The sequence below is a fragment of the Bidens hawaiensis genome, unplaced genomic scaffold (genome assembly GCF_021521415.1).
Source record: "Bidens hawaiensis isolate Kalapana, Puna unplaced genomic scaffold, B.hawaiensis_p1.1 tig00002735_1, whole genome shotgun sequence".
In the NCBI taxonomy this organism is placed as follows: domain Eukaryota; kingdom Viridiplantae; phylum Streptophyta; class Magnoliopsida; order Asterales; family Asteraceae; genus Bidens; species Bidens hawaiensis.
The window spans coordinates 1,322,950-1,395,038 of NW_027491147.1; the positions used below are offsets into that span (position 1 = coordinate 1,322,950).

Consider the following 72,089-nt stretch of genomic DNA (forward strand, 5'->3'; position numbering starts at 1 on the left):
GACTATATGTGAAGATGCTGCGGTTGACAACACTGAGTGGGAAGATCAGCCAAACTGGAAGGAAGGCTGCGCTCAGTGGTTTGTAAAGACGAAGAAGCCAGCAGTACCGACGATGTTCAAAAAGTCGTATAATATAAAGGGATATGCAGAATCAAAGAAGGGAATCATATGTTGGTTGTACGATGAAGAGTTGAAACTATTTGTGATCAAACGTTACGACGGCATTCAGTACTTCAAGAAGATGTTAAGATCCCTGAATACCTTACCGGAGTGTGAGGTGAAAGACTTAGCAAGACTGGGGCTGATAAACAGAAGTGATGATAACATGGCGAGAGTAATTGGGAAAATTGTTTGGAAGGAGGCCATTAAAGATAAAAAGTTTGAACTTCTGAAGCCTCAGAAAGGGAAGTTAGTAGAAGACAAAGATAGAGGGATGAGGGCAGACGGCAAACCATGGATGGTTATGAAGTATAAACCAGTCCGTCATTTAAAAGAAGTGCCGATGAAGGTGATGCCCAAGAACGTCTTGAAAGACTTGAAGTGGTGGTACGTGGATTGTGAAACTGCTGAAGCGGTCATGGAGGATGAAGATGAGCAAGAGATCATGAGAGTGTATGATCCTATGCACTTAGTCAATCTGTCTCAAGCTGACTTGCAGGTACTACATGCTAAGAAGATTTTCTACATTCCTGCTTGGAAAGAGGAAGCTAAGAAGTACCAGAAGTTGGTTTCTGTATGTGTTAGACAGGGAGTGCATGCTTGAAGAGATGAAGAGAGAAGACGAGAGATTACAAGACACAAGCTTTGAAGATCAAGATATGAAGCTACTGCCAAGGGGGAGTCTGTTGGTACATAAATGTCAGTAGTTCATAGTCTAGCATTTGTAATCGAGTCTGTAATGTAATTATGTTTAAGTTTATGTTTATGTATGTAAGCGAAGTTGTCAACAAGTTCGCTTAGGCGAACTTGTTGAACAAGCGAAGTTGTCGACAAGTTCGCCTAGGCGAACTTGTTGAACGAGCGAAGTTATGGACAACTTCGCCTGAACATATCGGGCGAAGTTGTCGTGTCTATATATACTGTAGCCGACGGATTGTTTAGGAAAACGAGAGAGGAATCAGTAGTTGAGTTCAGTGAACGTGCCGAGAGTCTGTAATAGACGTGGTACAAGTTATAATATATAACGTGTTCGTTTGTATCGCGTGTGATTGTTTTACGTATTCTACGCTCGTAACTACCTACGCAGGGATTCCGCACCTACGTAGATAGCAATATCCTGTGTAAGATCCGTACGGGAACCTACAAGTCTACATCCCACGCGTATTAAGCTGTTTCTCCGAGCTTTTAGGTAGAATGAGTCAGCTAGCCGCTATACTTTTGCGTAACCTGCAAGCACAACATAAATATAACACGTATAGTCAGCTGGTTCATATTCCTACAGCTAGCTGGGAATCCAAGCTATCAGAATACTCGTTAGGATCACGCTAGGATAAATGACCCCTAGCAATTGTCCCCAAAATATGTTATAACTGTAAAACCATAAATCCCCATCTGTTACATTTTTTTAAACTTGATAACTAATTTGAATTTTGAAGGCCTGCGGTGACTTGATAAGATGTGGTACAACTTCCGAGACAAGCAAACCGTCTTTCATTTAATCCCGATGAGACCCCTATAATTACTCTTTGATTTCTTATAATCCTCATCACTCTTCCGTCTTCTGGTAATTTTCTTCATCTGATTTAGGGTTTCTTCTTCTTCACTCCTCTCTATCGATACCAAGAAACGATCTCGAGGTTCCGGTACTAGCAACATAAACGCGTACCCTGGTTTCGAATGTCAACATATCCTCACCGACCCTGACTTTGAAACATGTACCTTTTCAGACCTTGACCTTTCGTATCTTCAATCCGGTAGCGCCTTTCCTACCGGAGCCAAGTTTCACCCTTTTGATAAGACCCTTCGTTCCGATTGCATTTCCAAGAAATGAGTTGGCTTGCTGGCCTATCCGATCACCATCGACTTAACTTACACTTTCCCTGATTTTATCGCTCGTTTCTTCGAGGTCACCGACATTAGTTACATTTAAGCCATGCCAATGTCGTGGAGGGTCCTTTATATGCATAATAATCTCATGACAAGCCAAAAGATCAAGCTGCAATTATTCGATTTGGACGCCGTTTATAACATTAGAACCCACGACTCTAGTCACTTTGTCCTTTAATTAAAATCCGGCCAAGTCCCACTGATCCTAGAAACAAAAAGAAACGACGGGCAATGGTATAGGAGATTCTTCTTCGTCCAAAGGGATTCTATTCCCAGAGGAAAAGAACTTCCTTACGGATTAGCTAAGAAGGTTAGGAAATATATATAGGATTTAAGGATTAAAGAATAAAATTGATACTTATCTTGTTTTTTGTTTGTGATTTTCAGCGAAGTTTACAGATCTTATGACTCATATATCTGAAGAGGATTCCCCAAATTTTAGGGATTCCCAAGGAAGAACGCTCCTTCCAGCTTGAGGTTTTGCTTTCTTCGGAATCCGAGCAGTCATCGACTCGGACTATGTCAAGTGAGACCATTCTTCTTACCCTTTCTGAACCGTAGGAATGTTATTGGTTTTGGAGTCATGATATCGTGTTATAGTAGGCCAAGGACTGGGTTTGGATGATCTGGACGACTTCATCTCGAAGAAAGAACCTGCCATTGTTGAAGTTTCCAAGACACTTCCTCCAGCTTCCCGGACTAGAGCTTCCACTTCCATGAAGAGGAAACCTATTGATGCACCAGGAACAACTGCTGTCACAGCCCCGACCACTATACCCTGGGAGGGAAGCCATGAACATTGATTGGTGGTATCGGTGTTTATTAAATTATTTTTCAGTGGAATATTTTATCGGGACTGTAGTCAGGAAAAATGATCAGAGTTATAAAAATACCATGATTATTATTATTATTATTATTATTATTATTATTATTATTATTATTATTATTATAAACTGGGAATTTAACCCATTTTTAACACAAACCTAATTTTTTAGGGATAAACCTTAATTTACAAAACACGTTTCTTTATTCTAGTGATAAGCCACTTATTTAAGCTGGAAGCCTGCGGGCATAATTCCTTTGTCTCTAACAAGTCACCTGAAACATGTTTAAAATATTTGATCAACAAGAAATATTGGTGAGTACACTCATTTGTAAATGACACATTTTACATTTACAGTATTAAGATGTTTTTACATCTGTCTGCTTACAAATTACCAAAAGGTACTTGTCACTCGACCGTATCTATGACTGTAGTCATATTACTTATTGGCTAACATTTGTCCAATAAGTAACAAGTAATAGCCCAATAGGAAAGCCTTGTATACAAATCCCCACAGTACCGACAGTAACCATCTCGTGATTCTACAGAGACTTAATCACTGTAATGAATTTAAAATACTTTAAATAATATATTTGAAAACATTTAGAACATCTGCCATGAGTTTTATAGGTTTTGAAATTATCATGACAGTGTTTGAAAAACAGTTGTCTCACGACATTGTGAGTTGTACAAAAATTCGAATGTCTCACCTTGCAAGTTTACAATTTAAAGAACGCTTCCTGGTATTAAGCACCTAGGTTAAACACAATGTAGTATATCTAGATTAGTATAAAATCAATAATCATAACGATAATCACAAGATTAGAAACTTTACACGATGGCACAATGCCTTACCTTGATAGGAAGAGCTTTTGGATTCGCGTATATAAGTTTCTTTCGACCTGATAGGATATCTCTACGATCACTCGGGTATTATACCATCTTCTTAATATATAATAAGAGATTTCAGAGAGAAAATATAATTTGGTGCAAGAATGAACGTCTCGTTTCCAATCTATTTATAGCTGATTTTGGAACCCGTCGCGTATCGCGATGGTCATAAGAAAAGGCCATCGCGTATCACAATGAGTCTTGTAGAATTGCCGAGTCAGCCCTAGGTAGGCTACATGGCATGCCACGTTGCATACCACGCGTCTTGTGTGCGTAACTTCAACGTCGCGTCATCGCGTAACGTGATGAGACTAATCTAAACCTGTCGCTTATCGCGCTGGGAGGATTATTAAAAATTTTAATTTCCCACAAAAATACTAAGGCGGCCCTTAAGCGGCGATGCAAGCGTGCGAAGTGCAAAGTGCGCCATCAAAGCGCCACATTGCGCCCATCGCACATCGCTCGAGCCCTGGCCCTGCCCGAGCCCGTGCGCGTCGGGTGCTTTGCACCCTTTGCTAGGACCACTGGGTGTGATTTGTCTTATAAGAATATTTACATATGAGTTTTCTTTCTTATACAAAGCTCACTAGTTTTATAATCTAGCGATGTGGGGCAAGAACTGACATTCCTATTTATACCATGGTGGAAACCTCTCCTTTTCTTTCCTCCACCAATGTGGGATGGAATTTTCTTCTTTTATTTCTTTACTTCTCCTTTGATTTATTTTGTGGTTTGTTATAATTGCCGACTCACTCTATGTTAACAACGCTGAGCCACTGCTAATCCAGGTTAGGATCCTGCAACTTTTATTAGTCGAAGGTAATTATTACATTGATCATACATTTTCTTGTTGTAGGGTCTCCAACACTTGACTAAGATTTATCAATATGCTCTCCATGAAGTTGAGGTGCAGAAGCTGAAAGTGGCTGATCTCAACAGTATAGCCGAGGCTAAGTCTCTCTATATTGAGAACTTGGCCAAGGAATTTGATCGGCTGAAATGGGATCACGCTGACCTCAAGGATATTCATGTCAAGGAGCTGAATGACTTCAAGACCCAACTTAGGATGCATGCTGCTCATTCCATTTGCTGTGCTAGGATCAAGCTGATGGAAGAGTCTAGGAAGCCCGACTTTGATATATCTTATTGGATATTGAAGGGTTAAAGGTGAGGGAGGCTGAGATCAGGGTCGAATTGGGCTTGGCTTCTGGAGAGGATCCTGCTGAGTCAAGCTAGGCTGTTGAGGTGAAGGCTGGAGATGCTAGGGTGAAAGCTGGAGATGGAGATAAGGTGGTGCAGGCTGGGATGGCTCCTGGTTTTTCTAAGGGGCAGTGAAGGATAACGAAGACAAGGCCCGAGCCCCTCTTTGTTTAATGTCCTTTGCTTAATGGTATTCGATATGGTTGTAAAACAATTTACTTTTCTATATTGTTGTGATGTTTGAAACAATTTACTTTCCATGTCGTTTAAAACAATAGATAATCAAGGTGGAGGGATCCTAAGTTTCAGGACAAAGCCTTTAATTATCGCTTTTTGGAAAATTTTTAGATATTCCTAACGGAGGGATTCTGAGTTTCAGGACGAAGTTAGGAATATCATTTTTCTTAATATAATGATAATCTTTTGCCTTACTTATGTCTAATTCTTTTTATGCAAAAAAGATACTGATGATTAAACTCTCTTAAACTTTTATTGGATTAAAACATTAGATTGGAAATAATTTTCACCACATAAACGAGAAAGTAAATAGGTAATCAAATCTAGTAAAGTAAGGTGAAGTCTATATGGATAGGCACTAGAAACTTTGAAGTTTGAAGACAATCGATCGCTATAAATTTTATCATGGGTTGAGCCTGAAGATCCTACAAGATATGTTAAGATAATAGCTGAGATGATTAGGTGATCTTGAGGATACTGGGAAAATCCCAAAAATAGAATTCATCATAAAGATTCTGGAGAAAATCCTAAAAATAACTTTGAACTTTGGTTAACATATAAGTATTAAATAATTGGGACGAGTGACATGAAAAAGCCAAAACCTTATGTAAATACTTGGGACACGCCAATGTTGAGTGACATGAAAATGCCAAAACCTTATGTAAATACTTTGGACAAGCCACAATTGTATAACACGTTCATGTTATTACATTGATAATATACTCGAGGATCCACCATATAACCAACAACTACAAAATTGTTAGCCACCATTAAGATGAACAGGTCCCGCCATCTTGAATTACATGTGGACAACGTGCACTCATGGCGAGGTGTTTAAACCCAATTGGTAGAAAGGTGAAAACCTTTAAACATTTGAAGAGATTTATACCTTAAACTTAGAGAGGTGACCAAACCACTATGAATGCATTCACTTCTTAGTCGGGATCCCATTTCTGCAAAACATTTGAACCTTTGTAAGGGTGGGTGTTTGCTCAGCTAACACCCCCCGATGCTTAAAGAAGTAATGGTTTCAATAATAATAAAAATAATTGAAATAGTAAAGTTATAATACATACCATACCAAGTTAGAAATAAAATTCTAACTTACACGATGTAGAGTTTAAGGTGAACAACATTCTAGGATCTTGGCAGGATCTTGCCATTCATAGCAGATAGCTGATATGCTCCTTTTCCTGCCTCAACCTCGATCTTATACCGTCTTTCCCATTTGGGTGCTAATTTTCCATCCTTAGGATCCGTTGTATTATGAACTTCCTTTCTTAGTACTATATCCCCCACTTGAAATCTTCTGACCCTGACGTTCTTGTTGTTGGATTTGGTGATCCTCTGCTGATATGCTACCATATGAATTCTTGCAAAGTCCCGATGTTCATCTATCACATCAAGATCATCGGCAAGATCCCGATTGTTGGATTCAGGAGGCAGGATCTTGCAGTAGGGATCACCATCTATGTCTAAATCATAGCTTCGGTCCTAAACACTAACGAGAAAGGATTTTTTCCGTTGCGTTCTTTGATGTAGTTCGATCTGCCCATAACACGAATGGTAACTCTTCAGCCCACTTTCCTTTCTTTGTCCCCAACTTCTTCTTTAAATTGTTAATGATGATCTTGTTTAAAGATTCTGCTTGCCCATTGGCTTGAGGGTTACTGGCGTGGAAGCGATCATTTTTATCCCCCATGCAACACAAAAGTTGGTAGTTGTTTTGCCAATGAATTGAGACCCGTTGTCGCAAATATTCTCGGCTGGGATTCTGAAACTTGTGAGGATATTTATTTTGATGATGGATATCACTTCTTGTTCTCTAACTTGGAAAAGTTGGTAGTTGTTTTGCCAATGAAATGCTCCTGCTTCAATTTGTTTGGAAAAGTTATATGTCGTTGCTAACATGAAAACCTTTTCTCCTAGAGCCATTGGTAGTATGCCCACAATATTCATTCCCTACTCCATGAAGGGCCAAGGAGATACGATCAGATGGATAGGTTCAAGCGGCTGATAAAGAATATTGTTATATGTTTGACAGGCATCACACTTTTGAGTGTAGACCATTACGTCCTTTCTCATGGTTGGCCTATAGTAACCAGCCCTAAGGATTTTGGAGAAAAATGATCGATCCCCAGTGTGATTACCATAGTCGCCTTCATGGTTGTCTTTTAAAACTTCTTGTATTTCAGGATCCTTAGGCATCTCAAGTATATACCTGCAAGAGATTTCTTATAGAGAATGTCCTTTAAGACAGTGAATCTGGATACCTTCATACGAAAATCCTTAGGATTCTCTTCTTTAGGGATCCCGTTGTGTTGCAAATATCTCTTGATAGGTTGAATCTTGGATTCCTGATTAGCTTGAAGATCCTGATCAGCTGTATATTTAGAATCCGCTATTTCAATGACTTGTGGATCCTTCTTGACATCTTCTTTTATTGTTTCCTCTTTATCTAGTGAAGGCATCTTTGTAGCTGGATTCAAGATATGTATGATCGGAATTTTCATTTTTGTCAGGATCCTGAAGGCATATCCAAGATTTTCCAAGGCGTATGCTTCAGCATTTTCCTCCATAGGTACTTGCTCAATAATAAAAGAATCTAATTTCTCTGCCATATTTTTGAACTATCTGAAGATATTCAGTTAGTTTTTCACTTCTAACAGCATAGGAGCCATTGAAGTGGTTAGCAAGCAATATGAAATCCACAAATACATGAATATTTTTAACTTCTAAATCCTTGGACAACTGAAGGCCAGCAATTAAAGCTTCATACTCGGCTTTATTATTAGTGACTTGGAAATCACATCATTTCCTGGGGTATTATGTCCCTCTGTGGCGATTTCAAGATGATTCCTAAGTCTGTCCCTTGATATTTGAGGCCCCATCAGTAAATAATATCTATTTACCCTTATCCTGGTCTAGTTGTTGAACTTCCTAGTCAGCTTCTTGCTGAATATCAATACTGAAATCAGGCACAAAGTCAACTAAAGCTTAGGATTTAATTATTGTCCTAGGTTCATAAACTAAATCATAAACACTCAATTTAATAGACCACTTAGCTATCCTACCAGAAATTTCAGGCTTTCTTAAAACGTTTTTAACACGATAATTAGTTTTAACAAAAATAGTATGCGTCTCAAAATATTGTCTTAACTTGGTAGATGCCATAACTAAAGCTAAAACCAATTTTTCTAAATGAGAATACCTGGTTTCAACATCAAGTAGACTTTTATTCACATAGTAGATAGGATGTTATTGCCCCTCGCGATCCTTGACTAATACAACACATATAGAGTCTTGATATATCGCAAGATTGAGGAATAATGGCTCACCGTCTTTAGGCTTCATTAATAAAGGTTCTGATGAAAAATATACTTTCAAATCTTCGAGCACCTTATCATGTTTCTCGCCCCATTCAAACGCCTTGTTCCTTTTCATGATATCGTAGAAATCCTTACACCTTTCCAAGGATCTTGAAATAAATCTGTTTAATGCTGCAATCCTACCAGTCAACCTCTAGACATCCTTCATGTTAGATGGTGCCTTTAAATTCACAATGGTTTTGATCTGCTCTGTACTTGCTTCTGTTCCCCTTTTGGTGACCATGTATCCCAAACACTTGTCTGCCCCCACTCCAAAGTGGCACTTGGAAGGGTTCATCTTCATATTATACTTATCCAGAATATCAAAAGCTTATTGAAGATCCCGAAGGTGATCCCCAGATTTCTTTCACTTAACCACCGTGTCGTCGATATAGAATTTTATAGTGTCCCCCAGTCGTTCTTTGGACATCATGTTGACCAGTCTTTGATAAATGGCACTTGCATTTTTCAAGCCAAAAGGCATCGCAATATAACAATATATACCTGTTGGAGTCATAAATGCCGTGTCTTCCTAGTTTGAGGGTTCCATTTGGATCTGCTGGAATCCCCGAAGAGGCGTCCATAAAGGTTATCATCTCATGTCCACACAGTTGCATCCACCGTAGAGTCTATGTGTGGCAATGGGAAATGATCTTTGGGGTAAGCGTTGTTGAGGTCCGTGTAGTCGACACAAACCCTCCATTTGCCATTCTTTTTCTAGGCTACCACCACCTTGGCTAACCATCTTGGGAACTTTACCTCCCTGATCATCCCTACTCTAAAAAAATCTCTCAACCTCTTCTTGGATGATGATATTACTTTCGGGTGCGAACTTTCTTCTCTTTGTTGGTTTTGCCTGAAATTTTTATCCAAACCCAATTTGTGAGTAATAACATTTTTAGAAATACCTGTCATGTCCTCATGTTTCCATGAAAATGTAGAAATTCTGTTTTTAAAGAACTTGAGAAATTGATCTTCAATATCTTCATAAATCCCAGTTCCTATCAACACTTCGATGCTTGAATCCTAATAATCTAATTGTATTTCTTTGACATCTTGTTCAGCTGCTTCCAAGACATCATGTGTTTTATTCTTTGTTTTTTATACTTGATTTGGTTTAGTTGTAGGTTTCATCGACGAGGCATAAAAATCTTTAGCCTCCTGTTGATCACCTTAAATCTTTACAATTCATCAAGGCATCGACATTTTGATGCATTGATGATAGGTTGAGGGTACATCCTTCATATCATGGATCTAGAGCCTGCCTAAGATAACATTGAAAGAAGTCAATGCATCAATAACACAAAATTTATGGACAAAGTTTACTCTCCACATAGACTGGAAGTTTGATCTCTCCCATTGTACTCTTGGCTACCCTACTGAATCCCACCAAGATCAAAGACTTCGATATAATTTCGTGTTATGGAATATTCATTCTCTTCAGGGTGTCCAACTGGACAATATTTACTGAACTTCCATTGTCCACCAAGATCCTGTGTACAAAACAATTTGAAATGTAAAGGGTTATAACCAAATCATCGTGATGAGTATCTCGAATATTGTTTATGTCTTCATCATCGAATGTGACTCGATATTCTTTGGGCAAGATCATTGTCATAGTTGGTCCTCAGGCTTTTCTACTTTGGCTACTTTGGCATTCCTTCTTGCTACTGAGTAGGACGTGCTGTAAATTTCTGATCCTCCAGAGATAACGTTCGTAATAAGAGCGTCCGGTGGTGGAGATTCTGTCCTTTTGGGATCCTACACGGGATCCCATTTTAGATTATTCTTTCCCAGCAACTCTTTCAAGTGACCTTTGCTGAGTAAGTAGCTGATCTCCCTCCTTAGAGCAATGCAATCTTCTGTCATGTGGCCGAAATCTTCATGAAAAGCGTACCATTTGGATTTGTCTTTCCATGCACTGTTTTTCTTGTTCTTTTGTGGCCATCTTGCCTTATAACCTAAATCCTGCATAGCAAATATTAATATAGAAATATCAACAGAAAAACAATATTCACTTAAGTTGGGATAAGAATAATGATCCTTATCATCGTCCACCACATTGACCCTGTCGTTTCTGGAGTAGGGTTTGGATCGATATGGTTTATATGACGGTGAATCTGACTTCCTGTTCGGGTGGTTGTAGCTGTTAGGACCATCTAACCTCTACTGAATCATTATGTCTTCTTCTAGCCTAATGAACCTTATAGCCATGTTTCTTGCTTCTTCCATATTCCTGCAAGGATTCATGATGAGATCCTAATAGAAAGGGGTATCTTTCTTGAGACCCATCTTCAAAGCTTGCATAGCTTTAGCAACATCTAGGTTAGGGATCTCTAGAGCTTCCTTGTTGAATTTGATGAAGAAATCTCTAAGGGTCTCATCATTGCTTTGTGTTACTCTATACAAGTAACTAGTTAACCTTTCAAAACTTCTACTGCTAGAAAATTGGTTATTGAACAAATTAACTAAATGAGCAAAATATTTAATAGAGAAAGGAGGGACACTTAGGAGCGATTTCAATGCAGCTCCGGTGAGTGCTGAGCCAAAGCCTTTTCATAAGCAGTATTCCTTGAGATTATGAGGTATGGGGTTGATCTCCATTCTCTCTCGGTACTGGGCGATATGCTCTTCAGGATCCGTGGTTCCGTCGTATAGCTTCATACTTGGGGTCTGGAATCTCTTCGGGATCTCAACATCACATATGGGGGTGAGAATATTGAGATCCTGTGGCTACTTGGAGCCACTTGCGGTAAAGGCTGGACTATCCCATATACGCTAGAGATTAATTCTTTCGGTTTCTATTATTCCTTTTGCACCACTGTACTAATACCAGAATCCTGCGCAACGTCATGGTTAGTTACAAATATAATACTATTGAAATTACAAGTATTAGGAATCCTAGATTGGGATCCCGGAATAACACCGAATTCCCAAGTGGGAGTGACCCTGGTGGCATGGACGAGATCACTTGTTCTGGCGGCATATTGCATGGGAAGTAAGTTATCATAACGATTCCCTTGGGATCCTGACACATCAAAATTCAGGTTCCTAGGTAGCAACGGAGTGAAGGGTTCTTCCACCGGCTTCTTCCCTTCTGCCCGGATATCATGTAGCTCCCTCAAGACAGATCTGTTGGTTCGCTTCTACGTCTCCATATACCCCTTCATCTGCATTAAAACATCAAAAATATCATCATTGGACATAAAGGGCCGGCCTCGTGTTGGGAGACCCAGATCTTTCGATGGGCATGCTGATAGAAGGCATTGTTCTGGGAAGAAGCATGTTGTTTGATCCTCCGGTTCCTGAGATGTTAACACCGGCAATAGTCGGCTTCTTCTGGACAACAGGTGGAGGAGGAAGTGGCTGAGCAACTCCGAAAACTACGAGCGGAATGAATGAAGATGCAGCTTTTGATTGAGTACCATTTTTTAGTATAGTTTTGCAAGGTAATGGTTTAGGATGAAAGTGAATATGAAAAACACCACTTGCCCCATGGTGGGCGCCAAAATGTTTTGGTAAACAATTACCGAAACAATAATTGAGCAAATTCGTTAAGTGAGGTAGTGTGCTTTTCAATAGTGAGGTGAGTGATATAGTAGACAAATGCGATAAAAGTTAATGTGAACACATCGATGTAGCGAGGAAAAACCTAGGATTCCGGTAAGGATCTTCGGAAAAAAACCTCGGGAGGTGAAAACTATCCCCTGCCTCAATTTATTAATAGTGAAAAATGGTTACAACTCAAGAGCTTTGATGAGAATTATGGCTAAAATACATTAGTAAGTGTGGTGGGTGAATACAATGTGTTCTAAGTCATCTCATCAAGCCTCTTTATATAGGAAGTAAAAATAAAAATATGTCCTGTAAATCTGGGAACCCTAGTCGCCTGGATCATTTAACGACTCTGTCTTCATCCCACGTGTATTAAGCTGTTTCTCCGAGCTATTAGGTAGAATGAGTCAGCTAGCCGTTATACGTTTGCGTAACCTGCAAGTACAACATAAATATAACAAGTATAGTTGGTTAGTTCAGGATCCTACAGCTAGCTAGGAATCCAAGCTATCAGGATACTCATCAGGATTACGCTAGGGATAAAATGACCCCTAACGGCTAGGTTTGGGACGTTATGATCACTAAATGATCGAAATGGCGTCTAGGTAGGGATGAGCAAACTCAGCACCGTACCGAATCGGTACCAAAGTTTTGAGTTTCGGTATTGGTACGATACTAGTATTTACCGAATTTTACCATATATACCGGTACTGGTACAACTGATACCTAGCCGAAAACTTCAGTATCGGTACCAAGAATTTACGATTTTCGGGATCAGGATTCCATTCTAAGAAAAGGGAAAATTCCCAAAATGGACCTACTTTGGAAAGAGATTCCACCTTTGTCCCCCAAAGCTTAGAATTCCAAATGTATTCTCTTGTAACTCATCTTCGACCATGTGTTTGAAAATCTAACGCATCTTTGACGACGTTTTAGTAAAACACGTGTTACATCGTCAAAGATGTGTTAGATTTCCTAACACATAGTTAGAGATGAGTTAGGCATCCAAAAATATGGTCGATGTCATGTTAGCATCTAAAACACATAGCCAAAGACGTGTTAGCCTCTTGTTTTTGTTTTTTTATATTATATTAATATATCTAATTCTACTTATATTTGTTTTTTTATAACTTTTAATATATAAAGTTTTATATTGTTTCAAATATATTGATAAAACATGCTTATTTTTATCAATATGTTGGCATAAATTTTATTTAAAACCGTGCAAGGTTAAACTTTATTCAACATTTCGATATTAATTTGATACGGCTCGGGTTTAAGTATGTTTATGTCGGTTCGTAGATAAAAATAAGCTTGTCTAATCAGTATATTCGAAATAATATAAACCTTTATATATTAAAAGTTATAAGAAAAACTAATATAAATTGAATTAGTTATATTAATATAATATTAAAAAGAAAACAAACAAGAGGCTAACACGTCTTTGACTTTGTGTTTTAGATGCTAACACATCGTTGGCTATGTGTTTGGATACCTAAGTCATCTTTGACCATGTGTTAGGAAGTATAACGCATCTTTGACGATGTGTTACACGTCGTGAAAGATGCGTTAGATTTCCTAACACATGGTCAAAGATGAGTTAGAAGGAGGCATTTTTGGAATTCTAATTTTCAGGGATAAAAGTGGAATCTCTTTCCAAAGTAGGTCCATTTTGGGAATTTTCCCTCTAAAAACGTAACCTTTAATTTGAAAACTTAGCTTAGAACCAAATCAAGCTAAAAAGTAGAAAATGATGGTGATCGAGGCTGATTTCAATGGTCACTTTCGATGAAGTTTCAATTCAAACATCCACACACACACACACACAACAATTAATAGGAAGCGTATAGATCATTATGAGGCGTATAAACCATGTATGGGGTATGTCATTTGGTCTTGGTCTGGGTGGCTGGTCACCACCGACAGGCTTGCAGTTTTTTTGATTGCCAGGTCACAATATAACTTGACCATACTCAAGTCCTCTCATGGCAGCATAAGCCACAAACTCCACACGAGACTTAAAATCCTGTAAGAATGATACAGTCAGACATATATATATATATATTGAAAATACGTATGTTACTGAATGCCATAGCTGCTTAGTTTGATAAGAAACTATTGGGTTTGGATGTTGACCGACATATTGATGGTCGAGTAAAAGTCATGTATATTATATTATTTGTTTACTTTTAGTTTAAATATTATGTGGACTTTGGTACTTCAAGCGTGTTTATGTGTTTCAGGATACCTGACGTTAAGGACGCTTAGCGGGATGAATTACGGGCTTGGAACGAAGATGTAGAAGACTCATGATGATTGGCACGCTTTCCTAAGCTAATTAAAAGAAGAAAATAAAGACAATTGTGTCAGACACCCTTAGCGCAACGCTAAGGAGTCCCGAGGGTGATGTTAGAGATACTCTAAGATCATCAGACAAATGAGTCTTTAGCGCGACGCTAAAGGCTCACCCCTGGATGTTAGCGCCGCGCTAACATCCTTTCTAACGGAAAAATTACCCTAAGTTTGATATAATCAGTTTTGAGCCCCTATTTACAGAGATCCTGCATTCCATGAACCAAGTGCAAGCCCTAGGACGATTCTACATCATCCCGAAGCCTCCTGTTCGTCCGTTTATCGCATGCTTTCGTCCTATCATCAGATAAGCGAATCCTTCGTGATGCCGATGTTAGGCTAAAACCATTGCATTCACTTTAGACTAGGTTTTGTGTAAACTAACTTTATCAGATTCTATGTTTTGAATGATTATGAACTTGATTGAATGTCTTTAATCTTGTTTTACATTATATTTAATTGTTTAAACAGTTTATGAATTTGATTATCAAACTTTTCATGACTTTTCTGGTTGTGTTCATCATATGTATGGTTAGCTCTTATGTCATTGAACTAGTAATCGCTAGTCATTGCTTAAAATTGGTTTTCATACATTGAACTGTTAATTGGGTAAACCGGAGTTCAGTTCTGTCAACAATTCAGATCATGTCCTCACAACCCAACGGTTAGGTTTAGTAATTACTGCGCATTTAATCTTTAAGAATCTGTGATTAGTCAGTTATCACTTTACCTAAACCTGAAGTGAATCTTTCTCTCATAATTGTTTACAGCTTTAAAATAATCATGCGTTATTATAATCATCTTTATAAACTGCTTGACATCGTCTTTCCACCTTAGTTAATTAAATAATAATCATGAACTTCACTGGCACTTTCCATTGATTCCATGTGGAGACGACCTTACTTACCCATGCTACTTATAGGTATTTATGTCTTATATATACTTGCTTTTTATTAGAGCACGACATCTACATCAATGACGCCGCTGCCGGGGATGTCGTGCTCTAATAAAAAACAAGTATTTATAAGACTTAAATACCTATAACTAGTATGGGTAAGTAAGGTTGTCTCCACATGGAATAAGTGGAAAGTGCAAGTAAAGTTTATAATTATTAATTAATTAACTAGAAGGACAAACGATGTCAAGCAGATTATAGAAGATAATTCAAGTAAAACACATTACTTTAAGTAGAATGTAAACAATTATGAGAGAATGATCACTTCAGGTTCAAGTAAAGTGATAACCGACTAATCATAGATTCATAAAGATTAATTATGCAGTAATTACTAAACCTAACATTTGGGTTGTGAGGACAAACGATACCCTAACCGAATTGTTGACACAAGTGTCAACTGAACCCAGTTTACCCAATTACCAGTTTAAAATATGAAAATCAGTTATACGCAATTACTAACGATTATTGGTTCAATGACATAAGTTCAAACCCTACATTTGAAGAATACAACTAGAAAATTGGTGCAAAGTTTGATAATAAAAATCATAAACTGTTTTAACAATCAATTCTAATGTAAAACAAGATTAAAGATATTCAATCAAGTTCATAATCATTCAAAATATAGAATCTGAAAAAAGTTAGTTTACACAAAACCCTAGCCTAAAGTGGATACAATGGTTTTAGCCTAACATCGTCATCACTAAGGATTCGCATATATGATGAGAGGATGAAAGCATGCGATGAACGGACGAACTGGGGGCTTCGGGATGATGAAAAATCATCCTAGGGCTTGTACTTGGTTGATGGAATGCATGATCTCTCGAAATAAGGGCTCAAAACTGATTATATCAAAGTTAGGGTAATTTTTCCGTCAGAAGGAATTTTAGCGCGGCGCTAACATCCATGGGGTGAGCCTTTAGCGCGGCGCTAAAGACTCATTTGTCTAATGATCTTAGTGTATCTCTAACATCACCCTCAGGGCCCTTAGCGCCGTGCTAAGGGTGTCTGACATAATTTTCTTTATTTTCTTCTTTTATTTTGCATAGGAAAGTGTGCCAATCATCATGAGTCTTCTACATCTTCGTTCCAAGCCCGTAATTCATCCCGCTAAGCGTCCTTAACGTCAAGTATCCTGAAACACATATACACGCTTGAAGTACCAAAGTTCACATAATATTTAAACTAAAAGTAAACAAACAATATAATAATATACATGACTTTTACCCGACCATCACATCTCCACACTTATCTTTTGATTGCCGTCGATCAAACTCTCATGCAACACATACACCTCGATCGATAATTCATCCATTACCATGTTTAATACTAGTAAGGTATAAGGTCATACACAATTCCCAAGATCTGACACTGTCAAGGTTGATAACCCACCAAATAGTTTTATGTTACAATTTAAAACTATGAAACCACCCAAACGAGCGCACTTTGTTTTCGGTTAAGGCACACATGTTCACACTCCTCATAATATAAGATCTCTCATCTCGGTTTAATATCTGGACCAGCATAACATGTGCTAGTATCTCTCTGCCCTCTATACCTAGTATGAACACAATGTAATAATCTTGGAAGCAAGTCATATGTTCACCAATTACCTACCGGTTGCATAAAGAATAGAACTAAGGGTTTTTTTTTTGGCTTAGGTTAGGGTGTGGAAGCGGATTTATTTAGTAGCTTATGGTGGTTGAGACCCAATTTATTCAAACAAACAAACTACTCACTGACTATTATTTACAAACGATACTGACTCAAACATTGATTCTTTTTTAGGTTTCTTTGGTTTTCCAAAATTTTTTTTATGAATAACACTAACATCACATAAGCAAATAACTGACCTAAGACATACGTGCATTGTGTACTATGCTCGACAAATAATTTTAATACAACTCTTAACATACTGGGTTTTACCCACAGAGTTAAAATAAAAAAGGCCAAGGCAAACACGGCTTGTAATGTGGTTTAGAAAACGAAAGGGAAAATGCACAAACATGGCTCCTAGGGGATAATGTAGGGTAGGGAGTATTATGTTATTTTTATGTAAGGCCAATATAAAATCGGTTTTCTACAGTCCTATTTCTCCATATAGGTGGTGGTATTAAGAACTCGAAATGTATGAGACAACCAAGTTCTAGATATATGGACATACTGGTTACTCTCTATAATGACACTCATATGACATGTGTATATACTATATATTATATGTGTTTTATATATAAAGCAAATCTCACACACGTACCGGGGGAATTAGGCTGCCGATATGAAGCGTGTGTACTCGTCCCCATGACTCGTTATCCCCTTATAAACGGTCTATTTTAATTTTCCATTTTGAAAAACATTTGCATAGGAAGACTTTCGAGAATCTTAAAAACTGACCATGACCAAAGACCTCTACTTGGCATTAATAATAACAATTAACAAGTTATAATTCCGAATTTTGCGCACAATTAAGCTACTCTAAGACAAAAATAAAATTATCATTTTACCTCCATCCCCACACTTGAGGTTGACATTGTCCTCAATGTTTAAAATTTAACAATAAAAATATATTATTGAGGACGGGGTTAAAATTGATTGATTAAAATTTTTAAAACTGAGCTTAATGTGATGGTCATAACAATTTATACAATTACACTTTTAACAATAAAACTAATAAAACAAAAAGAATTATGAAAACGGAATCACCTGATAAGAAAAATAAGCCACTCAAATATACCCGTGATTCCTCTGAACAACCTAGCTCCTCAAATCACTCAACACAACCTGCAAACTCTCACACGTGTAGAAGCACGCTTCTCACAACTGTTAGGATAGGTCTTTTAAACCATTTGCAATACTGTTAATTTTAATTATCAAGCCAAGTTATATAAAATTCATGATTAAATTTGTTATACTAGTAAAATTTTAAAAGACCTAACTCACTTTCGTAGAAATCACGATTGCATTTAGTGTATTTAACAAGCCCTTTAAACCCCCTGGTAGCCCGGGTGGATGAGTGAGGTCTCGTGAGGGTTTATAGTGAGCTAAACCCACAAAGTTCAAATACAACAAAATTTACACGTACTTGAATTAACTATAGCAAAAGGAACATGAAAGCACGTCAAACAACTTGAACCTCGTAACTGATAATTTTTTCACCGAAACACTATAAAGCTCCGACTATTCCATGTGGCATCCCCACACTTGGCTTTTGCTATAGTGGAACACTTGAAATAAAACGGTTAAACAAACTATATAATTAAAATGAAATAAAATAAACTTTAAATAAAATCCGTGTTGCCTCCCTATTATCGTTAAGTTTTTGTTAAGGTCTTTAGCCAAACCATTACCTGATTTGGCGATTAGGGTGGTTGAATGGTACATTTACCAACTGAGTAAAATCTCGGTAGTTGACACGCCTCGGCTCTACTTTTTCTTTCACACTCAATATATATAATGAACCAATACGTGTCGGTGTAAATGCACATTTCCCTTCAGAATTTCCAACGTATGCCCGATGGTTAACACGTCAAGCCACACACTCTTTCTTATCTTCAAAACATCAAATACTGATCGGGGTTCAACCGAGCATTTTCCCACCGAGTTTCCCGTGTATGCTCGGTAGTTGAGGTGTTTTGTCCATACATTCTTTCTTGTGGTGGACACGTTAGCAGAACCAATATGGGCCCATTTCTTAATACTTTGCCCACTATCTTTCACCTCCACCTTCCTCTTCTTGAAAGGTACTTTGTCTTCAAATTGGTCCACATATTCAACTATATACTCCAAAAGGTCTAGACCCTTTTTCTCAACATCCTCATCAACAACCACAACCGAAGCATTCATTGTCTCTTTGGTAACTAGAGGAATTGGCGTGGCATTATCTCCACAACCACCTCCTCAAATTCATTCTTCAAAAGATCAAGAGTCTCTTATATCACTCCCTCATTAATCACTACCCCAATAGCCAACTTCTCTCTTTCTCGTTTAATTTGGGCTAACTCATCAGTACATCTTGGGCAGCATTAGACGTTTCTTGAAGATCTATCCTTTGATTTAAAGCCTTATTTTGAGCCACTTGATTTGTATTATGAGTCTCTTGATCTGCCTTCATTTGCTTCAATAACTCCATAATGTCTTGAATAGACTTGTCTTTGTTACCCGAGGAATCTTCTTGATCTTGTTGATAATTCCTTTGATAGGTACAACCATGATTACAATAATGAGGGTCTTCTTTGTATATCGGTTGGGGATACTCATCATAACAGTAGTGTTCCTCCACTCGGTAACTTACAAAAGTTGGCGTTTCAGGTCCATCACTATCATATTCACTTGACTCGTAATTGTGTTGATAATCTAGTGAATGTGGTGAAAAATTCTGGTGCTGCTAGTTATGATCTTGCTGGTTGAGGTTCCTTTGGTTATAATTATCAGAATTGTAGAAGCCTTGAGAGTTTCTAAATGTGGTTCATGATATGAATGTGGATGGTATGAGCCATCATCTTCCACGAGCTTATATCCTTCATGTGGGACATATACCCGACTCCACATCATCTTGAGTTACCTGCACACATGAAACACAAGAATACCCCGCGTAAAATCAAACAAATAAAAAAACAAAAACTAAACTAAACTAAACGAAAGCAAAAAAGAATAAAAACTAAATCTAGCACTTTGGGCGTTGATTCCCCGGCAACGGCACCATTTTAACGTAGATGTCGTGCTCTAATAAAAAAGCAAGTATTTATAAAACTTAAATACCTATAACCAATATGGGTAAGTAAGGTCGTATCCACAGGAAATCAATGGAAAGTGCAAGTAAAGTTCATAATATTAATTAATTAACTAGAAGGACAAACGATGTCAAACGGTTTATAGAAGATGATTCAAGTAAAAAACGATTACTTTAAGTAGACTGTAAACAATTATGAGAGAATGATTCACTTCAGGTTCAGGTAAAGTGATAACCGACTAATCACAGATTCATAAAGATTAATTACGCAGTAATTACTAAACCTAACAGTTGGGTTGTGAGGACAAACAATACTCTAACCGAATTACAGACACAACTGAACCCCGGTTTACCCAATTACCAACTTAAAATATGAAAATCATTTATAAGCAATAGCTAACGATTATTGGTTCAATGACATCAGCGCAAACCCTACATGTGATGAACACAACCAGAAAAGTGATGCAAAGTTTGATAATCAAAATCATAAACTGTTTAAACAATCAATTCTAATGTAAAACAAGATTCAAGACATTCAATCAAGTTCATAATCATTCAAAACATAGAATTTGATCAAAATTAGTTTACACAAAACCCTAGCCTAAAGTGAATACAATGGTTTTAGCCTAACATCGGCATCACAAAGGATTCGCTTATCTGATGAGAGGAACATGAGGCTTTGGGATGATGTAGAATCATCCTAGGGCTTGCACTTGGTTCATGGAATGCAGGATCTCTATAAATAGGGGCTCAAAACTGATTATATCAAACTTACGGTAATTTTTCCGTTAGAAAGGATGTTAGTGCGGCGCTAACATCCAGGGGTGAGCCTTTAGCGCCGCGCTAAAGACTCATTTGTTTGATGATCTTAGAGTATCTCTAACATCACCCTTAGGACCCCTTAGCACCGCGCTAAGGGTTTCTGACACAATTTTCTTTATTTTCTTCTTTTATTTTGCATAGGAAAGCGTGCCAATCATCATGAGTCTTCTACATCTTCGTTCAAGCCCGTAATTCATCCTTTTAAGTGTCCTTAACGTCAAGTATCCTGAAACACATAAACATGCTTGAAGTACCAAAGTTCACATAATATTTAAACTAAAAGTAAACAAATAATATAATAATATACTTGACTTTTACCCGACCATCACATATACAAGATCTTGATTGCTTTCTTCCTCGTAGGAAGTTTCACATGGTCTTATTCTAACCATAAGCTTGACACCCGCATTCGTAAGCCATATTGCTTTGTCCATTGTACGAAGGTGAAGGTTGACCCTTGTACACGTACTTCGGATTTATTTGTGCCATTTACGATGGTTGACCTGTATGTGCATTCCTGAATATTGTTCATAGATAAAGGCTGAACCCCTCTAAACGTATTCCGGATTTTTTTGTTCCACATACGAAGGTTGACCCTGTATGCGTACTCTAGAATGCTTTATTCCTTGTAAAAAGGTGATGGCTGACCCGTGCACGTACTCTGGACTCCTTTGTTCCACATACAAAGGTTGACCTCGGAAAACGAGCTCGTTATTTGGTTTTGTCGGTTAGTAGTGTTCACTGTAAAAATACGAACTTCTAAAACAAACTAATGGTTTGCATCTACTAAATCTAACGACTAAAAAATAAATAAACGTATGATTTGTCTCATTCAAAATCTGGAAGTACTGTCTCGTAGGAAGACACGACGGGCCCTTTGTACTGGAATGCTTTCTTGTACCGCCCATTCGGTAGAATATTCGCCAAAATATAGTTCTGGTTCCAATATGTCATCGCGAATGAAAATTAGAATTTAGAAAATGGCCTGTTTGAACTCTATTGAGTTGGAAAGATTGAAGGATGTTGTGAATGTATGTATTTCTTTCGTCATACATAAATAGATTTAAAACGTTAGAAATAATAAAAAAACATGTCCTAGTTTTTTGAAAATCTGCAACTTTATGCTGCACATATCGAACCTTTATACGTTCCTACCTTTATCACCGGTGGAACACCCAAATTATTTTCTCGTACCTTGTACGTCACATATAGGTCTATACGTGATGTATGTTGGGTGCCAAATTAAAATTTGAGAGTCCAAATAAGATGACTCATTTTAAATTAATCGAGCATTATGTTCTACAGATAAATAGAGTGTAGTTCTCTTTAATGTTAACTGAGCTGTTGGGTCATAAATTGGTTAGACTGACGCATATCAAAAGGCCACGATATGATCAAGACTAAAGTGATGTAAACGAAGACGAGTTGGAGAATTACATTGGTGTAATACGAAATCCCTATGGATTTCGGTCAGGCCAGTTTGAAGACGAGTCATAAATCTTATTGGGTTTCGTTTTGGGCTATGTATGTAATCCGAGATCTCTTTAGAGATCTCGGTGGGCTTTTGGTCTGAATGGGCTTGGGTGTTTGATTTCCTATATTTAGTACATGTATTGTATAGGGTTTGGTTGTTCGTTCAATCACTTGTATTGTGTTTTGGCCGTCTACGTGCATATAGACGAGTTGTAATAGTGCTTAAGCACTCGACGTATAATAAACATATTTGTGTTTTGAAGCAATCCCGTGTTACGTTCTTCTGTTTCCTTGTGTTCTTGAGTCACCAAGTATTGGATTTCCGCACCAATACTTGTTTATTGATATCATAATTGTAGTGATCCAGATTCGGGACTTACATGAGCAAAGAACCAATGATGCCAAGTAAAGCATTGTTGTTTTGGAGATACCGAGCATTATAATTTGTTATTGATCTATTGATCCTGCTTGATTTTTAATAAAATGAATTCTATTTGTTTTGCTCGGAACTCAAATAGATATCAAAACAATTAAGTTTCCCTTTTGTAGGTCCTCAAAACGGATCTCACAACGTGTTCTTGAATCAATCTCGGTTGTTGGTTAGCGGAATTCACAAACAACTAACCAAGATCTTGGATCTTGCGTTGTGTTTGTGTTATTTAATATGGAAAGTAAGAGACTTGGTGAGAAGATAAGATATAGAGAGATAATTAGTTTTGCAAAAGATTAACATGTGCATGAACATGCTTCATCTATTTATAGGTGGAAGCATGCCAACTATTTTCTATTATTTTGCCCAATGGTCTTTTGTTTACAAGACCTCGAGCCCAAACAGACATACATGATAAAACGAAAACTAACAAAATACCACCAACAATATAACTAAATAATGCATAAGACTACATTACAAAAGTGGGCTTTACACTTCGAAAACAGGTTATGTCTCGCTTTACTAAAAAAAAAGGGATATGTCTACGACATCATATATTCATATTCACTATTTTATACTATTGGAATACAGGAAAAAATTAAAATACAAAGGATACAAAAATAAGAATTGTGACCAAACAAAAATCCCTAAAAACCAATTATAAAAAAATAATAATAAAAAAATCATAACTCAAAATATAAACAAAAAACGAAAAAATTAAAAAAACTAAAATGTTCCTCCCGTCAATCACGTTTAAAAAAAGACACAATAGATAGCAAAACATAACACAATGCTGAATAAAATATAACATAATATTAAGAAAAAATTACACAATTTAAAAAAAAGAGACACAATCTATGACGAAATAAACACAAACACAATGATTAACATAAAAACACAATGATATTTCTCACTTAACATTGTGTTTTTTATAGAAACGAGGAAGTCGGAGGAAACATTTTGTGTTTACTTTTTTTCGTTTTTTATTAAATTTTGAGTTATGATTTATTTATTTATTTTTTAAAGAGTTTTTTATGTGACTATAAATCCTTCTTATCATTCTAATTTTTGTCACCCTTTATAGTAGTGCTGGCATATCGTGTATACCCGTACACGATAAGACACGAACACGAAATATGTATACGTGCACACAACACGAAAACGTATCGTGTACTTGTATCCCAAACAAGACCACGAACCTGTTACTACCTAGTATACACGATAAAACACGATAATATTTCATTAGAGCTGTTTAGAAACACAAAAGTCTTTGAAAGTTCATAAAAGTCTTAATATAAGGCATAAATCCATGATCCTTTACGATGAAGCAGCAAGTTGTGACGACCGGAGGAAGCACCGATGGCTGCGGGGTCGGTGTTCAGAGGTGGTGCTGATGAAAGGAGTTCAGAAGAGAAGCTGATGGCCGAAGAGGAAATGTCGTGAGTGGTAACGGCTGAGAAACAGAGAGTAAGAATGTTTTAGGAATATCGGGTTTATGATAACTTATATATATATATAAAAGTTATCATAAACCCTATATTCCTAAAACATTCTTATATATATACATACATATATATATATATATGTATATATATACATATATATATATAGGGGAATGAACAAGAGAGAACTCTTATTTAGAGAGAGAACTAAGGAACTCCTAGTTATGGGGTTATAATTGTATATTGCTCAAATAGAGGGGAACAAACGTTTCTTCCGTGTTCAACGTCTTCTTCATCCTCCTTGTACAACAATCTCAATAAAAACCTCTTTCTATAGAAATTAACACACGCAAATCACAAATCATAAATACTCGATTGTTCTGAACCCTAATCACTGATTAATTCGATCGTTTAATCCGTCAATTGCAGGTATTTCAATTCGAAATTCTATGTTTTTAATCAATAAATTGATTCATAATCTGTTCGTTTCATGTATTAATTTGATAATTTAGTTGATTAATTATGAGTTATGACATTATTAGTAGATAAATGAATTTTAATTATCATTTATACCAGAAATTAGGAAAATAGGGGTGCTCATGATGACCTAATTGCTTGATTAGGTCTTATGAGGTTTAATACATGTATTACATACATGTAGTAATCGTATTACGTACGTGTATTAATACATGGACTGCATACATGGATTAGATAAATGAACAGGGTGTGTGATTTATAATACCGAGTATTACATATGTGTACTATCTACTTATTTACAGAGTATGTGTAATATATTGTGACACTCGTCAATTTCAGGTTAACTCTGTTAATTCAAACTCCGTCAATTCAAACTTAAGATCACTTGATCTATAACGCACATCTCATTACATTTAAACTAGGGTTTTAAATGACGCTTAACAATCACTACATGTGTAGTCTTTCGGGATTGCACCGAAACGCAAACGAGTTGACGCAAACCATTGGCGAATAAACGAAAAACATCCAAACAATAATTATTTGATAATTATGTGTTAGGCTTATGTGCTATTTGATAATATTATATAGAACATTAACTCAAGATGCAAACAAGTTACTTTATGCTAGAAAAGTAATACTTAAAAGTTGAGGGGTCTTTGTGTAACATATTATTATTAATAATATTAAAAACCCTAACTCCTCCCTCTCCCTCCCAAACCCGATCGGCCCCCATTCCCCTCCCCTCTTGCGACGGCAGCCATCACCACCACCATATCACACCCGTTTTGGCTTGGTTCTTCATAATCGGAGCATCCCGCACTCGTTTCTAAGCATCTCTCACCTTCCTCTTGGTTGTTTCTGCGTTTTTAAGGTATAAACATGAAACCCTAATTTTGTAAATCATGTATTAAGTGTTCTTATGCTTTGTATGGATTAGATGATGATTGATTATGCTTTGGTTATTGATTTAGATGATCATATGTGATTTTAAACGGTGAAAGATTGCTAGGACATTGATTGTTTGTAAACCCTAGAGGGTTTACTACTGATTCTTGTGGATAATTATGTTTATTGCATGTTGGAGATATGTCGTATGCTTAGGATGCATGTTAGACGATTGTGTGTGCTTGCTGAGTTTTGACAGCAGAGATAGTTAAACTTGAACGACGTGTAACTTATTAAATATAAAACCAAACTGGATTAATTATGAGTCTAGATGGTAGTGCTCTGAGTCTAGTTTCCAGAAAACCCAACCACGCCTAATTTGGAGGTGTTTTGGTTACTCAAACGATTTAAATGTGATTAAAGGTCAAAATTGGTACTGGACAGATTGTAATTTATGTTTAGACAACTGTAACTAAATGTTAATGTGGAAATTGGTCGAGGTTGTTAACATTACAGGGTACTATGTTGAGTCTACTTTCTACAAAGTCCAAGATTGTAATTTTTGGACGAGTAAAAGTTAAGTTTTATTATTTTACAAAACTGAAGTGCAAATCTGAATTGTGAGACCTGCTGTTAGGCTGTTTTATAATTATCATATCTCATGAACTACAAGACCAAATGGGTTAGTTCCACTTCTAGAAGTTAACATGTTAAGTTAAGAACCTAACCCAATTGGTCTTGCATTAATTGGAGTTTTCATTTAACGTGAATAACAAATATCATTCTGTTGCGCATGATTTTGACTGTTGTGAGTTTACTGTAATGTTTTGATCATTGTGTGAAATCTATGTGGAATAAAAATACAATAAAGATAGTTCTGAAAACCTAACTCATGTGTGCTTTTGTGACGATTTTTGGTGAATTAATTGATATGTTATGATCTGTTGAATAGAGTAATCTTTCAAGTAGAATTCTGTCTTGATGAAACTAGCTGCTGAATTATATGAAAATACATGAAACGTGCTTGTTGCTAGATAATTGCTATGTTTTGACTAAATTGCCCTTGTGGGGAATAATTGCTAGTAATGTACACTATTAATACTTGACACGTAAGTAGTTGTTCACACATGTAACGTATCACCAATGTGTTTGTTGAGACACACACAATTCACAAACGAAACACGAAACGTATCTTATGCATAGGTGTTATGTGCCGAGTCTAGAGACTCGATAATAGTTCCAACACTTAGAAAATCTCATTTGTTGTTCTAGAACACTAGTGAGGATTTTCTGTGACGCGCATCACTTGGGTGACTTGTTTTATTGAATTATTCGCAAACCGTGAGTTTCACGTTCCCCTTTTAACTCTTTTAAACGCTTTTTCACTTGGGGGAGAATACATACTCCGAAACGCTTTTAGATTTTGTTATTAGATTATATATCACTTGTAAAGGCTAAGTGGCAAAAGAAACAATTAAAGTCCTTCATAACATCGAACCGTTTAGTATTGGATAATAGCGAGTCACTGTTGAGTAGTACTACTGGGTTTGACAAACCCCACCCAACGCTAAACTCGACTGGAGGTCGAGTGGGTGTAATCTTGGCTAACACATTACCATGGTCAGGATAGACCTGGTGGCAAGGCAAATGATAAACAGTCAGCTTCGGTGTCGAACACTTAGTAATACTTGCTTTATAGGCTAGCTACCTATAGATATATAATTGATTTAACATTATCTGGTAACGCAAACGCAAAACGCAAAACGCAAAACGCAAACGCTTTATTTATATAAACTTGTGAACTCACCAACCCCGTGTTGACACTTTTAGTATGTTATTCTCAGGTAGCCGAGGAGGGCGCGCGGTAGAGGATCATGCATTATTTTGAACGCTATTATTTATGCAAACTTGTTTTTAAACTATTATTAATTGGGTTTTTAAGTCGTCCTGCGTGACGCAACACTTGTTTTATGGTTTTACGCTTCCGCACTTATTTACACTTAAATGTTTACGTGTTTTGAAAACTTTACTTATGGTTTGATTATAACTAATGATTCCGATCCTGTTAGTTCACACCCTCTGACGGTAAAACTTCGTTAGTGGATTTTGAGGGTGTGACATATATGTAGTTTATTGACTATTCAAACATTGTATTATGCAGTTTTGGAGTTGACTTATGATCGTACTATTGATATTTGGTATGTTAGTTGTTGTTTGAGCTTTATACGGGTAAAATCTTGTTCCCGGGTACCAAAAATACCCATTACCATCATCCATTTAGCTGAAAAACTGCACGATATCGCAAATTCTACACCGTCAAGTAACGAGCGTACATATAAATTGGACATTGAAGCAAGCATATTAAACTGATGACAAGACCACGAAATAGACGTGCTCGATTGTTAATGATGACTACTTTTCATATAAATTCGTATAAATATTTGTACCAGAATATACTTTGGTTATGAATTCTATTTTCTTTTTCCAACATGTTTTCTTTTTCTTGGTTTCTTTAATATATGATATTCGTCACCTGATTGTAAACTAAACACTTAGTGTTTATATGTAAAACATATATGTAATATACTAGTATTACATATTTGTAATACAATGGTACTGCATATATGTATTACACTAGCACTATGTGTATGCAATACAATTATTACCAACATATAATAGTGTTATAAAATAATACACAATGGAAACATGGTAATACTGCATATATGTAGTATGCTTAAACAAATCTTGCATTAACATTATCATCATAATTTTTATATACACTATATTTATGCATTACCAATAAATAGATATGGTTGCTCTACTATTGTTTGGTTCAAACATATTACACATATGTTGTATAACTAAAATGTACACTTACACTAACAATACTACTTTTAGCACATCAACACTAAATATATGTGTTGCGTGTACGTAATACGTCACTATGGCATATATGTAATGTATCAACATTACATATATACATACTACATCAACGTTTCATAATATTAATACATTTTTGTTTTAATCATAATAGTCAGCTACAAACTTCATACATCGATTAACACCACCACGTAAATATACCATAACATTTATATTCAAATTCCATCATACGCTCTAACAACTGATACACAAATCCTATCATATATAATAACAATATAAACATACTATAACCAGGCCCTTTTAATTGGTGCCATCATTGGATATTCCGTTTATGCTTTTTTCTTGCATTTATTTAACAGAGACGACCCCTTCAATAAACTAAACTAGAAAAAAAAACATTACAATTAATGCCTTGGTAGTCCCTGAACATTTCCACAAGGAAGCGCACCAAAAATATCATAAAAAAAAACTAAAGTTGACCAACCTAAACACCACTAACTCAAGCTAATTTGACAACTTGCCCCAAATCTAAACAAACATCAAGCCTAAACAACCAACCAAGACTATAACCAAAACTAAAGAAGGAAACCAAGCCACAACAGTTATATCAAACCAATACACAAACAAAATGATAATAACTTCATCCACAAACACTTGAAAACTTCATATTGTAGCAGCAAAACATATTCTTTAATACGTCATTCAGCTGCAAATCAAGCAAATACCAACACAATCCATCTGCAGCATCCAATTACCAGGCTTCATATCCAACAATTATTTGCCTGCCAACAATTGAAGCATTTATTACCATAAGGACTTAAACGAATTCAACATCACTGCCAATTCACAGAGCTTAACAAATAGCAACAACAAGCTTTTAACCATAAATCATTATTCAAGTAAAGATTTTGTGCACCCATGTCAAACAATTGTGCATATTAGTCCGATTTTTACACCCAACCCAACAATAAATTCAACTTTAAATCTTAATAACAATCGTCCATGTCATATAAAAGACACAATCATACCTCCATATGACCCAAGCATCGATTCAGCTAACTGTAATGTCAATTTTGATGTAGCTAATTACAATCAGAGGCTGCAATCCAAACAATTATATTACTCATAGTCCATAGTAACTTGTCTTTATACCTATTTTTACGACAACACCAAGTAAACTCATTCCAGTTCCAGCCTACAACATATGACCATAAAAAGCCCATAGTAGCAATGCATAAATGTAATACGACATATTTCATATGCATGTGATATTTTAGCACTGCATACATGTAATACAAGATAGTTTATATCTATGTAATATCTTATAGCTACATTTACGTAATACAACTTATAACAACAATGCATATATGTAAATAACATAACTTGTATGTATGTAATAGCTAATAAATGCAATGCATATACATAAATAAGCATATAACATGTATTGCGTATATGCATTATAACATGCTTATAATATGTATTGCATATATGTATTATTCAATTAAACATTAAAAAAACACGGACTATTGAAGGCGATGTCAGTGTAATACGCTTACTCTAGTACCACACGTATGTTATATAATATTCATGTATATATATATTTTTTTTGCAGCACCACGGTTTATTTTTATTTTTGCTTTATATTTTTTCATAGCCTAATTACAAATTAAAGCAAACAATTTCAATTTATATATGACACAATAGTAACATATATGTAACACTTTATTATAGGATCGACTAAAAAATAACATGATTTCAATGCACGTTTCACAATTTAGACCGTATTCATGAAATCAAACTAATAAGGTTGATCAAACTGAGGGAACAACATATCTATCGAGCATTTATAATTAACGAAAACAAAGAATTGAATTAGAAGAAAACCTGTAGTTTTTGATGATTTAATTGAGCTGAGATTTTGGTTATGTGTTGCTAGCATCTCCTTTGCAATGTTGCTGCATATTCTCAGGAAATTAGAGACGAATAAGTTTTGCAAATTACTAGCAACTGAAATAACTCTAGCCATAATCAGATTATTCAATATGTATTACCCTAAAGAATAAGTAGCTTGAAGTAGAAATTTTGTACAAAGTAATTAATCAAACATGTGACTACCAAAAGCGTATTCATCTAGACATTTCATCAAACAGTTGGAGGGCATCCCAAATGAATAAATAAATCAAGCATATAATAAGTAGATACACACCAAAATTGAACAATTGTATATAAATTTAACTAAAACTAGTTCATTTACACATATGTATTATAACTAAACGTACTAAACGTATAAACTTACATTAACATTACTACATTAAACACTACACATATGTAGTATAGCTAATAAAAATCTGTATAATATACCATTTATGTATTACATATATGTAATATTCGACTGATAACTAAAAAAACAAAAAACAAGGACAATCGGCGTAATTTTCATCTAATACGCCTAATCGAATCATAAAATGTGTGAAATTAGCTATTACGCTAGTTTACCTGATGAAGCTCTTAATATATGTGCTTGATATCGCAGTTGATTACTTGATTGTGTAGCCAAAACAATGATTTGCAAGTGAAACCCTAGATTGATTGAAAAAGACGAACGACGGGATTGAAGGGAACAAGAATTGAGATGAAACAGGGGAAAGTTAGTGCCAATTTTACCCTTGTTTTAATATAAATCCCTCACTTTTATTTTTCTTTTTCCTTGCTTTTTTTAGCCTTTGATCATATAAATTCAAGGGTGTAAGAAGGAGTTCTCTAGTTCTCTCTTGATCTCATCCATGTATATATATATATATATATATATATATATATGATGTGGTTAATATAAGAAGTGAAGTGTGTTTAAGAAGTGTAAGAAGTAATCTGGTGCGTTAGATATGTTGATCTGACGGTGGATATGGAAAGTGTGTTTATTGTGCGGTGTGCTTTATTTTAATTATGGTGTGTTTATTGTGCGGTGTGTTTTATTATATATCTAATGGTGAAAACATACTTTCTACACTTCTTAGAAAAAATCTACTTCTTATTATAACCTTGATATACATATATATATATATATATATATATATATATATATATATATATATAATTATAAAAATCTAATAAAGTATTTAACATGTACATGACTGGTAAACATGTATTTTACCTATTTACACATGAAAATTAACAAGTAAATTCGTGTCCACATATTGAATACACGAAACCTGTTAAGACCTTATCCGTTACATGTTAAAGTTGTGTAGACACGTGTCATTTATTTGTATCTCGTGTATATATTGCCAGTCCTACTTTATATAATAATTTTACCCTTGGAGTACCTATGCTGTTTTAAGGCCATGTGTAGTGGAGGGGCTACAATTGGGGGCGAATTGTGACACGTGGCGCCCAGTCAGCAAGAGGTGAGAATTTGTTTTTGGGGTGTAATGGTGTTGGGGCTACAAGTTGGGCCCACAGTAACTTTTTTTATTATTTTCTTTTTATAACTAAACTAAACAAATAAAAACCAATTTATTTAAATAATTAAATAAAATGCATTAAAATTAAAAAGAAATACAAACAATTAAAAAAACATAACTAATAATGCATTAAAATTAAAAAAAAAACATAACTAAAAATATTAAAAAACATAACTAAATAAAATACTAATATCCATAATATTCGTGCATTTTTCCAAATCGTTGTCGTTCTAATAATGCGGCCTCTTCGTGTAACCCGACCGCTTTGAAGGATTCGTATTCTTCACTCATTTCCCGTAATTCAACATTTGGGCAATCTTTTCGTGTTGTTTGTTGGTTTCTTTCATGGCATCGTTGAGTTCCTCCACACACTTTTTTTGTTTTTTGATTATTTATCTCATGGTAGCGGCGAGTTCCACGAATGCCGGTTGGTTCGGGTTGTTTGTAGGATTCATTTTGCTAAATTTTTTGAAGAATTTGGGTATGAATTGTATGAAATAGAGAAGAAGGTGTATGTATATATATATATATATTGTTTAAATTATTATTTTTTTTAAACATTTGACCGTTGTCAAACAGTCATATCATATTAATATAATATTATTATTTTCTTCTCCAACCGGCGACAAGTAAACCCCGCCCCCGCCCCTTTTCGCCCAATTATCGCCCGGGAGGGCGGTGTTCTAGCCCTTCCTCGTCCCATTTCGCCCCCAACCCTCGTCTACTACGTTTGGCCTAAGATATACATAAAACCACCTGACTCCATGCTTTGAAGTGTAATAAATTCATTTCAGACAAAGTTGCTCCACACATTTCTTCATATGTTACTGCAATTTTAATTTCTTCAAGAAATATTTCTGAACCTTTTTGCTGGCAAAATAATTCCAAAATGTGAAGTCAAGATTCCCCACGTTTAACAACTGACTGTTCTGACTGAAGCCCTAAATTATAGAATGAATGTGAACTTAAAGTGGTTCTCTTGTATACCGACAAAATTGAACCAACCACCACATGCAACCTGCAAGCTACGTAAACCTAACTTTGATCCTTTTCCCTTACGTTTTTTAATTATGGGAGAGTGAAGATGTTTTCAACTCTCACCTGTCTTCAAAATTCCAGCTGTACGTAACCTCGTTTGTTAAAGTCATAAGTCGAATTTACAACACTTTTTATTTTGTCACACTCTTAAATGTTTTTTAAAACATAGCCTTATTAGTCAAACTTAAAAGTATTATATTCAACCATAAACTCAACCTTGATGAAAGATTGAAAGGACTATCAAGTTAGAAACATTGTATTTAGTCAGCCATTAATTTATAGAGCATCCTAGGTTAGTTATCCTTAAGTTTGTATATTCTTAGAGGATGTTTAAGTGTATTTTCCTTCAGAAAATATTTATGAAAAAACTGAAGGAAACCCAGGCAGGGTTTTATAGGAAAAAAGAAAATAATAATGAACTTCAATTGTAAGTAGATGAATGACGAAACATAATCAAATACATTTTATTTTTAACATGAAAACGGTGAGAACCAATTTGTTGTTATGATTAGGTTTATTTTTATAGGTGTTTGCTGCTATTTTTTGTTCGTATTTGCTAATTTTCGATTATGAGACGTTATATTTGCTTATTTATATTTTGTTGTTATTATTAGATGTTTTCTTTTGCTGTTATAAGTATATGCTGGTATATGCTGTTATTATTTTGTTCTTGATTTCGATTCTTTTGTTGTAGTTTTTAGGTTCTTTTCTTTGTTATTACAAGTCATTGTTTATGTAGATTGGTATTGTAGTTGGTATTGTTTTTACGTTCGCATTTTTAAATAATTTGGCATTATTTCCTACGTACTCATGTTTAAATAAATTGACACCATTCACCGTATTAAAAGCATGCAACCGAAAAACACTAGTTGTTGATCCCAAAAGGATCCACAGCCCACAGGATCTGGGTTTGAATAAGTTAGAAGCATGCATATCTGCATAAATTTTAAAATAATATCTTTCCTTTTGCCATAAGTAATTGATCCTTAACTAAAATACAAGCTTTTTTGTTTCCCAAACAAATAAAAAATGCTTCCACGTACCATCATGTTATACAAACGAAAAACATTATGTAATACTGATATACATATACACCTAATAGATTGATTCAATGTGTTTCATGATTCATAACTCATAAGTCTGGTTATAAACATTTACGTGTTTAAAATTGGTACGTAAAAGCTAATGTCTATCAAGAGAGGGTATATTAGCTAGTAAGAGTGTATTCTAATATAATTATCATTGTGATTTGGTTTTCTTTGTATGATGGCTTTCTTTCTTTTCTTCTCACCCTATTTTTACCAAATCAATGCTTATAAACATTTATAAATTAGCTTTTGTTCAGTTTCTCATGTCAACGTTCATCCACTTAGTCGTAGCTCCTGTTACTACAATAGTAGCTCCATAACCTTGATGTCGTGCCTCCTACCACTTCTACCATGACTTTAAATTTGTCACTGTTGTTTGCCGCTTTTCTTTTTTTTTTTCCTTTCAAATTATCGTGTTTTTCTCAAGAATTTTTGTTCATATTATACCCAAATATTCATCATTTTGTTCTCCAAACAATTTGAGCGTTCGATTTGCTCATGTTGCGACTGTGTAGGAGTACTAGAAAGAGTATATTAGTTAGTGTTTATTGCTCTGCAATCACAATAATTAGAATATATTATTTGATTAACTTTACTTTGTATTTGTCCTCATTGTACTAATACAAATAGTTGTTGATCGCCAATGCACAATGTATTATGAGGTTTTCATTATTCTATACATTAAACTATATATGTAACTCTTACCAAATAATTGTATATACTATCGTTTCTTTTCGCCTTAGGCATAGAAGCTAGCACACATCATCTACGTATCATTAAAATAAATAAAGTTACTATAATGACGGAATGAGTGTTTTGAAGCTTTGTAGATCTTACGGTTTTGTCGATGACTAGATAAGCAAACACTTCATCAACACCATTTAGGTTAATGCATTTCAGAATTTTCTTTTGAGCCTTTTCATTTGTGTAGATTTTGTAGACTTGAATTCCCTGGATAAGTATATTGAATCTATGCAGATCACTTGCAGATTAAAGTAATTTGGTGGTACTCTAAATCTTTAATAAGATAAATCTAAAGAATAAAGAACAAGTATGCAATTGTATTTCTGATGAACGCACACTTAAATTGAAACAAAAAATCGTCCTCATATGTAGAGAAAAAACACAACAATATGTTACATGTTTTGTGAAAGACTATAACATGTGGTGATCACAATAGTTGAGAATTGAAGAAAAATCATCAGTAGAAAGTCTATCGATACTAACCACTATGCTCAATCGTTAACTTGCCACTATGCTCAATCGGTACTGAGACTCAAGTTGCTTCTAAAAATTAGTGGCCATTCATATTGTTCCTTGTGATCTGAGTTAACTTTAACTGATTATGGTTCCATTGATCATCAATTTCCATACAACTTTTCAGTTTTTATGCAAATATAAAGCCACTTATAGCTAACTTTCCCTTAGGGTCGTTGTAACTTTAACTAGCTTGTTAAAAGTGTTAGGACTGACTACATTCATAACAAGTGTGTATATCACATCTCCAAACTTGTAACCATGCCTACACTTATTTATTTTTTATTTCAACTCTCAAGTAAATCCAACTAAACCAAGATAACTTCAATGACAGTGAAATCATACCGCATATTCTGAGAGCAAATTAATCAAATATCAAATATATATATATATATATATATATATATATATATATATATATATATATATATATATATATATATATATATATATAAATGAATGTTAATATCTGCATAATCCATGAACTTTGGATGCTCAAACAATTAAATCTACTGAGAACACCCGAAATTTGATAGTCAACAACATACATGATATGCATCTTTGTGTAGCGTTGTTACCACATTTTCAAAATACCGCATTCGTAAAAGTAGGTGCAATACAACATTGTCTAGTCTACATCCGAGCCGAACTACAACCAAAGAGTTCCCAAATACATAAAACCTTGTAATCAATGGCATTGTAAACAAGTACTTACAGATCTCACGAGCTCCTATGTCTAAGGATGAGCTTAGTCAGACCTTAAGTACTCGTCCCCGTTAAGCCTTCTGTTACATATGCAATTTTGTATAAACTATTTAACTACCTCTAGGTTGACCATGTGTCATTTAAAGAAAGAGAGAGCATCGTATTGATTTCAGAAGTACTCATTTGATGTTTCTCTTCACCTATTCCTTCATTTTGGCTCAACCTAAGCTGCAAATCAGGATCCTTCGCTTTATCGTTATATCCTTTTTCTTGTCTCAACTGAAGTAAAAACATATTACAAAAAATCTTGTTAAAATATTTCAGATATTCTAACATAAGTTATAGATCATGTCAAGAGAGAACGATTCAACGATACCTCATGCAGAAATGAGGGTTCAGATTGTGAACTCAATAATGAGCTAGAATAACTGAAAGATGAATGAGGCTGTACAGTACTCCTTGCCTTCTTACTGCAAACACTGAATGGATTGGAGGATCCACTGCCCACACAGTTGCTTGTAATAGGTGACCACTTGCCTTTTCTTTCATCCCGTGGCGGCCACAGCCTTTTGTCCTCCAGAATTTTGCTAGGTCTTCTAGAGTCATATGTATGGAATTTGTTTACATTAGAAGGCTTGTCTTGTATAGGATTCATAAGATCTTTTATCATAGTATTCGCATGTCCGAATTCTGTTCTCACCGGCGATGACACTAGACCTTGATTAGATAGCCGTTGTTGGTGCCTTTTTGATAGAAATTGAGATACACACGAAATATGTAACATGTCAGGAAACTGAAAATGGAAAATATGATTTTTGTTCACAAATGAAACTACATCTAGCGATTCTATGAAACGATCATATAAACACGGTTATCATACCATGATCAATCATGACCTTCACAGTGAACTTACAAAAGACATTAATTCACACACTAATTCTATAATATTAGAAAGTTATTGAAAACACTAATAATAAAAAAGAAATGCCTAAAAAACACCGGAACAAAAGCTACAAACACCAACCAAATACCTCTTCCAAAAGAAAGAAAACCTTCTTGACACACAACACAAATATAACCCTAAAAAAATAACAAAACACAAACACCATTCTAGAAAGGTATACTTGGACCACCTGTAGGTATAGCAAGCTAATTCAAAATATATTGGACCAATGGGATTTGTAATTCTTTTGTTGAATTATATCACTAACAATGTAAGAGCTTAAGCAATGCTAAAAATGAAATTTTATGTGTAACAATGTGACGTTATGATAACCTCTTACAATCATTTTTCCATATAATTATCCATAAAATCGATATAAAATTTATCAATAAAAATGTGAGTAAATGTGGTGTACTGTGAGATCCACCGAGGTTTGTTCATCCGCATCTTTGCAGAAGGACAAAGCCTCCATAAGATATCCTCTACTAGCTAGACTTAGCTAACGCTAACATTACATCAATATCCTTGGCACTACATCGTGGAATCTTTAACGTACTGTGATTTAGTGCTCTAGGCCTAGCTAGATGTATTGTTTTAATAAATTATGCCGTTTCAAAGTAAAGTATGGCTTCTAAATCACACTTGTGATCTGAAGATATATCTAAAATCAAATCTGACTTGTCCTCCTAATTGGAACAGTTTTATGGAACAACACTCAAATCATATTTTTACAAAACTTTTCTAAAAGTACTGGACAAAATGTATTAGTTGGCTTATTCATACTTCCAAAAAACTTGTCACAAACATATACAAACCTATTCCCAGTTTTTATTTATATCAGGCCGGTCTTTTAACTCAAGTATATTTACCAATTAATGCCTTAATGTATGTGTGCAAGTGAAACATGACTCCAGACCGATTTTGAATTTAATTGACGTTTTTGACCTGTCACCATATACATCTTCATGCTATGTTTTTAGTTGTGTGTGAAAAATTAATGTTCGTCAAACATGCATGAGACCTCAAAGAAAGTTAAAAAGTTAGCTTGAGTATAGGAGTAAGAATTACCTTGACAAGAAATGTTGAACACTTGGTGTTGGTCGAAAAGCCGAATCAAACAAATGACTTCGAGAGTAATAACTTCCCACTTCTAAATTTCTTGCTAGATCGATCCCGCCATTTGCTGGCTTCAAATGTCCGAATGGGCTAGTTCTCGAGTACAAATTGCTATATATGTGTGGTCTTCCTTGCATCACCATTGCCCCCCTATGCGATAATACTGTAACATAAAATAAGGTATCATATTGTGACACACCAACGTTCTTCGGCTTCATCTTCAATTCACCGTATTCTAGGTTTTCATGTCATGTTTCTTTTAACTAAACTATAAAAACTCGATTAGCAAGTTAAACTAATTATTGCTGCACCGATGCTGAAGCCATCAGTTCCAAATAATTTGCTCATGGCTTAGTTTACATATAACGCTAGTTGTATTGGGTAAATATAGTGATAATCACTGCCAAAAGATTTAAAGTCAATTAAGTCTGTTAACATTGATTAACAACATCCTTACTTTTTTTTTTATCCAAAAAGGAGTTTATATTTGAAAGAATGTTAATTAATTAAAATATCTCCCTTCAACATAAATTAGCATGTTGAAAGGATGATATCATCTATTTTTCGGAAGTACATCAACCGAGTGATAAGGTGCCTTCTTTTTATGAACGGCAAAGTAACCCTAATTGTGCACATTTGCAGGATTTGAACCCTCATCCAGTATAAACCGTCCACCTATACCTGCACCTTGAAGAATTTGAACCCTCGACTTCTAGAATAGAGGTGAGACAAATTACCACCACACCATGTCCCTTGGGACATGAAATACAATGACTAATATTCCTATAATACATGTATTTGCGTATACGTCGTACTCATTCTGTTTGACGAGATGGCGGCCTCAATTTTATTCGACGCTTCAAGAAAACATCGATATTCTTATCTGAGATTAATTTCAATTCAAATGATCTATTTATATATAATATACAGTATTGTTATAGTTGTTTGTTGTTTCAAAATTATTTATCTTTTGTCATTATTAAATAATATTTTAGATAAGGCATATATCTAATAGTTTAAATTTTTACAAGTTACACAATTTGTATGCATGCATTTGTTATCTTAGTGCCATTAGTATTAAACTCTTTATGTTTTATTACTTATGTAAGTGAATACCTACTTATTTTTTTCACAAAAATGTTGTTTTTCCTTGAAAAAGAATCATGTCTTACCTTGACCAGAGTCATCAAGCTTCTTGCTTCTATACGTCTAACATTAAAAAGATATTCTTGATTAAAATTGGTGAAGAATGAAGATTGCTAATTAAAAAGTCAATGACAATGTTGACTTTACTTACCTGCAAATGACTTTTTACATGAGCGATACTTAGTCCTCTCACATTCATTAGCTGGAGAACTGACTTGGGAGTTGCTTCTGCAGTTAAGCCAAAAACATTTCATGTTTTAACCAACTATTAAAAAAACAAAAGTAAATGCAGTGTTTATTTAATTGGAGGATACCAACTAAAATGTATTATTAAGATATAATGTGGATATGCTTTCATTATTTTATAACATGTGTAAGTCCAAGATAGAGAAAAAAATTATATGATTAAGCGATTATTGTCTTTCCAACATGCATGTAGTACTTACAACTTCAACAAACACTAGGAATTGAATTGAATTGAATTAATTAATTCTTGTTCAAACCACAGATGTTATCAAATTCTTAACAAGGATTAGGAAAACAGTATGACTTCACACTAAATATAATGAAATAATATATAGAGAACTTACTTTCTTGCCCACCAAGCCTTTCAATAGCATTTACAAAAGTGTGATGAAGCTCCCGAGTCCAACGAAGTCTAGGCAATTTTGAGCGCACATATTGCCTAACCGGACCTTTTCTATTCTTTGATGAACTTCCTTCATCGATCTTCTCTCCATCATATTCTCCATCTTCGGCAGACAAATCATTATCTTCGTGACTGCTTGCCTCTTCATTCAAGTCAAAAGATGTTACATGCTTATTTATCGAAGAAATAGAGGAAGCGTTCTCCCCATATTGTTCAGAACTATTTTCCTCATTACTCCCTAGCATATCCAAGTGTTCTGACATGGTTTACGTCTATCGCTATATAGAATTCGACAGCTGGAGTTTTAAACCTGTAATTCTAATGTAATTAGTAATTGTAATAAGTATACAATGTGGTCTATACATTATATAAGGTAGCAGATTAGAAACGTAGGAAGCATAAAACATGGATTAAACTATTGTTGAAAATAAATATCTAGTTGATGCAAGAAGAAGATGTGTAAGAAATCCAAGTTTATAAACAAGTATACTGCACTTACCATGAGTAGCATACTTAATTTGGTAGTTCATAGATTTAATACAATATTTACCGTCTTTCATCTACTTCCGGAACCTACTAATAACAAAGATCTTAATTTTGTCAGAAATATGAAGTTAAAAAGAATGATAAGTGTAGGTGATGAGACATAAGACCAACTCTATTAAAAAATCTTGCATGAAGAAACATGTTGTCAGGTAGGGAATAATTCAGATCAACTTACTTCTAGACCATATATATACTTCTCAAACCTAGCAGCTAGTGACCTTTCCCAAGCAATAGTTTTACTTTTTTAATTACTTCCAATCTTCTGGGACATGACGATAGATTCCAAAAGCTTGAGCAACCCCTAAACAATGGAATTCATGTCAAAACTTTAAGGGTAAAAATGAAGTTTTGATTGTTGAGTTATATATTCCAAGAAGGAAAAGGATACTATGGTAATAGAAGTCAGAAAAATGAGAACACTTGTACTTGTAAAGAGAAAGAATTTTACAAAAATAATTAACTGATGAATCATCCAATTGATTGTTGGGTGATTAGGAAACTTGAAGAACAAAACTAAAAGAAATTACTAATGAATAAGAATATTAAGCACCAGAATTCTGAATAAATTTGGGAAATATTAGATTCTATATATATGATTGATAATTTCGTTGACTAACATGGAGGAGATGTATGAGTGCTTCAACACTTACTTATAAATACCTTCATGATGGCTTTTTTCCACATTACAGAAATTAATCAAACAAACACGTAACTGATGCTCATCAGGAGAGAGAGAGAGAGAGAGAGAGTTATATTGATATGGAGAAGTATATGCTTTTGTGTGGATGTTAGGACGTATTCTTTTGATTTAGAAATGGAATAAAACAATCATTTTTTCAGACGAATTCTGGATTTGTGTATATTAATATTCCATGAAGACTTTTATTCTGAAATTGGTTTTTATTCTTCTTTTAAAAATCAACAAAAGGTCGGTTGTGATGTTCCACTTGCAAATAATGCAATTGCAATGATATGGTAAATATGATAATTCGACTTAATTTGAATTTTTAATGTCCTGACTAGTGAGGTCCTTTCTGATTGAAATAAATTATCACGTGACTCTAATAAACCCCTTTATTCTTCTCTACCTCTGTCCTTGACAGTTGTCTTACCCTAAAATCAAATCTCTATCTGTCATCAAATTATCTTAATAGTTTGACCTTTGTTAGAGACTCTTGTGGTCATCAATGCTAATAAAAACTATACTATTACACTATTCTCCTATTCATTTAGTGGCAATAAAAAATTTATTAGGTACCACAGTTTATTAAGAGTAATGAATAATCTGAAAACCTGCAAAGGATTAAAATGTTGGTTAATATTCATATCTTACAAAGATAAATTTAACACACATAATTTTATCCGTAGTTTTTAAAAGCCGTGAGGTTTCAGAGGGATCTCCTTTGATAGAGGAATTATTTGTTATCATTCCACACTTCTCATACAGTATAAATAACTTGCCATAAGTGAGATTTTAATAGTTAGGTTTGTTGTAATTTTCATTCAGCTCTAAATGAAATACAAATTGGAAGTGTTCATCATTGAATTGTACATAAACCAACATCCGAGAATTGTGGGAATTTCTAAGTGGTTCAGAGAGATAAATATAGAATTGTTTAATGTAGGTACTAAGAAATGGATCAAACAACTAGTTCTTGAATGAATCTCTAACCACAAGCTAGCAGTAATCACTTATGGCCAACCGAGATCTTGGATCTTGTTGATGTTTTGTTTATTATCGGAAATGGAAAGAGAGAGAGGAGTAGAGAGATTTGTTGGATGGATACGATTATATTCAAAAGAGTTACTTTGTGCATGAGTATGCTCCACCTTATATAGGTGAGAGCATATCATGCACTCTTTCATTACTTGGGCCCAAATGGCTTTGTTTACATGTGGGTCAAGCCCAGTCTACGCTGGTTCAAATCCAGCTCGGCCCACAATTTGTCAATCTACTATCAGATGGTAGAACCCTCTTGTTCTTAAAAAATACCTGATACGAAAAAATACCTGATACGAGAGAATAAAAAAGAATCCAAAATTTCTGCTAGATCTCTTCTTATTTCCCTGGGATTGTAGTTCAATAGGCAAGAGCACCGCCCTGTCAAGGCGGACGTTGCGGGTTCGAGCCCCGTCAGTCCCGACGGATCCAATAAGTACATCAATTCGCCTCTCGATTTTCTGTGAAAGAAGGGACAGAGAGCATAATTGAATTCCGAAGGGGTTTCCCTTCTTTTTTTCAGGATTCTGTCGAAGAAAGAACAAACCCTAAACTAAAAAATAACTAAAATAGTGAAGTTGATAGAATATTCCATCTTTTCTCTCACGACTCATCTTTCTCATACTTATTTGTCTTCCAAAGAAATTTAGATCATTAAAATTTAGAACCTAATTCCTCTCTTTTTCCACTTCGCTTGTATTGTTTGTTGGGTTTTTGTAGTTGGGGCGGGTGGTTAGAGTTCGTTTGATGGTTCTATAAGGAAGACCTAAGGAAGGTAGGTTATAGAAAATAAAGAAAAGAAGGATAAATAAAGTAAAGGGGTTTTTGATTGGTACGGGAATCCCATTTTGGATTCAGTATGGATAAAAGATGTTCGTATGTTATACTATTCAATTCTCGATGACGAATTAATTTAATAGCTCAGATATTGTTATTCATGATATTGATCCGATTCAAGATCATCGATAGGTAATGCATTCATTGAATTGACTGGTGAAAGATTTATCATCTCTATGGGATTAAATCCCGAGTTATTTTGAAAAAAAAAACGATGAGATTATGGAAGTAAATATTCTTGCATTTATTGCTACTGCACTGTTCATTTTAATTCCTACTGCTTTTCTACTTATAATTTACGTAAAAACAGCCAGTCAAAATGATTAATTACTTTAAATGAAACTTGACTTCTGAATTCTTATCAATAGTTGAAGAAATCAAATGAAAAGTATTCTATTTTTGTTTTGCGCCTTAAATGAAATCAACGGGCTATAATCGGCGGTATTCTATGAGATCCGAGAGTATGGTAAGTAAGAAATTGATTTCTTACTTATCATACTCTCTACCTAGACATTATTACAACAATCGAAAGCTAGATTAATATTGATAACAACGAAAATAATACAAATGACTAATTAACAAAACTAGGCTCTACAATCTCCCTCTAGTCTTTTTGTGTTATTTCCTTAGCTTCCGTCTTCAATCGGTCTCATAGTTGAATCCTTCATCATTTTCATATAGTTGATTGTCAACACGAAAATGAACGAACTTGTTGAGCTTCTCAACTATCTTATCAGAGTTTTCTCGATGAATATCTTCGATTGTGCCCAATGGAGAGTTGTACAAGTTTAACAAATTTTCTTTGCTAAGGGCAGCTAGCTCATGCTTATCAAAGAAGCGGAGGAAATGCATCCTTTTGTAGTGGATGACAACTTCTTCGGTGTTTTTGTCGAACTCCCAACAAATAAGTCATGAAAGATGTTAGGCAGAAACGGTTCTCCATGATAGATTGGCCTCCCATGTTTGTGGGTCTTGTATCTCCTGGGTTTGTTTTCTTTCCTGAGACCAGATCAAAATCAGTGGGGTGATGGTACAACTTACCCTTGTTGAGATTGAAATCAGGGTAGTCGTTCTTCCACTATTGACTCAGAAATCTCATAAACCATCCTCTCAGTCCCTTCTCACTCGCACCTTGACCTATAAATAGTCAAACAACGTGTACATGTCTATGTATTACATGTAGGTCAAGTCCCCATTGGCACGACGTATTGCCCATGTCTTGTTGGACGCATGCCATTTGCAGTAGAGGATCAGAGAGTCATCAAGATAGGGGTAGAGACGGTATCAGAGACTTTCAACCCTAGTGATGTAGAGTCTTTTATTCATTCTTCTTCTCGAGATTGAGAAGATTCCCCACATGTTGCTAGAAGAGACATCACCGTGGGTTGGCTTCTGAGTTTGATTCGCATTGTCGCCATGAACCGGGTGTCTGGGTTCGGTGATTTTCTTATTCCATCATCCTCAATAGCTTATTGAGCTGGAGTCTGGGTACCTGCACATGTAGCAAAGTTAAAAATAGCGGCAATTTCTTCCTCTAGTGCAACATCAATATCCCATATTTTCTTGGCGGGATCATCAGTGACCGCATCCTTTGGCGAGTCATCATGAGGTTGACTTGTTCCATTACCACCACCAATACGGCCATCACCATTTCCATCACCATTACCGCCACCTTGTGGTTCATAAAAACTATCATGAGGATCATCATCCTCATTGTCATCCTCCTCGTCATCATCATTCTCATCCTCCTCATCATTGGATTCATCATCGTCCTTAACTTCCTCCTCGTTCCCAGCAACTATTGCTCCAACATCCGGAGCAATCACCGGAATGGTCTCAACACTCACATGAGACATGAATGTGGTTACAACCACGTTGGTACCAAAAATAGTACCAACGACCACTACCACTTTCACCATCAACGGCTTTGACTCTACTACCACTTGCGCCGGTTTTAGAACCAATAGTTTGAGCGTCAGCAATAAGCTCAGCCAAAGCGGCTTGTCTCATTTTCCTTTTGTCATCATTATCATCATCATCGGAGTTAGTCCAGCTTTGGAAAATTGCTTTGATACGGTTCTTGAGATCCTCAATATCTTCACCTGTCAATTTCATCACTTCAACGACAGGAAGATATTGGTTAACAAGAGCTTCATTAACCGTGTTTTGAGCAGTTGTAAAGTGGTTATGTTGCTCGATTTGGAGTCTAAGTCGTTCAACCTCAGCTCGCAAGTCGGCGTTTTCTGCAATCAATGTTCCAATGTTCCTAGAGGAACTGGATTCGCCCTTCAACATACGGACCCGAGTGTCAAGTCTTGTCTTGTCAACACCTGACTCTAACTCTCCCCTCAAACTTTGTGCAAGGTTTGAGGAGGAAGGTATATCAGTCTCAAGACGTGAAACCCTCGACTTAAGTGTGTCATCTCATCATGACGCTCAGCATTCAACAACCACTGATTAGTCAACAAGGAGTGTTGATTGTTGACTTGATTTTGAAGAGTCTCGATCCACAGACGTTGACTCTCGATCAGGGCTCTATCAACCTCCTTGTCTTGCTCCAACTAAGCAACCCTAGCAGCAAGAGTATATCTTTCTTTCCTCACCTTCTCGTTATTGTCTTGTTATTTCACTAACTTGATCACCATGTGTTCTCTTTTCACTCTCTTCTCGTTAGATTACTCTAGAGCCTGAATCCTTTCAAGGATAGGATCCCGGTAGGCTGGGACTTCCTAAACTTCCCAATTGATAAAGGAATGGACGAGATGACTGGGCTTTAGGTGATTGCAGGTGGTGTGAAGGAGAATATGGATTGTGGTGACGTTTGGGTAGGCATTGTTATGGTTTTGGTGGCTAAGGGTGTGGTTAGGGCTAGAGGTAGGCTAGTGGGTTCGGTGGATATTTGATTAAGGCTAGTTACGGGTAAGGTAGTGGGTGAGGCAGTAAATGTGGTAGACCAGAAGGTGGTTCCCCTAAGTGATGAGGTAAATGATGAGCTAAATCAGGATGAAATTGGTGAGGCAGTCCTAGGTGGGGAGAGAGGTATTTGTTGGATGGGTGAGGTATGGGATGGTTCGGTTATTTGTGGAAGACGAAGTCCTTATATTGTAGAGGTTATTCTTTGTGTGTGTGGGATTTTTCGGGAGAAGTTACGGGAGAGTCATGGAGTCTACTAGAGGTGAGTTTGGTTTTGGTTTTGGTTTTGGTTTTGGCTTTGGCTTTGGTTTTGAGTCTCAGCACATAAACTTGTTATGGTTGGTGAGGCTTGGTGTGGGTCGAATTGGGTGGTTTGTGGTGGTCGTGTCACACTGGAAGCAGAGGGAAAGATTACCTTAACTGACGTAGGCATCTTAGAAGGCCCAAACTTCTTGGAGTCTTTGGGTTTCTTCAAACGTTTAAGAGGACGCTCGGGTTCCTCTTCGTATTCCTCCTGTTATTGGGACAAACCATCGGTAAAAGGCATACTGATAGCCTTCCTCTTTTTGTCATGAAGCTTCTTTGTACGGCGTTCACCTTCAACCTCTGTATCAGTGTAAGTAGCCTCACTATCAGGCTCTTGCTCATCACCGCTTTCACAATCATCATCACCATCATCTCCATTATCATCACCTTCATCCTCACTCGTCTCCTCACTATCAAGTTCAGTCTCAGCAAATAAACCGAACTTAGGACCAGAAAAATCACCTTGATACTTGTAACCACTTTTACTAGTAGGCTCCAACATAGCCTTGAAAACTGTTTGTTTCACCATCTTGGAATGATAAGGTTCGGTGGGTGGTATCACATTTCCTTCAGCATCAAGCTCCTCTTGGTAGATCGGTCTTGGAACATTCGACATCAAATTATCCAGAATCGATTGTACAATCCGTGGATGCATCATTTAGGTGTTCATTGAAAGTACATTAGATTGCATGCACTTAAAGAACCACCTGGAGAAGTTGAACTCAACCTTATTCGTCAAGCAGGCCATTACTCCAACCCATTTCGTCTTCAGCTTATCGAACACTCCTTTTTGCTCAGACAAACAGTTAGTCGTGATGTGGAACAAGAACTTCTAGTACGACAGCATATGCCTCTTTTCACACGTAGTCCATGCCACATCGCACCTGATATTGTAACATATCCCTCCGAGTCCTTTTTCTGGATGCACTCATAATAATGATGCGGTGCATCCTTGATATTGTGGGCTCTACGAACAACATCCTCAGTGATTGTCCACTTCTTCCCAGCTACCTTAGTTGTAATAGAATCACTGTTTTTCACAGTTTTTTCTTTCGTCCAAAACTCTTCAACCCAGCAGGTATGAATCTCTGGGTTGGTAGAGATAACATGCATCAGTGGGCATTCACGAAGCCCCTTGATTATTGAGATGAACACCTTATATTTCTTCTTTTGATAAAATTCAAGTGGACAATACGTGTTTACAAAGAAATCATAGAACAAATCATTTGGATTGATAATATTAAGTTATAAAACAAAGAAATATAAAAAAAATTAAAATAATAAATAAAAATAAACTGTACAAAAAAATAAAATTGTTAAGGAGAAATGAATCGAATTGAGTTTTGCTTCAAATGAATTAAGTTGGATAATGTTGGAAGAAAACATTCAAAGTATAGTTGAATCAAATCAAATATGAATGAATCAAATAATGTATGAAATGAATCAAATCGAGTTTGATTTGAATCGAATCGAGTTTGGTGATTCGATTCAATTTAAAGTTAGTTAGATTAGATTAGAATTTCAGTGACTCAATTAGATCGGAATTGTATTCATTTTGAATCCTTTTGACTTAGTAAAACAGAAAATGTCCAACTTTGAATGAATCGAATCGAGTTTGAAACGAATTAAATCGCGTTTCAAACGAATCAAATCGAGTCTGGAACTCAATTTTTATTAAAATGAAATTCGATACGATTATAATCAAATTCGATTCGACTGAAATATTAGTAAATGCGATTCGAATCCTTTTTCCTTTGGGAAGTTTTGAGATGATCATTGATTCGAATTGAATCTCAACTCGATTCGATTCAAATAAGAATTCGATTCGAATGAAGTCGAAGTCGATTCAAAATAATTAGTTTGTCCAAATATTCAATTCCTATAACATCTGGGTTCTTTCAACCCCGATAGACATTTCTGGGCACTTCTTTTTCACAAACATAACCTTTTCAAGGGTCAATTAGATACAAAGTGGTCCGAAAACAACCTAAAATCAAAAACTATACAAAACATGATAAAAACTCAATCAAATCATCCCTGATGTTCCCGATGATCGCGACATCAAGATGATAACAACAACATATGAAAAAAACAACACAAACGATCCCTTTGATCTAAGAATAGTTTCAACAGGAACAACGAAGAACAGTCAAAGATAAACAAGAATTAAAGCATAAATCGTGTATTACCAATATAGAATGATTCATTTGTGATGATTATCAAGTGTAAGTAACAAAGATTGAAAATATATTTGTTGGAAAGTGGCGGTGGATAAGGTAGAGAGAGAGAGAGAGGGAGAGAGTTGAGAGAGTTTGGAAAGTGTGAGTGGATAAAAGTGATTGATATTTTGGTTGACCCTACAGCCTATCTCGCGATATGGTTATAAAATCTTGAGTTTTAAAAAATTTTACACTTTCTATCTCTGAACTCTGAAAATTTTTACAGATTTTAACCCGAAAATATTTATACACCGAATCCAAACACTTAAATATATACACGATATATTTTTGTCGGTCCACACTTTTAAGACGTTTGCATGAAAGACCTTAACATAAACCTGTAAATAACAAACTGAAATTTAACAGAAAGAGATATAAATAAAAATAAAAGGAAAAATAAAAATAAAAGTAAAAGTAAAAAAAAATAAAAAAATAAAACATACTCAAAACAAACTTTAATTTAAAACAAAACAAAAAAATATTAAAAACAATTAGGAGTAAAGATTAAATTAGTATATATACTAATTTTAATCATTAAAAGTTTACATATTTTTGGTGAGAAAGATCACGACATGAAATCACACTATCCGTTAACGTTCTAGATCACACTTCTATTTCAATGTTATTATGTCAAGAACCCAAAGTCGATTGCAGATATAATTTGTCCACTTTAAGCTTAAAAAGTATTTAGGTGTCAATGTGATACGTTAAGATATGTACTAAGAACAATACTTATGTGGTCAACAGTTACTGATTCCTGTAAGTCCCCGGTGCGATGGTGATCGTTACGAGATCCGCACGAGGTCTAGGAGTGCGGAATCCTCCTAGACTCGTTTATGGTGTTATAGACGAAGAACACGATTATACACAAACAAATACACGAATGGGTTAAAACGAATCTGCAGATCCTTTATATAATAACCAAACCACGTTACATACCGAACAAAACAAAAAAACACGGCCGACCCGAGGTGAGCTCTACCTCAAGTCTGCCCACACGCCACTCTCTATCTGTTTCTCTCTAGACAATGACAGCTACACAAAACACTCTCACTTTTTTGGATACTAAACCCTAAACATGACACACATATATATAGACAAACCAACTTCGCGGGCTTGGGCTTGGGCCTATAGGCGAAGTTGTCCTAACTTCGCCAATGGCGAAGTTGTTCTAACTTATTGGCGAAGTTGTTCTAACTTCGCCTATGGTGAAGTTGTTCTAACTTCACCAACATGTGAAGTTGTTCCTAACTTCACCAATACGTGAAGTTGTTCTAACTTCACCAACACGTGAAGTTGGCTCCCTCCACAACTTCACCCAACTAGTCAGAATTGCATAGCGACGGTCACAAAATGCACCAACAGACTTTCCCATGACCGTTGCTCTCAATTCTAACAAACACAAAAGATCATCTGTTACAAAACATGCACCAACAATTCCATTATACCTCGGGCATAGTTTGTGTTTATCAGATCACCCCGAATTGACTTCGACCCCCTAATGATTTATTAAAACATTTTAATTATATTTAAATTTTTTCAAACTTTTTCAAACAATAAAGGTTGAACCATGGACTTATTTTCCAAGTTTGGACTTACATGCCTTCATATAAAGTGTTTAGGACTTACTTGTTTGCCCCACGTTACATGGTTCAAATATGACCCCTTTTTATTTGTTAATTATCAACATTTTGTGTTGAGAATTGTTAACATTTTTGTGTTGAATTTATATTCTTTTAAGCACTTTGCAGTTTTTCTGTCTATCATTTTAATTTTCAATATATGTAATTTAAAGCAAGTATTTATTTATGACTGACTAATAACATTTTTTCCTTCATCGATATGACTTAAACTGGAGTCATGTAATCGCTTCGTAAACGTAAACCACTAGCATAGGTGGATAATTTAGTTTATATCACTCTGACTCTTAACTCATTTGTCAAGCTTATCTACACATCAAACAATGATCTTGTTGGCTTTTGATCTACTATTTTCATGTGCTAGAATCGTTAAAGATAATTTCTTATCATTTCCAAAGTTCGGATCAATTTCTCAAAATATTTATAATTTCATATATCCGACTCCCTCTGAACTTTCTCAAAATATTTATAATTTTATATTATCCAACTCCCTCTGAGCAGGAGTTCCCTCTAAACGAGATTTTTTTTTATCATTTTCTAATTTTCATAAATAAATAGTAAAATATGGAATAAAACCAAACGGAAAATCTTTTTGACAAGTCAAGTGACTTATTTTTGTTTTTCATAAAAAACAAAAGGAAACTCTTTTTGGTGAGTTAAACCTAACTCATTTTCTCCCTCTAAAATTGTGAAATATTTGAAAATATTTACAATTTTAAAACACAAAGATATAAAATAAGGGTTTATCAAAACAAATCATGCCCAACGACTCTACAAGATAAAGAAATCGGGAACAATAAAAGGCTTTTGTGAAAAAGTCTGCAAAGTTGTGATCAGAGTGGACCCCTTCAATACTGACAAGTTTCCGGTCATAATAATCATGAATGAAATGCATTCGGATGTCAATATGTTTTGCCTTAGAGTGTTGGACAATATTTTTGACAATATAAACCGCTTCTTCGTTATCACACTTGATAGGGTTGTTAATAAAATTCAAACTGTAATCCAACAGCTGATGGTGGATCCATATCACTTGTGAGCAGCAGGCATATGCGACAATGTATTCTGCTTCAGCTGTGAAGGTGGATACGATGACCCGCTTCTTGCATTGCCAAGAAATTACCAATCTCTCAGGAAGTTATTTGAAAGTTTATTTTCTATCAAATTTGCATTCCCCATAATCACTGTAGGTAAACTCGTGCAGTAAGTCTAAAGGAGAGTCTTTGTGATACCAAAGGCCCACGCAATGCTTTCCTTTTAGAAACTGAATGATACGCTTCACAGCGGTTGCATGAGATTCTTTTGGATCACATTGATATGTTGCATACTAACAGACATGGAACATAATGTCCAGCCTGCTTGCAGTGAGGTACATTAGAGAGCCAATCATTGACCAATAAAGGTGTTGATCGACTGACTTTCCTAATAGATCTGGAGCTAACACCGGTCTAGTAGCAATCAGAGTGACATAGGAATTCACATATTTGAACCCAAACTTCTGAACAATTTCGTGAACGTATTTCTCGAGATGAATCAAAATCCCATCTATCTTCTATTCAACATGAAGGCCCCAAAAATTTTTTTTCCCCTAATGAACTCATTTCAAACTGACTTTGCAAACTCTCTACACAATTTATCACACGTTGATCCAAAGATAATATCATCAACATACATTTGTACAAGAATCTGATTGTCCTTCACCTTCTTGATAAAGAGTGTTTGATCAATAACGCCTCTTTTATAGCCATTCTCCAAAAGATGTTATGCTAAGGTAGCATACCAACCCAGAGGTGTGCTTGATGAAGGCCATAGAGAGCTTTATCAAGACGCTAAACATAGTTTGGACGTTCAGAATCTTAAAAACATAATGGGTGCTTGACATTAATTTCTTCTTTCACTTTCCCATACACGAAGGCAGTCTTCACATCCATCTGATACACTTTGAAGTTCATGTATGAAGCATAGAAGAAAAAGAGATGATTTGCCTCAAGCCTTGAAACAGAAGCATAAACCTCATCGTAATCAAGACCTTCACATTGAGACAAACCTTGAACTACCAGCAGTGCTTTATTTCTTTTGATTACCCCTTTATCATCCTTCTTATTCCTAAACACCCATCTTGTACCAATCAATTTCTTGTTTACATGCTTCTTAACCAACTTCCAAGTGTTAAGCTTCTTGAACTATAGCAGTTCCTCTTGCATATCTTCAACCAAAAAATTTTTCTTAAAAGCTACCTTGTAGTACTTAGGTTCAACCTGTGAAATAAAACATTTAAAAAGACATATGTTAATGTTATTTGATTTGCTCCTTTTTTAGATGCCGACTGAGGGAGAGCCAATGATTTTTTCTGTCAGGTGTGACCGCTGAATGAGCAACTGAGGAATGTCTTCCACTTGAACGACAGGTTCCACTTGAAGATCAGCTGTCAGGCTCTCGATAGGATGGAATATCCTTGGGGCTTTAATCAGAACATTAGTGGCCGGCTGAACAGTATCAGGTTGATCAACCACATGTTCTTGAGAGATTGGACCAATCCAGAGATTCTCAGCGAATGAAACAACAACTGCAGGAACATGATTGGAGGAAGTGTTGTCAGAAGCACCATTAGCAGTTTGTTTGGTAATAATAACCTGTATAATGTCATTTGAAGAGGGAGGTGTGGGAACATATTCAAACACACTAGGTACTGCTTGAACATTTGTTTCGGGTTCTATCTGATTTGGTTCTACATTATCAGCTGACAAAAACGAGTCATCTGAATCAAAAACAGAAGAATCTTCAACGGTTACCATGTCGGTTGTATCATCTTGTTGAGAAGCAGGATTAATGACAGCTGGTGGAGGAGCTACTTGAGGTATATTTCTATTGGAAGGGGCAGTAGACAAATTGATATCACTCAAGCTGTTGGAAATAGCTTGAATCAACACAGGATCGGGTATAGAAGCTGGAGCGCGAGCACCTGTTGATGGGGAGGTAGACATGCCACGAAATTGATTGAATAGATAGTCATAGTCAAACAAACAATTGGGTCACGTGCATACATAAGTGGGGTTATGCTCTTTCCAGTCAACATTGAAGGAGTCCACAATCAGCGTTGTTTTCTTACTGTAGACTCGATAAGCGGTTTTGTTGACTGCATATTAAACAAAGTAACACTCGTCAGCTTTCTCAGCAAATTTTGGATCTAGGTGAGCACTTGTATGAAGCAAAGTGCATGGACATCCAAAGGTTTTCTAATTGTTGACTTGCGGTTTGGTCTAATAATTGATATCAAAAGGAGTCTTCTTTAAGCGCTTATTGATTATCACACGATTTTGTATGAAGCATGCAACATTGATTGCTTCACCCCAGAAAAACAATGGTAGCTTTGAGTTTGACAACATTGTTCTTGCAGCTTCGATTAGTGTTCTGTTGCGACGTTCAACAACCCCATTCTATTGTGGAGTGTATGGGGCAATGAACTGGCGATCTATCACATTTGAACGAAATAAGTCATCGACAGTTCTGTTACAAACTCAGTTCCATTGTCACTTCTAATACACTTCACTTTCTGATCAGTCTGATTCTCAACAAGAGTTGTGAACATGATTAAAAACTGTGCGGTTTCATCCTTGTGCCCTAGAAGGAAAGTTCGACTGAAACGCGAGAAATCATCAGTAACAACAAGACAATGAGCTTTTTGACCTATTGCCAATGGATGAATGGGACCAAACAAATCCATATTTGACAGCTAAAAAATGGAGTTAATTGTGTTGACAGTCTTAGGCCTGTGAGGAAGCTTGTGCTGCTTGCGTTTAAAGCACGAAAGACATTTTTCAATGCAAGAGAAAGTTTTTATAGGCAAGCCCCTCACATTCTCACCTTTAACAAATTTTTTTAAATTTTTAAAGTTTACATGACCAAGACGTCTATGCCACAGTGACGAATTGTTCTCTGAGGCTTTTGAGATTAAACATGAAGCAGTTTGACGCGAGTATGAACTGTTCATATCCAATATGTACGCATCATTATGCCTCATAGTACACATCAAAATCCATTCTTTTGGGACTTTGAAACCTGGTTTTAGAATCAAATATTCATTTTCTGTGAATAAAGTGGAGAACTTCCTATCACAGATTTGTGAGACACTGAGCAGATTATGGCTGAGTTGTTCCACCAGATTGACTTCATAAAATGTTAAGATACCGTTTAAAACTTTTCCCTTCTTTGTTATGTTTCCTCCCATATCACTAGCAAATGAAACGTTTCCACCATCAAACAATTGAACGTCAAACAGTAATGACTTGTCTCCAGTCATGTGTCGGGTGCAACCACTGTCTAAGTACCAAATACTGTTGACAGAGCTTCTCTACTGTCCCTACACACATTAGCAGTTAATTAGACATGGGTTGACGAGACTCAGTTGTCCCGGGAAGGTGAACAAGAAAATCACCAATTTTTTATTTTGTTTTCTTTGAAAATGAAATGTTGTGGTGAGTCTGAATTTGAAGAACAGTCCTTAGGATTCCATGCAGAATCATGTTAGCTGTTTTCAGAAGATCTTCTGGACCGTCTCCTTTTTGTTTCAAAACAAAATCATGAGATCTTTCAATCTTTGGATTCCTCTTGTTGCTTCTTTTTGATGGGTTATTGGATTATTCAACCTTGAACCCTTTCTTTTTGGTTATCCAGAAAGGTTTTCTTGGTTTCTTATGATTATTGGATCTCACTTCCATTTCACTGGCAGAACTTTCAGATCGATCAGTTCTTGTTCTTGTACTGGGTGCAGTTTTAGAAAATGATTGATTAAACTGATTATTAATTTTTTTCTGTTATCTATGCCAGTTCTTGCAATGTATTTCAAGGTGAGTGGGGTTACCACAAACGAAGCAACCTGTTCTCCCAGAGAGTTTATCGAACTCATCAGAACCATGATACAGTTGCTGTGGTGGGAAAGGTGATGCTTGGAATTGAACATGGCCATAAAAACCATCTGATATGTAACCTCTATCATCAAAAGCATTCGTGTAAAATGAATCAACATAACTTTGTTTGAGGACCGTAGTAATTTTTATCAAAATAGTTGTATGATTGTTGATTCTTCAAATAGTTAGTTGTTTGAGAAAATGAGGTTTTCTATGGTGGAATATATTTACATGAAGTGTTTTCCCCTTTATTTTTATAAACATTTCTTTTTTTATATTGTATCCTCAACTTTACGACATGTTGTTGAACAACTAGTTATGTTCACCTCATTTACTTTATTATAATTAACATCATTTTTAACAAAACTTTCATTATCAATGGTTTCACAATCATTATATGAAACAAATCATCATTTTCATTTAAAACATTTTGAGAAGTGCCAATAACAACACTCTCACAAATTAAATTATCATTCGAAGATAATACCAAAGTACTTTCCATGTATTCAGATGTATTATTATTATTAAAGGCATAGTTGACAAATAATTCTTTTAGATTCACGTTGGAATCAAAAAGTGAATTTAAAGCGTTTTTCTTTACACAACTCATGTTATATTCAACACACCCATTTTCTTCCGCATAACCTCCTGAACAAGATAAATCACCATTAGAACTAACTGATATAGGGATATGTTCAACACTTTTGGAGACAGAAGGAACAAATGTCTTTAGTTTTGGCACATGACCAACTCCATAGATCATTTCATCCTAAGGTGGGGTATTGAAACCAAAGTGGGGTCGGCTAGTGTAGTTCTCATTAAACGGTGGAGGAATTGCAGTATGATCAAAGCCTAATCTTGTCTTTTGTTTCACCCCATCTGTGCCCCAATGATCCCATTCAGTTTATTAGACGCCCTTCTAAACCTATCCACAGTTATTTTTCTTTGGGCAAGGTCTAATTCTAGTTCTTCAATTTTAGCATTTAAATCAACTATTCTTCTTTCATGAAATTCAACTAGCCTATTAGACTGGAACAAATTTTCATGTAGTTTTGCCATATCATTGTTATGAGTCTTTTCTAGCGGTGAATATATTTTCGGCCCTTTTGTATTCATTGTTCTGACTCTTAATGCCTAAGTTTTCATCAATTAATGCGGCATTATGAGTTCTATGCCTCTCTACTTTATCAATACAAGCTTGAGAACCAAGTTTGTGTACCTTGGGAATGTTAGAGGTTGCTTGGTTTACCTCTAAAGAAGAACTTTAAAAGGCTTGATTTTCATTCACAAAGGCCATTGCATCAAAGGCCAGTGGGTTTATCAGTTCACAGAATTAATCTCTATCCCAATTTGGTTCAATTTTTGTAGTAGACGGGGTAATCAAAGCTCTTGAATTTGAGCTTCAGCCAGAGTTTCCTTTTATTGAGTTGATTTTACTGATTCGAGGAACACGTTGACTCGAAGAGCTGTTCCGATCTACTGGCCTCTTTTCACTTTTATCCATGCCTTCGTTGTCAGAAATATCTGTGAACTTGATGTCATTGGCAGACGTGCTTGGGTTTGTGCACTCACTTGCTGTGTGCCTGATGTACATATAAATATACATTTTTCGGCATCAAATAATCTCTAAAAACTGCAATTTCTATCTAATAACATAGCATAAAAGACTACTTATCATAATAAAACATAATTTTAGGTGAAACCAAGCCCCAAACAAAAAAACAAGCGAAAAGACGAAGAAAAACAGAAGAAATCACAAGAAAACGAAGAAACACGCCCCCTTGCCTCAAGAAACACGCCCCCATGCTTCTAACATAAGAAAAGACAAAATCTGAAAGCAAAAGCACGGAGCCATGCTTATTACGCACGGGGCCGTGGACGAGAATACAGAAAAGACAAAAAGAATTGAGCACATGTCACTAAAAAAGCACGGGGCCGTGGACGAGAATACAGAAAAGACAAAAAGAATTGAGACATGTCACTAAAAAACACGGGGCCGTGCCTACCAACCACGGGGCCGTTGCCACCTCACACAAAAGACAAAACAAATCTGGCACATGTCATAAAGATACACGGGGCCGTGCTCATCATGCACGGGGCCGTGCCTCACCATCCAGATTGCCTATAAATAGTGGCTCATTTTGCATTCATTAAGTGTGCCTTGAAAAGAATTCTCTCCGGTTTTCACTTATAAAAACACACACAAACACTCATTTTGAAGATCTAGTGAAGAGTTTGAAGGTTTGGAGGTCATCACCACTAATCATCATCATCAACCATCATTACCATCATTAAGAAGAAAGATTCATCTACATTTGGTTAGATTGTTCCAAGTTTAATCATGTATTTGTTATTATCAATCATCTTAATGTCTATCATCATGCTCATTAAGAGCTAAACTCCTTTTACCATCTAAAATCTATGAAGAAGCTTTGTTTTACTTGATAATTAATCAAGACTTGTGATGTAGTCTAGTACAGTACATGGTTATATTACAATTATCTTTTGATGAGAAATGTTTCACCATCTTAAATCACTAATTCAAAGTTGGTGGTTGTCAATATCATTGGCAATTGTTCATGATCGATTCATGTTCTTGAAAGATAGAAATACTTTGATATATTATCGAAACATGGATCCTTATATTATACTTAGAAATGATGAGATATAAGTTATAGTGTATTTTTCTAAACCTTGGTAATCCGAAAATAGCTTTGCTTAGGATATCAAATTAGCTAAAGAAACCATATGTTAACGGAATGTGTAATTATAACCTACTTAAATCAACCAAGGGGAGGTTGTATGATGAACTACAACCACCCGAAGTTGTTAGAATTGGTATTCGAGAAATTGAAGTCAATCCTAATATTTCTACTTTACGAAACTACTTGCCAACTTAAATTGACATCATTGAGATGGCATGACATTAGGAAAGGGTGGACTTTAAAATGCGCATATCATCTCCTTAGTGCCAAAGATGCTCACTTAAGGTTTAAGGAGCTATCTATCATATACTGCTACAACAAGTTTATCACATGTCTACATATTACTTATCAATGTTAAAATGGAGTGGATTCTTGATCTTAGATGGTAACTTTCGCATAATTGAACAACTCGTTTAGAATTTCTTATCTTGGTAACCTATATATTATATATAAGTTTTTACATTTTATAAAAAGTTCAAAAATTAACCCCAAAATGATTAAAACCTCTTATTAAAGTAATACAACGATTTATTATTAGAAACCTTTGTGTCCACGGATCGATACTTGGTTCTTACCAATACTATTCTACATATACGATAGGTACACTTGCCTATTTTGTGTGTGTTTAGTCTTTGTAGAAATCACTTTTATAAATTTAAAACACGATCTTGTGCAAAAGTTAAATATCCAATCCATCATATTTTATACAAGCCGCGCACACGCACATCAAAGTTTTTGGCGCCGTTGCCAGGGACACGGTACGTTTCTAAGAACGATCCAAGTTTTAATTTAATCATTGTATATAATTGTACAAATTTTTAACTTCTATTTTATTTTATCTTTATTATACCAAATAATATAATTTTACGGCTAGCCTACTTTTTACCTTTATTTACCCTGCCTTACTTTAGCTTAATTAACTTAGACCTTAGATAGTTTAGAATAGCTTAGCCTAACTTGTAGCTTAATATTAGACTAACCTTTTAGACTAACTTTAGTTAACTTTCACTTTAGTTTACTTTTGATTTAGTCCCATGTATGTCCTCTACTTTTGAGCCTGAGCCTGTTTCTCCAATTTCTGAACCGGAACGACTCTTTCGTCGACGAACTCGTAAACGGACCACAGAAACCGATGAAACAATCAAAGACGAATCGGTAGACGCCACCACATCAGGAGAAAATCAAATCGAAGAAATGATGGCGGCCCAGAACAATGAGCCGAACATGAGCCAGTATGCCAAGCCAACTCTAGAAGGCTACGGAAATGGAGTGGCTCCACCCGAAATCATCGAAAATTTCGAAATCAAATAAAGCACCATTCATATGGTGGAAAATTCAGTTCAATTTCATGGTCTCCTCAACAAAGACCCTCTTTCTCACATATCCCGATTCTTACGAATCTGTGGAACCTTTAAAATCCAAAACTGTTCAAAAGATCAAATCAAACTCAAACTCTTTCTTTTCTCTCTAAGGGGACAAGCCCTAGATTGGATAGAATCTCTTTTTTCTGGTTTCATCACCACTTGGGACCAGATGGTTGAACAGTTTCTCCTCAAATATTTTCCGCCCGATAAAACTACCAAATACCGAGCCAGCATTACCGGATTCCGGACCGATGATGATGAATCGTTACACGCAGCATGGGAAAGATAAAAAAGTCTTCTAAGAAGATGCCCACATCATGGACTGAGCGTATGGTTACAAGTTCAAACTTTCTTTGACGCACAATCCAATCAAAACAAACAGGCCATCGACCAAATCGCTGGTGGAGACCTGGAATCCAAATCACCTAACGAAGCATTTGAAGTCCTGGAGAAAGACGCAAAGAAGAGTTTCGCTTACAACCCACCAAGATCTACACCTACCCATAAAGGAATACACCACGTTGATCCAACACTCTTGTTACAGCACAGCTTGAAGCCCTTTCTAAAAAATTCGAACAACTTCAAGCCGAACTATCAAAAACCAGACTCACATGTGACACTTGTGGAGGAAATCATAAGATGAGTGACTGTAAACAAGTCATCATGGCCATGGAAGAAATCGATTTCATCGCTCGACGGAACAACGCTTTCAGCAACAACTACAATCCAGGATGGAGAAACCACCCGAATTTCAGCTGGAAAGACGGAGGTAACACTCAACCTTTATCCGGATTCAAAAAAAGACCAATGAATCAACCCTTCTAACCTAAACCTCAATACCAAGATCAAAGTTCTAGTAGCCATCAAAACCGAAGCTACTCTAAGATCGAAGAAATGTTAATCTAGTTAATGACCAAAACAAATGAAGCAGAAAAGAAAGCCGACTGAAGAGCTGTTGATATCAGCGGAGTATTATTAAAACATGAAGCCGATCGCAAAAGTTAACAAGCATCACTTCAAAACCTAGAAACCCAAATCGGACAAATTGCCCGACAATTATCCGAAAGACCACCTGGCGCTCTTCCAAGCAACACAATCACCAACCCGAATGCAACAGCTAACGCCGTTACACTCAGGAGCGGTACGACCACTGTTGTCTCACCAACTTCAGAATCAGTTATGGAGAAAAAGTCTCCTGATGAAACACAGGAAAAGCTGACCCCAACAAGCATAATCCAGCCTAAGGAGCCAGTCTGAACCTATGTTCCACCTATTCCTTACCCTGGAAGACTGAAGCAGGAGCGATTGGAAGCCCAGTATGGGAAGTTTCTAGAACTCTTTAACAACTCCATATCAACATCCCTTTTGTCGAAGCTATTGCTCAGATGCCAAAATATGCCAATTTTCTCAAAGAAGTGCTGACAAACAAAAGGAAGCAGGAGGAGCTCTCACATGTCACCCTAAGTGAAGAATGTTCAGCTGTCCTCCAAAGCAAGCTACCGACAAAGATGACCGATCCAGGGAGCTTTACTATCCCTTGTCTCGTAGGAAATTTATCTGTTAGCAATGCCCTGGCTGACCTAGGAGCTAGTATTAATTTAATGCCTTATGCGGTTTTTACAAAACTAGGGATAGGAGAACCAAAACCCACCCGCATGAGCATTCAGTTAGCTGACCGATCCGTTAAATATCCTCGGGGCATTGTTGAAAACATGCTTGTCAAAATTGACAAGTTTGTTTTCCCAGTAGATTTTGTGATTCTAGACATGGAGGAAGACAAAAGTGTACCTCTGATTTTAGGAAGACCCTTTTTAGCCACCGCAAAGGCTATCATTGATGTTTGCACCGGTAAACTCACTCTCAGGGTCAATGACGAGGCAATCACTTTTGACATAGGAAAATCAACGCAATATCCACAACAGCACGATGACACTTTATATTGTGTTGACATCATAGAATCCATCGTGAGTTGCTATATGCGAGATTCCTCCATCAACACTCCCTTAGAAACACAAGTCTTAGACAAAACACTCAACAAACCCATTTTAGAAAATGAAAATTTCAATAATAACCACCAAGAAGAATCAGAAATGATATGTGAAATCATTGAAAACAATGAAAAATCAAAACTATCAATCGAAGAGCCACCAGCCTTAGAGTTAAAAGAACTACCAAAACATCTCGAATACGCCTTTCTAGAGAAAGATTCTCAACTCCCAGTAATTATTTCATCTCACCTTTCTAAAGAAGAGAAAGACGAACTTCTTAAGGTTCTCAAAAACCATAAGAAAGCTATCGCATGGAATATCATGGATATCAAGGGCATCAGTCCTTCCTTTTGTACTCACAAAATTCTCATGGAAGAAGAATACAAACCCGTGGTCCAACATCAACGACATCTCAATACAAACATGCAAGATGTGGTGAAGAAGGAAGTAATCAAACTACTTGATGCCGGATTAATCTACCCGATCTCGGATTCACCTTGGGTTAGTCCTGTTCAGGTAGTACCCAAGAAGGGTGGAATGACGGTCGTAATGAACGAGAAGGACGAACTAATACCAATGAGAACCATTACAGGCTGTCGAGTTTGCATTGATTAGCGGAAGCTTAATGATGCCACAAGAAAAGATCATTTTCCACTTCCTTTCATAGATCAAATGCTCGAACGATTATCTGGAAAAATGTTCTACTGTTTTCTTGATGGATTTTCCGGATACTTTCATATTCCCATTACTCCTGAAGATCAGGAGAAAACTACTTTTACATGTTCATACAGAACCTTCGCCTACCGAAGAATGCCATTTGGACTATGTAATGCTCCAGCCACCTTTCAACATTGCATGGTGGCCATCTTTCATTAAATGATCGAAAACTCTATGGAGGTTTTCATGCACGACTTCTCAGTGTTTGGAAACTCCTTCGATCATTGTCTAAAAAACCTAGACAAAATGTTAGCTAGGTGTGAAGAAGTAAACCTAGTGCTCAACTGGGAAAAATGTCACTTTATGGTAAAGGAAGGCATTGTTCTAGGACACAAGATTTCTCAAAACGCACTAGAGGTTGATAGGGCCAAAATAGAAACCATACCCAAACTTCTACCACCAACTTCAGTCAAAGCCATTAGAAGTTTTCTAGGTCACGCAGGTTTCTACCACCACTTCATAAAAGACTTCTCAAAAATCTCAAGACCTATGACCAAACTTCTGGAAAAAGACACACCATTTGTCTTCTCCAAGGAATGTGTTGAGTCATTCAATACACTAAAAGACAAACTTGTCAACGAACCAATCATGACCACACCCGATTGCACCCTTCCATTCGAAATCATGTGCGATGCAAGTGACTTTGCAGTTGGAGCCGTACTCGGACAACGCAAAGAAAAACACTTTCACCCAATTTACTATGCTAGTAAAACTCTTAACGATGCACAAGAGAATTACACCACAACAGAAAAAGAGTTACTAGCAGTAGTCTTTGCCTTTGAAAAATTTAGATCCTACTTAGTTCTTTCCAAAACCATAGTTTACACCGATCATGCCGCAATAAGATACCTATTCAACAAACAAGATGCCAAACCTAGACTCATCCGGTGGATCCTACTACTCCAAGAATTCGACATCGAAGTTAAAGACAAGAAGGGAGCAGAAAATGTAGCCGCAGACCACCTTTCACGTTTAGAATGTCCAACTCCCGAGGAACTTCACAAAAAAATAATCAATGATAATTTCCCACATGAAGTCCTCATGCACATTCAAAAAGTGATAGAGGAAAAAGACGAAAGTCATTGGTATGCCGACTTCGCAAATTACTTAGCTTGTAGGATCCTCAGAAAAGGGCTTACCCATCAACAGCGGAAGAAATTCTTCTCCGACCTTAAGTTTTACTTCTGGGAAGATCCATACGTATTTAGGATAGGTGCGGATCAAGTCATTCGTAGGTGCGTAGCAGGCAAGGAGGCCTTAGACATTCTCAAACACTGTTATGAAGGACCTACTGGTGGGCACCACGGTACCGCCACTACGGTCAGAAAAGTGTTTGATGCAGGATTTTTCTGGCCCATTATATACAAAGATACACATGCTTTGATCCAAGCATGCGATGCTTGTCAAAGAGCCGGGAACATCTCATCAAAAAATGAGATGGCTCAAAAGGGCATTCAAATTTGTTAAATCTTTGATGTATGGGGGATAGATTTCATGGGGCCATTTCCTAACTCATTCGGAAATAAATACATCCTGGTAGCAGTCGACTACGTATCTAAATGGGTAGAAGTTCAAGCTCTTCCCACCAACGATGCTCGAGTAGTTGTAAGATTTCTGAAAAAGTTATTCTCAAGATTCGGTACTCCAAAAGCTCTCATCAGCAACAGAGGTACTCACTTCTGTAACACCCTGATGGACAAGGTCTTGGCACGATATGGGGTCCATCACCAACTGGCAACACCATATCACCCGCATACCAGTGGGCATGTGGAATTCTCAAATCAAGGAATTAAGAGAATTTTTGAAAGAAGTGTGGGGATGAATCGCAAAAATTGGGCAGAAAAATTAGATGACGCGTTGTGGCCCTCAGGACGGCTTACAAAACTCCCATAGGAACGACACCCTTCAAGCTCGTTTACGGGAAGGTATGTCATCTGCCAGTAGAATTAAAACACAAAGCCTACTGGGCCCTTAGAGCAGTGAATTTTGATCTAACGTCCGCCGGAGCAAACCGGGAAGATCAAATTCGTGAGCTCGAGGAACTGAGAACAATGGCCTATGAAAATTCCTGGTCCTACAAGGAGAAGACTAAACTCATACACGACGCTCATTTAAAAGGAAATAAAAAAACTTCAAACTGGCAATCGTGTACTGTTATACAACGCTCGTTTACGTCTTTTCCCGGGAAAACTGAAATCCCGATGGACAGGTCCATACGTAGTTGAAACAGTTTTTGACTACAGAACCATCGAAATTTCAAATTCAACCGGCCAAAAGTTCAAGGTAAATGGACATCGATTAAAACCATATATCGACAGTCCACTTAAAGAAGTGTTGGAGGTATTAACCCTCCAAACTTCTTGATTAAAGAAATTAGGGAAATAAGGTCTGACCAAGACCTTCTCAAAACTAGGCCTTGTAAAAAAATTATAAAATATAAAAATCATGGGGGCGTGCTGTCAAAAGCACGGTCCCGTGCCTAAAAATGCGGGCCTGCATCTACGCTGCAAAAATCTCAGTCAGAACTGCTTGTAACAGAATTGTCAGAACAAAAACACGGGAGCGTGCTTCCAAAAGCACGGTGCCGTGCTTGGTTTCCTGTTTGGTTATAAAAGGCACCTTGTGTCAGTGCATTTCTTGCACAAACCAAAACCAAAAACCTCTGGAAATTCAGCATGCCAACTGAGATGAATGAAGCAATTCCCGTTTCCCGACATCCGAGAAACGATGCCCGCCATGTTTCCAAAACCGAGCTTCTCTTGAAACTTCAAGAAATCGTGAAAGAACTCACCAAAATGAATCTCCTTGCAGAGATGCATCTCGTGCAACTCACCGAATCAGTGGAAAACGTGAAAATGGAACTCCAAGACATCAACGAGCAACTCCAGTTTCAAGTTCTCGGTTTCACGTATTTTCCACCACCAGGACCATTCGGAGGAGGAGAGCAGTTCGGGGAGCTCTAGGAAACTTAATTTTATGCTTTTATGTGTAAACAAGTGCATTAAGCACAATGTGTTAGGACTCCGGGCTTAACCCGATTATTTTCTTTTCGTAGGAAACCTGGGCTAATCCCGAAATTGTTCTAGGATCCTTATTTAATGAAAAGTAATTTTTAGATAACCAAACTTCCAAATTATCACAATAAACGTCATTCTAAAAATTCCGGATCTTGAATCATGTTGAAAATTTAAAAGAAAAATCAATGTGACAAAATGCACGGGTCGTGCTTTCCTAAGCACGAGGCCTTGGTCACACCAGAATCTTCAGCATTATACACGCTGACTCCGTACAATTCTCTGACTCAGAAACTTTTATTCCTATAGCAGCACGGGGCCGTGCTTCCAAAAACACGGTGTCGTGTTCAACTTTCCAGTCTCTTTATAATGCATGCATAAATTCACTATTCCATTCAAACAAAAAAAAACTACCTAATTGGAAGGAAAACAGGTTGAATGGAAGCCATTAAAAAGGGGAAAAAACATGAATCTTCCTTCCTCGAGGAACAAGTCATGCGACTCCAATGCATCGTTTAGAGATCAAGTTGAGAGCAACATGCAAACCGAAGCTCGAGTAGTCGAGTTAATTAACAAAGTCGACCTGCTTAGGTTCGAAAACTTCCATGTTGTGGATGGCCACCACAAGGATGTGACTTCCAAACTTAACTTTCCCAACCGAGAAATCGTCACGCTCAACAAAAAGCTAAACGAACTTTTGGAAGCCAAGCGAGCACCACCACACATCCAGGACTTGTTCGGGAGTGGTGGCCGTTGAAGTTCTGACTTTGTTTCAGGTTTAAGTTGTTCCCGCTAGTACTATGTGTTAGGACCCGAGAATTGTTGTACTTTTCATTTCATCTATCTTTAATTATGTTTTTAGTTTTATGTTTTTAATGAAAATTAGGATGTTTAAATTACCAAGTTTAAAATAACCAGAAAATAAAAACCCAGTTAAAAACAAACCAGCTCGACAATAAACAAAACAATACTGTCAGCACTACGCAGCACGGTACCGTGCTTCTTAATGCACGGGGCCGTGTTTTTGGTCAAACAGAAGTTACGAGTTTTTACTTAATAAAATAACTTTCTCACACAACCAACCCTATTTTTCACTGCATTCTGAACCGAAAACCGCCGACCTTCAATTGTTTTGCTAATTTCTTCATCAATTCATCAATTCTAAACCAAAGGTATGTTAATTTAACAACTGTATTCGTCATTCTAGGGATTCTAGGTTTAGATTAACCCTAGAATTGTTCAAATCGACCAAATCGGGTCAAAACCCGAAAAGGGTATGGGTTATTATGCTTGATTATGATGAATAGATTGTTGAATGTTGAATGGTTAGGATTTAATTGAAAGAAACAATTCGGGTTTTTGGGTTTTGACATAAATACCCAACTTACCATTAAACCCAATTGATATAACCAGTTAGAAACGAGGGTTCGAGTCTGAGTAAGTTAAAAATCGATATTAAAAACACGAGCCATGCCCGAAACAACACGAGTCGTGGTCAACCAAAAGTCAAACATCAAAGGAACTGAACCAGAAGCAGCAGCACAGTACCGTGCGTCTGAAAGCACGCCGCCGTGCTTTGTTTTCTGTTTCAGCAAAATGAAAATTTTCCGTGAGTTTTAACTAATTTAAGTGTAAATTGCAGATGGCTGAGTATGGGGAAGATTTTCATGCGTTCCTAGTCTTCGGAAACCGCAAAACAAAGGACCGATCGGCAAACGAAAGATTAACGTACCTCAACAATAGATATCCAGAAGCCCACTTCCGTGCATGTGAAGACACCCTAAGAAACGTAAACCATTGGGACCCTATCAAAGCATTGTGAGGGGACCTTGGAGACGGGTTTTTAATCAGACAGGGGATTCAGTGACGGAACTCACAAAAGAATTCCTAGCCTCGTTCAACTTTAAGAAGAAAAAGTTTGACATGTGGGATACCAAGGCAATCGAGTTCCGTTGTGGGGGTGTTTGGCATACAACTTCTGTTACCCAACTGGGGATTGATTTGGGTATTTACACGGCCGAGGAAACTGACACCGACATCTGGTTCGAAGCAAAAACAACATTTACAGATGAAGGTGACGATGATGAAGCCGTAGCTTGTGCCATAAGGGAAGAAGCTTGGGAACAATTGAGTTATGGAACAACAACGTATAGACCAAGCGTCTCTAAAAGCACAGCCCTGTGTGACCCGCTAATGAGGTACATCCACCGTTTGTTGAGTCATACCGTTAACGCTAGAGGAAAGAGTGAGGGGGTTGTTAACCTGAAGGATCTTTGGCCATTATACTGCATGAAAAACGAAATACCATGCAATATCACTATGCTATTTTGCAAACTTTTCATGTCAAATGCTACTGCCCGAGGAAATTCCCCGATCTTTGGTGGTCCCTGGATCTACAACCTCTACCAGGCCTATGGTGCAGACACAGAAGGAACTCCAAGCCCAGACACGATCGCTCTCAACCTTGATTACTGTGAGAGCATGCAGATGGTTTAGCAAATCAACCCGGGTGTGTGGAGATTTTGTGATAAGAACAACCAAGTTTGGGATCCAGAAGACCCGTCAGAGATGATGATACAGGATGTGCACGAGAGACGACAATCACCGCCCAGACAATACCGCCACCGCACTTACCTTCAGAGAGGAGGCCCATCTTCATAAGGGGCCGGCCCCAGTTCATCACATGATAGCCGATACTCTTTCGAGGGTATATTTGGACTTATTGATCAGTTCTCAGCTAACATTACCGCCTCATTTAATAGGATTACAGAGCAGATGGCTGCCTCAGATGCATAACGAGCAGCCGAATATGCAGAGACGAGATGAGAGATTGATCGTTTGGGCTATCGCATGGACAGGCAGTGGGGACCATTTGACCCGGATGCGGGTAACTGATGACTAGCGGCACTGGTAGGTCAGGCACGGGCACGGGTCGGTAGTATTTTATGAACATATTATGTGTGTTCGAAACAATTTACTTTTCGTCGTACTTGTTTGTTTATTTTTATGTTGGTTTGGATATTTTTATGGCCGGGGGAGCCAAAGACATTATGCTAGGTACTAATTTAGCCCGGTAGGGCAAGGGATGGATGATACCATACCCAATTTTCAGTAGTTTATGCTTGGTTGTTTGTGGATGTGTGCAGTTTTATATTATACATGTACAAAAACAGAAAAACGGACGAAAAACAGGGGACGCTCTGTCGAAATTTCGTTAACCCGTAGGGAAGGAACTCTCCATTTTAACCCATAATACTTAATCAGAATTTTTATATTTTCATGAATCTTGTCACATTGAGGACAATGTGAGATTCAAGTGTTGGGAGGGGAATTACTAGACCAAATTGTTTGTCCAACTAATTATAAAAATTCTCTAAAACAAATATTTTTGCAGTAAAACAAAGATTACTTAAAAACCTAAAGAGAAAACCAAGAAATTTTTTTGCAAACAACCCATCACTATAAAAGTGAAAAAGTAAAAGAAGTACTGTAATATTGAGAATAAATTTATGCAAAATATCGCGTTAATACCCAATTCCACCGTTACTGTGAGATAAACCTCATGCCATATAAATTTCGGAAGCTTTGAGTGAGTCATATGTTTCATGTGATTTAGAACTTGTCGCAATTATTCATTTCAAGACCGCATGAAGCGTTGCATAAAGAAGAAGGTAATATCTACACAATTCCATCAAACCCATTATCAAATTACAAAACCCAAAAATCCGATCACCTTATCCACTTTCACCGGTAAAATACAACACTGGTCTTTTACCGGCAGACCCTAAAGAACTGGAAATGCATTCTTTTGATTTCAATTTACTTTGCTGCATACACTTCACAAAACCTAGGTTGCCTCCATAACTTAGGGAGAGAATCTTTCTCTTTAGCAATGAGGTGAGGAAAAAGTGGCGACAAAACAAACAAAGGCCACCATTCTGTGGAATTTCCAAAAATGCAATGAAGAGAAGAGCAAAAAGATATGAACAATGTTTAGGTTGCGGAAACTGGTCCCACGAAGGAAGATGTAGAAAAAGTCAAACTCAATCTCAGCATGAATATGCCGAACTAATGAGGGTGGGGGCTATTAGGCTCAAAGCCGAACGATCCATTAGAGTTGGAAGTTATATTCAGGAAGAATTGATCCACATCCTCATTAAGACTGGTCTTGACGATCTGACCTTAAAAGAGTCATTAGGTATATATATATATATATATATATATATATATATATATATATATATATATAAACTAGGAGAAAAGGAGCTAACCATTGAAGACATCTCAAAAATCCCGAAAATCAGTGGAAGTTGTATTTACCATTAACCCTTGAACCACCACAAAATACCAATCCCCACTCACACTAAACTGAAATCCCTTTTACCTTCTGATCTATGCAACCCTTCAAAGGTGGAGATTTGAACTTGTTACAAGCTTATTTATCACAAGTTGCATTTTGGCTAAAGAGTGTTCACATACATACATCACAGGTATGATCAGATATAAAACCGAGTGTGAGTGAACATTGTGAGAACGTGACGTTTTGCATAAACGGAATCTCATAAAAACAAAAGTTCTCTCTTATTTATCACTAACATAAAGATTGGTTATTTTGTTTCGTCTTCTTGGAGCTCACTTAAGGGATAGCTATAATATAAGTTTGCTGTTTTTAGAAGATATTTATAATAAGATTGCTTGAGGACAAGCAATGTTCAAGTGTGGGGATGTTTGATGTACATATAAATATACATCTTTTCGGCATCAATTAATCTTTAAAAAATGCAATTTTTATCTAATAACATAGCATAAAAGACTACTTATCATAATAAAACATAATTTCAGGTGAAACCAAGCCCCAAACAAAGAAACAAGCGAAAAGACGAAGAAAAATAGGAGAAAACACAAGAAAACGAAGAAACACGCCCCCTTGCCTTAAGAAACACGCCCCCATGCTTTTAACATAAGAAAAGACAAAATCTGGAAGCAAAAGCACGGGCCGTGGACGAGAATACAGAAAAGACAAAAAGAATTGAGCACATGTCACTAAAAAACACGAGTCGTGCCTACCAACCACGAGGCCTTTGCCACCTCACACAAAAGACAAAACAAATCTGGCACATGTCATAAAGATACACGGGGCCGTGCTCATCATGTACGGGGCCATGCCTCACCATCCAGATTGCCTATAAATAGTGGCTCATGTTGCATTCATTAAGTGTGCATTGAAAAGAATTCTCTCCGGTTTTCACTTACAAAAACACACACTAACACTCACTTTGAAGATCTAGTGAAGAATTTGAAGGTTTGGAGGTCATCACCACTAATCATCATCGTCAACATCATTACCATCATTAAGAAGAAAAATTCATCTACATTTGGTTAGATTGTTCCAAGTTTAATCATGTATTTGTTATTATCAATCATCTTAATGTCTATCATCATGCTCATTAAGAGCTAAACTCCTTTTACCATCTAAAATCTATGAAGAAGCTTTGTTTTACTTGATAATTAATCAAGACTTGTGATGTAGTCTAGTACAGTACATGGTTATATTACAATTATCTTTTGATGAGAAATGTTTCACCATCTTAAATCACTAATTCAAAGTTGGTGGTTGTCAATATCATTGGCAATTGTTCATGATCGATTCATGTTCTTGAAAGATAGAAATACTTTGATATATTATCGAAACATGGATCCTTATATTATACTTAGAAATGATGAGATATAAGTTATAGTGTATTTTTCTAAACCTTGGTAATCCGAAAATAGCTTTGCTTAGGATATCAAATTAGCTAAAGAAACCATATGTTAACGGAATGTGTAATTATAACCTACTTAAATCAACCAAGGGGAGGTTGTATGATGAACTACAACCACCCGAAGTTGTTAGAATTGGTATTCGAGAAATTGAAGTCAATCCTAATATTTCTACTTTACGAAACTACTTGCCAACTTAAATTGACATCATTGAGATGGTATGACATTAGGAAAGGGTGGACTTTAAAATGCGCATATCATCTCCTTAGTGCCAAAGATGCTCACTTAAGGTTTAAGGAGCTATCTATCATATACTGCTACAACAAGTTTATCACATGTCTACATATTACTTATCAATGTTAAAATGGAGTGGATTCTTGATCTTAGATGGTAACTTTCGCATAATTGAACAACTCGTTTAGAATTTCTTATCTTGGTAACCTATATATTATATATAAGTTTTTACATTTTATAAAAAGTTCAAAAATTAACCCCAAAATGATTAAAACCTCTTATTAAAGTAATACAACGATTTATTATTAGAAACCTTTGTGTCCACGGATCGATACTTGGTTCTTACCAATACTATTCTACATATACGATAGGTACACTTGCCTATTTTGTGTGTGTTTAGTCTTTGTAGAAATCACTTTTATAAATTTAAAACACGATCTTGTGCAAAAGTTAAATATCCAATCCATCATATTTTATACAAGCCGCGCACACGCACATCAAAGTTTTTGGCGCCGTTGCCAGGGACACGGTACGTTTCTAAGAACGATCCAAGTTTTAATTTAATCATTGTATATAATTGTACAAATTTTTAACTTCTATTTTATTTTATCTTTATTATACCAAATAATATAATTTTACGGCTAGCCTACTTTTTACCTTTATTTACCCCGCCTTACTTTAGCTTAATTAACTTAGACCTTAGATAGTTTAGAATAGCTTAGCCTAACTTGTAGCTTAATATTAGACTAACCTTTTAGACTAACTTTAGTTAACTTTCACTTTAGTTTACTTTTGATTTAGTCCCATGTATGTCCTCTACTTTTGAGCCTGAGCCTGTTTCTCCAATTTCTGAACCGGAACGACTCTTTCGTCGACGAACTCGTAAACGGACCACAGAAACCGATGAAACAATCAAAGACGAATCGGTAGACGCCACCACATCAGGAGAAAATCAAATCGAAGAAATGATGGCGGCCCAGAACAATGAGCCGAACATGAGCCAGTATGCCAAGCCAACTCTAGAAGGCTACGGAAATGGAGTGGCTCCACCCGAAATCATCGAAAATTTCGAAATCAAATAAAGCACCATTCATATGGTGGAAAATTCAGTTCAATTTCATGGTCTCCTCAACAAAGACCCTCTTTCTCACATATCCCGATTCTTACGAATCTGTGGAACCTTTAAAATCCAAAACTGTTCAAAAGATCAAATCAAACTCAAACTCTTTCTTTTCTCTCTAAGGGGACAAGCCCTAG

The 72,089-nt window shown here is 36.3% G+C and overlaps 1 protein-coding gene across 1 annotated transcript; it reads right to left on the reverse strand.

The window, feature by feature from the left end:
* Positions 1–35,998: 35,998 nt before the first annotated feature.
* LOC143620913 (uncharacterized) lies at positions 35,999–41,710 on the reverse strand. The gene is made up of 7 exons (XM_077092486.1): positions 41,159–41,710; positions 39,904–40,272; positions 39,465–39,541; positions 39,340–39,376; positions 38,120–38,330; positions 36,485–36,851; positions 35,999–36,387 (listed from the first exon to the last, which is right to left on the reverse strand). Exons 2-7 carry the CDS (start codon positions 40,223–40,225, stop codon positions 36,229–36,231), a joined length of 1,173 nt encoding a protein of 390 aa, XP_076948601.1. The 5' UTR covers positions 40,226–40,272; positions 41,159–41,710; the 3' UTR covers positions 35,999–36,228.
* Between the last annotated feature and the right edge of the window lie 30,379 nt (positions 41,711–72,089).

What these genes read in the sequence shown, in the direction of transcription:
- LOC143620913 (XM_077092486.1), bottom strand. Translation starts at nt 40,225, where the DNA reads ATGTCAGAACACTTGGATATGCTAGGGAGTAATGAGGAAAATAGTTCT. An exon ending in GTTCAACATTTCTTGTCAAG is followed by an intron (nt 36,852 to 38,119) that starts GTAATTCTTACT and finishes TCTATCAAAAAG; the next exon opens with GCACCAACAACGGCTATCTA. An exon ending in AACCCTCATTTCTGCATGAG is followed by an intron (nt 36,388 to 36,484) that starts GTATCGTTGAAT and finishes TTTTTACTTCAG; the next exon opens with TTGAGACAAGAAAAAGGATA.